Genomic DNA, 72089 nt, shown 5'->3' on the forward strand with positions numbered 1-72089 from the left:
CAATGCCTTCCTAGATCCAAATTTAGAATTCAATTGCAAGAAAAGTAAAGATCAAGCAGTAGAAGAAAAGAATTCAAATATTGATTTCTCAAAAGTGCAGTAAAGAAAACAGAAAGATCTCAGGGTGAGATTGAAACAGAATTCCTTCAATTCTCCAACACCCAAGATTTAAACAAAGTGTAAATGAAATTTAAAACAAGAAACTAAGAGAAAGAGAATTCAATCCTCCTTCCCAAGACTCAGAACCTCCAAATACTCTCAACCGAAAACTCTCCCGAAATCACTCTTGCAAAACTAAAACGGAAAAAGCTCTCAAAAAGCCTAGCTCTCTAAAAACTTAAAATCTAAGCTATTTATACACTCTCTTCAAATGATTTTCAAGCCTTGAATTGGGCCTTTGCTCTTGATGAAGTTGGGTTGACAAAAGCCTCTGTTGATTGCTCTTGGAGTTGGAGAGAAACCCACTTGTGAACCGGCCCATGAACAAGAAAAGCTTGAGTAAAAGTTTGAACTTTTCATATCAGCTAACATTCCTTGCTGTCATCCACGTTTGAGCCAAAGTTTGAGGTCAAACTTTGAGCCAAACGTGGATCCCTTTTGTATGCTTCTTGCGGGCTACTTTGTCCTCTTGTCACGTTGCCAATTTTATGCCCAATATAGACTATTATATATGGTTGGAAAGCTCTGAATGTCAGCTTTCTAACGCACTTAGAATCACCTCAATTGGACATCTACAACTCAAGTTATTCTTGTTGGAAGTATGCCCCTTCATGCTGTTGTGGCGCCAATGTTTGCTTAAAAGCTTGAGGGCAAACGTTGGCACAAGCTTTTGTTCCTCCAAGGTGTGTTTGTTGTGGCGCCAACGTTTGTTTGTTGTGGCACCAATGTTTTCCTAAAAGCTTGAGGGCAAACGTTGGCGCAAGCTTTTGCTCCTCCAGGGTGTATTCAACTCTTCCAAAAGTTTGAGCTAAAGTTTGAGGTCAAACTTTTGCTCAAGCTTTTTGTTCTCTCTTGCTCCTTGCCATTTCTTCTTTCTTCAACCTTCTTCAAAGCTCTTTTTACCTATCATCAATCAACCAAGCACATCAAATCTATGCCCAAAATCATGAGGTTGTTATTCTTTCATAATATATGACAATTATAACACAAAATCTCCTGAAATTGCATTAATTTATCCATGGTTAATTGAATCAAAGGAAACATGAAATTCTACCCAATTGGCTTACTTATGGCTCAAGAAAGTACATAAAATCAATTGAAAACAAAAAAAAAAGACTAGTGAAACTAGGCTAAGATGACTTGTCATCACAACACCAAACTTAAAGCTTGCTTGTCCCCAACAAGAAAAGAATTATTGAGAAGAAAGAATGAAATGGAAGAAGATGTTCATGCTAGCAGAGTATTATTGGTAGCTCATGGGGTTTCATGTAGATATGTAAACACTTACTTCTTATTGATATTTAGGCCTAAAAAGTCTCCTCCAAGCATCAAGCAACACACTGCTATGACCTCTCATTATTCCTTTGTCCTTGACCATTATATTTTTTTTATAAGCTTTAGTTCAGTGTCATGTGTAACAAGCTCTTTTTCTTTCTTTATGCTTGACACATTATTCACTATAGACACTTGGCTCATATTCCTTCTTAGAACATTGATGCCCAGCACCTCTTTGGGTTACTAAATGCCTTGTAGTTAGGTTGCTCTTGATAGTGGACTTTCAGTTGATGATCCCGGATTAGTTAACCCAAGTCACCAAGTGTTGATGCACTCCAAAGAACTTAATAATCCAAGCAGATCCTAGTACAAAGACACCACAGACATATATTCTAAGGTTCAAGCTATTGGTGTCTAGCTTTGTTTCTTTTTATTTTTCTTTTGTTCTGTTGCCATTTTTTTTGCTTTTTCTTTTCTCTTTTTGTTTTTCCTTTCAACCTAGGACTTTTATTTTATTGAGATTCATAGACAGTGAGCTACTTTTTACTTAAAACGAGACAATCTAGTTCTTTTATTCACTAAAAGTGAGCTATCATACAATCATACATTCATACCACCACTTACTGTTATTGTACTTCCAGCTAACAAAGAACTATCTCATTTCACATTCCAAACATTTCTTTTATTGAATTAAGGATGCAGGGGACAAAGCATGCATTTAGTTAAGTGAAAGTAAACACACAATCACACACTTAGACTAGCTTACTTATTGCAAAAAAAATAAATGATTCTACTGGTACTAGATGAACACTTTAGCAAGACATAAATCAAAGCATTTCTCAACAGCAAAAGTTAAGTATAGATACAACCTATTGGTTTGCAGTTCCTTTGTCCTTCCTTCTGTTGTGCCCCTTTTGAGTTATGATGCATAATGTCTTCAACTGGTGGTTGTTCCCTGCACAATTCTCAAAAGTTGCTTGCTTCTCAAGCCCTTAGGTGACTGGTTAGTCTGCATGAATTGAGTGTGGCTTTTGAATTTAATTTGGTGTGGGAACACCAAACTTAATTCCTTGCCACTGTCTCTAATGCAACAGGTTGTACATTTATGAATTCTTTTGGCCTTGCTAAAGGTTATGGAACCAAAACTAAAAAGCAATTAAATGGTTGAATAATTTGTCTGATTGCTTGGAGCTAGCATTATGCAGGAGGTGAGAGTATGCTTTTAAATGAGATTTTGGTGGAACACCAAACTTAGAATGCTTCATTCTCCCTTAAATTATTTTGGTGTGCAACACCAAACTTAGCTCCTTACAATGCATACCAATTATTCAACATTTTTATTGAAAAGGCTTATGAAAAGAAAACTACCTCAGGTTGGGTTGCCTCCCAACAAGCGCTTCTTTATTGTCATTAGCTTGACATCGATCCCCTTAGATCATGGGGGTTGAAAATCATAGTGCCTCAGCTTTTCTCCTCTTACTGTGAACTTCCTTCCGGTCTCCTTTTTGATGATCTCTAGGTGTTCAAGTAAAAGAACCCGGTTCAGAGTGTAGTATTCAGATGATTGTGGGGACACCTTCATTGGTTGGGTGTTTAACACTACTTTATCCCCTGGTGAAAAACCTTCAGTAGGGATCTTCTTGTTTCTCCACCCTCTTGGCCTCTTCTTCTTTTCTTTCTCAAAAGATACTCCCTGCCTTGGTGGTTCCTTATCTGAGATGTTGAATTTCTCATCTGGAGGTTTTGGATCTAGTTCCTCCTTGATTTCTTTGGTCTGTTGCACCATCTCTACTTCTTTCAAGCATGGATTTGGAAGTCTTGGAGCTAACTCATTGACTACCTCCTTCAAACGTTGATCTCTGGCCTTATCCTCTGTACACTCTTCTTCTTGGGTGGGCTCATGTGGGTTTTTAAAAACATGGAATGCTAGGTGCTCATCATGCACTCTCAGCAACAATTCCCCTTTTTCAACATCTATCAATGCTCTCCTCGTAGCAAGAAAAGGCCTCCCTAGGATGATGGGAGTGTTAGGGTCCTCCTCCATATCCAGAATGACAAAATCAGCTGGGAGAAGAAGTTTTCCCACTTTTACCAGCACATTCTCTACAACTCCAAGTGCTTGCTGAATGGATTTATCAGCCATTTGAAGAAGTATTCGTGTGGATTTTAGCTCGACAATTTGGAGTTTCCTCATTAGAGACAAAGGCATCAAATTTATGCTTGCACCAAGATCACAAAATGACTTCTCAATTGTTATGTTTCCTATGGTGCAAGGTATATAAAAACTCCCAGGATCATCTTTCTTCTCTGGCAACTCTCTTTGGAGAATAGCACTACATTCCATTTTCATCTCAACAATTTGTCCTTCTTTTAGGGACTTTTTCTTTGTCAGCACTTCCTTCATAAATTTGGCATACACTGGCATCTGTTCAAGTGCTTCTAAGAAAGGAATATTGATGCTGAGTGTCTTGAATATGTCCAGGAACTTTGAGTATTGCTTATCCTCATTCTCTTTTTTGAACCTCTGAGGGTATGGAAGTTTGGGGATATATGGCTTCACCCCTTCCTTCTTCTCTTGTAGCTGTGGCTTAAAGATGTTCTTGTCTCTCTTTGAGCTTTTTGCATTCTTGGTCTTTCTATCCTTTTCTCTTCTTTCTTCTGTCTCTTCTTGTGGAACTTCTCTGTTGTGTTCTTCCTGATTGATGACTTCTTTCCCTCCAGTCTTCTCACTTCCCACTATGATTACCTTGCACTCCTCCCACTTTGTAGCTTTTCCTTTGTCCCTTGGGTGGTCTTGAGTGGCACTAGGGGATGCATTTGATTGCTTCTCACCCATCTCTACAATTTGTTTAGCCATTTGCTCCATATGCCTCTCAAGATTTCTGATTGAAGCTTCTTGGTTTTTGCTTGTTGTGGCTTGATCTTTTCTTGCTGCTTCTTGATCTTTTCTTGCTGCTTCTTGATCTTGTCTTGCCATCTCTTGATTTTTCATGAGTTTCTCCATCATTATCTCTAGACTAGAGATTCTTTGGGAGCCTGGATTTGGTTGTAGTTGTGTAAAATGAGATGGTTGTTGCTGGAAGTTGTTTGAACTATTTGTGGGATTATTTTGTGGGTGGAATATGGATGTGAAAGATGCATGATGGTTATTTTGGGGTTTTCTATATGGATTGTGGGTTATGTTTTGCTGGTTGTTGTTCTGGTTGTTTCTTGAGTTGTTTTGGTTTGAATTTCTTTGCCATGGTTGTTGGTTTTGAGTGTGGTTATCTCCCCATCTGAGATTTGGATGGTTCTTCTAGGATGGATTGTAGGTGTCACCGTAAACTTCATTTTGGCTGCAGCTTTGGTTGTGCACATATTGAGGTTGTTCCTGCTGCTGATCTTCTTGGTTTTCTTCATTTTGCCCCCATTTGGTTGATGATTGGCTTGTGTTGCTTGCTGTAACTTGGAGACTATCAATCCTCTTTGCCATTTGATCAAATTGTTGTTGAATTTGTTGCTGCATCATTTTGTTTTGAGCCAGAATTGAGTCCACTCCTTCCAACTCCATCACTCCTTTCCTTTGTGATGGCTGGCGTTGTCTCTGATGAGCAAAGAAATATTGATTGTTTGCCGCCATATCAATGAGGTTTTGGGCCTCTTCAGCTATCTTCATGAGTTGCATTGAGCCTCCTGCTGAATAGTCAAGTGCCTCTTGAGCTTTCATTGTCAGTCCTTCATAGAAATTTTGGAATTTATCCCATTCATTAAACATCTCAGGAGGGCACTTCCTGATTAGAGCTTTGTATCGTTCCCATGCCTCATACAAGGTTCAGCATCCATTTGTGTGAATGTTTGTACTTCAGTCTTCAATCTAATAACTCTTTGAGGTGGGTAAAACTTGGCAAGGAACTTGGTTACTAGATCATCCCAGTTGTTGATACTGTCTCTTGGGAAAGATTCCAACCATTGAGTGGCTTTGTCTCTGAGAGAAAATGGAAATAGCAACAATTTGTAACTGTCAGGATGCACACCATTGGTCTTCACTGTGTTACATATCCTCAGGAAGGTGGATAGGTGCTGGTTTGGATCTTCCAAGGGGCCTCCTCCATAAGAACAGTTGTTCTACACCAAGGTGATGAGTTGGGGCTTCAATTCAAAGTTATTTGCATCGACATTTGGGGTCAGGATGCTACTCCCACAATGCCTTGGATTAGCAAATGTATATGAAGCCAATACTCTCCTTTGGGGCTGACCATTGTCGTTGGCCACTCCCACTTGTGGATTTGTTGGATTTTCTTCCATTTCTTGGTTCTCTTCTCAACCTCCAAAGTGTTTCAGGATCAAAAGGTGTGGATTCATCGCTTCTTCCTCCTGACATAAACACAGAACTAGGAGCCAGAATTAAACACTCTATTGCTAGAGTGAAGTTAGTGTTAGCTTAAGCAAAAATTCAAACAGTTAGTATGCTTAGTAAAAAGAAAAAGAAAAAGTGCTTAATCTAGACCACCACCTTACTTAATCATTGTCAATCTAATCAATCCCCGGCAACGGCGCCAAAAACTTTATCTGTATTTTCAGAAAATGAATTCCAAACACACAAATCTAACCGGCAAGTGTACCGGGTCGCATCAAGTAATAAAACTCACGGGAGTGAGGTCGATCCCATAGGGATTGAAGGATTGAGCAATTTTAGTTTAGTGGTTGATTTAGTCAAGCGAATCAAGATTTGGTTGAGTGATTTGTTATTAACAAAAATTTAATTTGCATGGAAAATAAAGGGAATGGGTAATTTGCATGAAATTAAAGAGAACAGATAATTAAAGTGCTGAATCTTAAAGAACAAGAAATTAAGTGACAAAAACTTAAAACGCAAGAAATGTAAATTGTAGAATCTTAAAATGCAAGAAATGTAAATTGTTTGAATTATAAAGGGAATTGGGAAGTGGATTTGCAGAATTTAAAAAAGGAAAAGTAAAATTCAACAAACAGGAAAATAAAAGATGGATTCAATTGAACCGGATCTCAAATGGCAATAACAATAAGCTTGGTATAGCAACGAAACAAGGAAATTGAAATTGAAAAATGTATATCTCGGGACCCAAGAGACTAGATAACCAAGTCTAGATCTCAATGCCTTCCTAGATCTAAATTTAGAATTCAATTGCAAGAAAAGTAAAGATCAAGCAGTAGAAGAAAGGAATTCAAATATTGATTTCTCAAAAGTGCAGTAACGAAAACAGAGAGATCTCAGGGTGAGATTGAAACAGAATTTCTTCAATTCTCCAACACCCAAGATTCAAACAAAGTGTAAATGAAATTTAAAACAAGAAACTAAGAGAAAGAGAATTCAATCCTCCTTCCCAAGACTCAGAACCTCCAAATACTCTCAACCGAAAACTCTCCCGAAATCACTCTTGCAAAACTAAAACGGAAAAAGCTCTCAAAAAGCCAAGCTCTCTAAAAACTTAAAATCTAAGCTATTTATACACTCTCTTCAAATGATTTTCAAGCCTTGAATTAGGCCTTTGCTCTTGATGAAATTGGGTTGACAAAAGCCTCTGTTGATTGCTCTTGGAGTTGGAGAGAAACCTACTTGTGAACCGGCCAATGAACCAGAAAAGCTTGAGTAAAAGTTTGAGGTCAAAATTTTACTCAAACTTTTCATATCAGCTAACATTCCTTGCTGCCATCCACGTTTGAGCCAAAGTTTGAGGTCAAACTTTGAGCCAAACGTGGATCCCTTTTGTATGCTTCTTGGGGGCTACTTTGTCCTCTTGTCACGTTGCCAATTTTATGCCCAATATGGACTTTTATATATGGTTGGAAAGCTCTGAATGTCATCTTTCTAACCCACTTAGAATCACCTCAATTGGACATCTACAACTCAAGTTATTCTTGTTGGAAGTATGCCCCTTCATGCTGTTGTGGCGCCAATGTTTGCCTAAAAGCTTGAGGGCAAACGTTGGCGCAAGCTTTTGTTCCTCCAAGGTGTGTTTGTTATGGCGCCAACGTTTTTTTGTCGTGGCACCAATGTTTGCCTAAAAGCTTGAGGGCAAACGTTGGCGCAAGCTTTTGCTCCTCCAGGGTGTATTCAACTCTTCCAAAAGTTTGAGCTAAAGTTTGAGGTCAAACTTTTGCTCAAGCTTTTTGTTCTCTCTTGCTCCTTGCCATTTCTTCTTTCTTCAACCTTCTTCAAAGCTCTTTTTACCTATCATCAATCAACCAAGCACATCAAAGCTATGCCCAAAATCATGAGGTTGTTATTCTTTCATAATATATGACAATTATAGCACAAAATCTCCTGAAATTGCATTAATTTATCCATGGTTAATTGAATCAAAGGAAACATGAAATTCTACCCAATTGGCTTACTTATGGCTCAAGAAAGTACATAAAATCAATTGAAAACAAAAGAAAAAGACTAGTGAAACTAGGCTAAGATGACTTGTCATCACAACACCAAACTTAAAGCTTGCTTGTCCCCAAGCAAGAAAAGAATTATTGAGAAGAAAGAATGAAATGGAAGAAGATGTTCATGCTAGCAGAGTATTATTGGTAGCTCATGGGGTTTCATGTAGATATGTAAACACTTACTTCTTATTGATATTTAGGCCTAGAAAGTCTCCTCTAAGCATCAAGCAACACACTGCTATGACCTCTCATTATTCCTTTGTCCTTAACCATTATATTTTTTTTATAAGCTTTAGTTCAGTGTCATGTGTAACAAGCTCTTTTTCTTTCTTTATGCTTGACACATTATTCACTATAGACACTTGGCTCACATTCCTTCTTAGAACATTGATGCCCAGCACCTCTTTGGGTTACTAAATGCCTTGTAGTTAGGTTGCTCTTGATAGTGGACTTTCAGTTGATGATCCCGGATTAGTTAACCCAAGTCACCAAGTGTTGATGCACTCCAAAGAACTTAATAATCCAAGCAGATCCTAGTACAAAGACACCACAGACATATATTCTAAGGTTCAAGCTATTGGTGTCTAGCTTTGTTTCTTTTTATTTTTCTTTTGTTCTGTTGCCATTTTTTTTGCTTTTTCTTTTCTCTTTTTGTTTTTCCTTTCAACCTAGGACTTTTATTTTATTAAGATTCATAGACAGTGAGCTACTTTTTACTTAAAACGAGACAATCTAGTTCTTTTATTCACTAAAAGTGAGCTATCATACAATCATACATTCATACCACCACTTACTGTTATTGTACTTCCAGCTAACAAAGAACTATCTCATTTCACATTCCAAACATTTCTTTTATTGAATTAAGGATGCAGGGGACAAAGCATGCATTTAGTTAAGTGAAAGTAAACACATAATCACACACTTAGACTAGCTTACTTATTGCAAAAAAAATAAATCATTCTACTGGTACTAGATGAACACTTTAGCAAGACATAAATCAAAGCATTTCTCAACAGCAAAAGTTAAGTATAGATACAACCTATTGGTTTGCAGCTCCTTCGTCCTTCCTTCTGTTGTGCCCCTTTTGAGTTATGATGCATAATATCTTCAACTGGTGGTTGTTCCCTGCACAATTCTCAAAAGTTGCTTGCTTCTCAAGCCCTTAGGTGACTGGTTAGTCTGCATGAATTGAGTGTGGCTTTTGAATTTAATTTGGTGTGGGAACACCAAACTTAATTCCTTGCCACTGTCTCTAATGCAACAGGTTGTACATTTATGAATTCTTTTGGCCTTGCTAAAGGTTATGGAACCAAAACTAAAAAGCAATTAAATGGTTGAATAATTTGTCTGATTGCTTGGAGCTAGCATTATGCAGGAGGTGAGAGTATGCTTTTAAATGAGATTTTGGTGGAACACCAAACTTAGAATGCTTCATTCTCCCTTAAATTATTTTGGTGTGCAACACCAAACTTAGCTCCTTACAATGCATACCAATTATTCAACATTTTTATTGAAAAGGCTTATGAAAAGAAAACTACCTCAGGTTGGGTTGCCTCCCAACAAGTGCTTCTTTATTGTCATTAGCTTGACATCGATCCCCTTAGATCATAGGGGTTGAAAATCATAGTGCCTCAGCTTTTTTCCTCTAACTGTGAACTTCCTTCCGGTCTCCTTTTTGATGATCTCTAGGTGTTCAAGTAAAAAAACCTGGTTCACAGTGTAGTATTCAGATGATTGTGGGGACACCTTCATTGGTTGGGTGTTTAACACTACTTTATCCCCTGGTGAAAAACCTTCAGTAGGGATCTTCTTGTTTCTCCACCCTCTTGGCCTCTTCTTCTTTTCTTTCTCAAAAGATACTCCCTGCCTTGGTGGTTCCTTATCTGAGATGTTGAATTTCTCATCTGGAGGTTTTGGATCTAGTTCCTCCTTGATTTCTTTGGTCTGTTGCACCATCTCTACTTCTTTCAAGCATGGATTTGGAAGTCTTGGAGCTAACTCATTGACTACCTCCTTCAAACTTTGATCTCTGGCCTTATCCTCCGTACACTCTTCTTCTTGAGTGGGCTCATGTGGGTTTTTAAAAACATGGAATGCTAGGTGCTCATCATGCACTCTCAGCAACAATTCCCCTTTTTCAACATCTATCAATGCTCTGCTCGTAGCAAGAAAAGGCCTCCCTAGGATGATGGGAGTGTTAGGGTCCTCCTCCATATCCAGAATGACAAAATCAGCTGGGAGAAGAAATTTTCCCACTTTTACTAGCACATTCTCTACAACTCCAAGTGCTTGCTGAATGGATTTATCAGCCATTTGAAGAAGTATTAGTGTGGATTTTAGCTCGACAATTTGGAGTTTCCTCATTAGAGACAAAGGAATCAAATTTATGCTTGCACCAAGATCACAGAATGACTTCTCAATTGTTATGTTTCCTATTGTGCAAGGTATATAAAAACTCCCAGGATCATCTTTCTTCTCTAGCAACTCTCTTTGGAGAATAGCACTACATTCCATTTTCATCTCAACAATTTGTCCTTTTTTAGGGACTTTTTCTTTGTCAGCACTTCCTTCATAAATTTGGCATACACTGGCATCTGTTCAAGTGCTTCTAAGAAAGGAATATTGATGCTGAGTGTCTTGAATATGTCCAGGAACTTTGAGTATTGCTTATCCTCATTCTCTTTTTTGAACCTCTGAGGGTATGGAAGTTTGGGGATATATGGCTTCACCCCTTCCTTCTTCTCTTGTAGCTGTGGCTTAAAGATGTTCTTGTCTCTCTTTGAGCTTTTTGTATTCTTGGTCTTTCTATCCTTTTCTCTTCTTTCTTCTGTCTCTTCTTGTGGAACTTCTCTGTTGTGTTCTTCCTGATTGATGACTTCTTTCCCTCCAGTCTTCTCACTTCCCACTATGATTGCCTTGCACTCCTCCCACTTTGTAGCTTTTCCTTTGTCCCTTGGGTGGTGTTGAGTGGTACTAGGGGATGCATTTGATTGCTTCTCACCCATCTCTATAATTTGTTTAGCCATTTGCTCCATATGCCTCTCAAGATTTCTAATTGAAGCTTCTTGGTTTTTGCTTGTTGTGGCTTGATCTTTTCTTGCTGCTTCTTGATCTTGTCTTGCCATCTCTTGATTTTTCATGAGTTTCTCCATCATTATCTCTAGACTAGAGATTCTTTGGGAGTCAGGATTTGGTTGTGGTTGTGTAAAATGAGATGGTTGTTGCTGGAAGTTGTTTGAACTATTTGTGGGATTATTTTGTGGGTGGAATGTGGATGTGGAGGGTGGATGATGGTTATTTTGGGGTTTTCTATATGGATTGTGGGTTATGTTTTGCTGGTTGTTGTTCTGGTTGTTTCTTGAGTTGTTTTGGTTTGAATTTCTTTGCCATGGTTGTTGGTTTTGAGTGTGGTTATCTCCTCATCTGAGATTTGGATGGTTCTTCCAGGATGGATTGTAGGTGTCACCATAAACTTCATTTTGGCTACAACTTTGGTTGTGCACATATTGAGGTTGTTCTTGCTGCTGATCTTCTTGGTTTTCTTCATTTTGCCCCCATTTGGTTGATGATTGGCTTGTGTTGCTTGCTGCAACTTGGAGACTATCAATCCTCTTGGCCATTTGATCAAATTGTTGTTGAATTTGCTACTGCATCATTTTATTTTGAGCCAGAATTGAGTCCACTCCTTCCAACTCCATCACTCCTTTCCTTTATGATGGCTGGCGTTGTCTCTGATAAGCAAAGAAATATTGATTGTTTGCCACCATATCAATGAGGTTTTGGGCCTCTTCAGCTGTCTTCATGAGTTGCATTGAGCCTCTTGCTGAATAGTCAAGTGCCTCTTGAGCTTTCATTGTCAGTCCTTCATAGAAATTTTGGAGTTTATCCCATTCATTAAATATCTCAGGAGGGCACTTCCTGATTAGAGCTTTGTATCGTTCCCATGCCTCATACAAGGGTTCAGCATCCATTTGTGTGAATGTTTGTACTTCAGTCTTCAATCTAATAACTCTTTGAGGTGGGTAAAACTTGGCAAGGAACTTGGTTACTAGATCATCCCAGTTGTTGATGCTGTCTCTTGGGAAGGATTCCAACCATTGAGTGGCTTTGTCTCTGAGAGAAAATGGAAATAGCAACAATTTGTAACTGTCAGGATGCACACCATTGGTCTTCACTATGTTACATATCCTCAGGAAGGTGGATCGGTGCTGGTTTGGATCTTCCAAGGGGCCTCCTCCATAAGAACAGCTGTTCTGCACCAAGGTGATGAGTTGGGGATTCAATTTAAAGTTATTTGCATCGACATTTGGGGTCAGGATGCTACTCCCACAATGCCTTGGATTAGCAAATGTATATGAAGCCAATACTCTCCTTTGGGGCTGACCATTGTCGTTGGCCACTCCCACTTGTGGATTTGTTGGATTTTCTTCCATTTCTTGGTTCTCTTCTCAACCTCCAAAGTGTTTCAGGATCAAAAGGTGTGGATTCATCGCTTCTTCCTCCTAACATAAACACAGAACTAGGAGCCAGAATTAAACACTCTATTGCTAGAGTGAAGTTAGTGTTAGCTTAGCAAAAATTCAAACAGTTAGTATGCTTAGTAAAAAGAAAAAGAAAAAGTGCTTAATCTAGACCACCACCTTATTTAATCATTGTCAATCTAATCAATCCCCGGCAACGGCACCAACAACTTGATGTGTATTTTCGGAAAACGAATTCCAAACACACAAATCTAACCGGCAAGTGTACCGGGTCGCATCAAGTAATAAAACTCAAGGGAGTGAGGTCGATCCCACAGGGATTGAAGGATTGAGCAATTTTAGTTTAGTGGTTGATTTAGTCAAGCGAATCAAGATTTGGTTGAGTGATTTGTGATTAACAGAAATTTAATTTGCATGGAAAATAAAGGGAATGGGTAATTTGCATGAAATTAAAGAGAACAGAAAATTAAAGTGCTGAATCTTAAAGAACAAGAAATTAAGTGACAGAAACTTAGAAAGCAAGAAATGTAAATTGTAGAATCTTAAAATGCAAGAAATGTAAATTGCTTGAATTATAAAGGAAATTGGGAAGTGGATTTGCAGAATTTAAACAAGGAAAAGTAAAATTCAACAAACAGGAAAATAAAAGATGGATTCAATTAAACCGGATCTCAAATGGCAATAACAATAAGCTTGGTATAGCAACGAAACAAGGAAATTGAAATTGAAAAATGTAGATCTCGGGACCCAAGAGACTAGATAACCAAGTCTAGATCTCAATGCCTTCCTAGATCCAAATTTAGAATTCAATTGCAAGTAAAGTAAAGATCAAGCAGTAGAAGAAAGGAATTCAAATATTGATTTCTCAAAAATGCAGTAAAGAAAATACAGAGATCTCAGGGTGAGATTGAAACAGAATTCCTTCAATTCTCCAACACCCAAGATTCAAACAAAGTGTAAATGAAATTTAAAACAAGAAACTAAGAGAAAGAGAATTCAATCCTCCTTCCCAAGACTCAGAACCTCCAAATACTCTCAACCGAAAACTCTCCCGAAATCACTCTTGCAAAACTAAAACGGAAAAAGCTCTCAAAAAGCCAAGCTCTCTAAAAACCTAAAATCTAAGATATTTATACACTCTCTTCAAATGATTTTCAAGCCTTGAATTGGGCCTTTGCTCTTGATGAAATTGGGTTGACAAAAGCCTCTGTTGATTGCTCTTGGAGTTGGAGAGAAACCCACTTGTGAACCGGCCCATGAACCAGAAAAGCTTGAGTAAAAGTTTGAGGTTAAACTTTTACTCAAACTTTTCATATCAGCTAACATTCCTTGCTGCCATCCACGTTTGAGCCAAAGTTTGAGGTCAAACTTTGAGCCAAACGTGGATCCCTTTTGTATGCTTCTTAGGGGCTACTTTGTCCTCTTGTCACGTTGCCAATTTTATGCCCAATATGGACTATTATATATGGTTGGAAAGCTCTGAATGTCATCTTTCTAACCCACTTGGAATCACCTCAATTGGACATCTACAACTCAAGTTATTCTTGTTGGAAGTATGCCCCTTCATGCTGTTGTGGCGCCAACGTTTGCCTAAAAGCTTGAGGGCAAACGTTGGCGCAAGCTTTTGTTCCTCCAAGGTGTGTTTGTTGTGGCACCAACGTTTGTTTGTTGTGGCGCCAACGTTTGCCTAAAAGCTTGAGGGCAAACGTTGGCGCAAGCTTTTGCTCCTCCAGGGTGTATTCAACTCTTCCAAAAGTTTGAGCTAAAGTTTGAGGTCAAACTTTTGCTCAAGTTTTTTGTTCTCTCTTGCTCCTTGCCATTTCTTCTTTCTTCAACCTTCTTCAAAGCTCTTTTCACCTATCATCAATCAACCAAGCACATCAAAGTTATGCCCAAAATCATGAGGTTGTTATTCTTTCATAATATATGACAATTATAGCACAAAATCTCATGAAATTGCATTAATTTATCCATGGTTAATTGAATCAAAGGAAACATGAAATTCTACCCAATTGGCTTACTTATGGCTCAAGAAAGTGCATAAAATCAATTGAAAACAAAAGAAAAAGACTAGTGAAACTAGGCTAAGATGACTTGTCATCACAACATCAAACTCAAAGCTTGCTTGTCTCCAAGCAAGAAAAGAATTATTGAGAAGAAAGAATGAAATGGAAGAAGATGTTCATGCTAGCAGAGTATTATTGGTAGCTCATGGGGTTTCATGTAGATATGTAAACACTCACTTCTTATTGATATTTAGGCCTAGAAAGTCTCCTCCAAGCATCAAGCAACACACTGCTATGACCTCTCATTATTCCTTTGTCCTTGACCATTATATTTTTTTTTATAAGCTTTAGTTTAGTGTCATGTGTAACAAGCTCTTTTTCTTTCTTTATGCTTGACACATTATTCACTATAGACACTTGGCTCACATTCCTTCTTAGAACATTGATGCCCAGCACCTCTTTGGGTTACTAAATGCCTTGTAGTTAGGTTGCTCTTGATAGTGGACTTTAAGTTGATGATCCCGGATTAGTTAACCCAAGTCACCAAGTGTTGATGCACTCCAAAGAACTTAATAATCCAAGCAGATCCTATTACAAAGACACCACAGGCATATATTCTAAGGTTCAAGCTATTGGTGTCTAGCTTTGTTTCTTTTTATTTTTCTTTTGTTCTATTGCCATTTTTTTTGCTTTTTCTTTTCTCTTTTTGTTTTTCCTTTCAACCTAGGACTTTTATTTTATTGAGATTCATAGACAGTGAGCTACTTTTTACTTAAAAGGAGATAATCTAGTTCTTTTATTCACTAAAAGTGAGCTATCATACAATCATACATTCATACCACCACTTACTGTTATTGTACTTCCAGCTAACAAAGAAATATCTCATTTCACATTCCAAACATTTCTTTTATTGAATTAAGGATGCAGGGGACAAAGCATGCATTTAGTTAAGTGAAAGTAAACACACAATCACACACTTAGACTAGCTTACTTATTGCAAAAAAAATAAATGATTCTACTGGTACTAGATGAACACTTTAGCAAGACATAAATCAAAGCATTTCTCAACAGCAAAAGTTAAGTATAGATACAACCTATTGGTTTGCAGTTCCTTTGTCCTTCCTTCTGTTGTGCCCCTTTTGAGTTATGATGCATAATGTCTTTAACTGGTGGTTGTTCCCTGCACAATTCTCAAAAGTTGCTTGCTTCTCAAGCCCTTAGGTGACTGGTTAGTCTGCATGAATTGAGTGTGGCTTTTGAATTTAATTTGGTGTGGGAACACCAAACTTAATTCCTTGCCACTGTCTCTAATGCAACAGGTTGTACATTTATGAATTCTTTTGGCCTTGCTAAAGGTTATGGAACCAAAACTAAAAAGCAATTAAATGGTTGAATAATTTGTCTGATTGCTTGGAGCTAGCATTATGCAGGAGGTGAGAGTATGCTTTTAAATGAGATTTTGGTAGAACACCAAACTTAGAATCCTTCATTCTCCCTTAAATTATTTTGGTGTGCAACACCAAACTTAGCTTCTTGCAGTGCATACCAATTATTCAACATTTTTATTGAAAAGGCTTATGAAAAGAAAACTACCTCAGGTTGGGTTGCCTCCCAACAAGCGCTTCTTTATTGTCATTAGCTTGACATCGATCCCCTTAGATCATGGGGGTTGAAAATCATAGTGCCTCAGCTTTTCTCCTCTTACTGTGAACTTCCTTCCGGTCTCCTTTTTGATGATCTCTAGGTGTTCAAGTAAAAGAACCCGGTTCACAGTGTAGTATTCAGATGATTGTGGGGACACCTTCATTGGTTGGGTGTTTAACACTACTTTATCCCCTGGTGAAAAACCTTCAGTAGGGATCTTCTTGTTTCTCCACCCTCTTGGCCTCTTCTTCTTTTCTTTCTCAAAAGATACTCCCTGCCTTGGTGGTTCCTTATCTGAGATGTTGAATTTCTCATCTAGAGGTTTTGGATCTAGTTCCTCCTTGATTTCTTTGGTCTGTTGCACCATCTCTACGTCTTTCAAGCATGGATTTGGAAGTCTTGGAGCTAACTCATTGACTACCTCCTTCAAACTTTGATCTCTGGCCTTATCCTCTGTACACTCTTCTTCTTGAGTGGGCTCCTGTGGGTTTTTAAAAACATGGAATGCTAGGTGCTCATCATGCACTCTCAGCAGCAATTCCCTTTTTCAACATCTATCAATGCTCTGTCCGTAGCAAGAAAAGGCCTCCCTAGGATGATGGGAGTGTTAGGGTCCTCCTCCATATCCAGAATGACAAAATCAGCTGGGAGAAGAAATTTTCCCACTTTTACCAGCACATTCTCTACAACTCCAAGTGCTTGCTGAATGGATTTATCAGCCATTTGAAGAAGTATTCGTGTGGATTTTAGCTCGACAATTTGGAGTTTCCTCATTAGAGACAAAGGCATCAAATTTATGCTTGCACCAAGATCACAGAATGACTTCTCAATTGTTATATTTTCTATGGTGCAAGGTATATAAAAACTCCCAAGATCATCTTTCTTCTCTGGCAACTCTCTTTGGAGAATAGCACTACATTCCATTGTCATCTCAACAATTTGTCCTTCTTTTAGGGACTTTTTCTTTGTCAGCACTTCCTTCATAAATTTGGCATACACTAGCATCTGTTCAAGTGCTTCTAAGAAAGGAATATTGATGCTGAGTGTCTTGAATATGTCCAGGAACTTTGAGTATTGCTTATCCTCATTCTCTTTTTTGAACCTCTGAGGGTATGGAAGTTTGGGGATATATGGCTTCACCCCTTCCTTCTTCTCTTGTAGCTGTGGCTTAAAGATGTTCTTGTCTCTCTTTGAGCTTTTTGCATTCTTGGTCTTTATATCCTTTTCTCTTCTTTCTTCTGTCTCTTCTTGTGGAACTTCTCTGTTGTGTTCTTCCTGATTGATGACTTCTTTCCCTCCAGTCTTCTCACTTCCCACTATGATTGCCTTGCACTCCTCCCACTTTGTAGCTTTTCCTTTGTCCCTTGGGTGGTCTTGAGTGGCACTAGGGGATGCATTTGATTGCTTCTCACCCATCTCTACAATTTGTTTAGCCATTTGCTCCATATGCCTCTCAAGATTTCTGATTGAAGCTTCTTGGTTTTTGCTTGTTGTGGCTTGATCTTTTCTTGCTGCTTCTTGATCTTTTCTTGCTGCTTCTTGATCTTGTCTTGCCATCTCTTGATTTTTCATGAATTTCTCCATCATTATCTCTAGACTAGAGATTCTTTGTGAGTCTGGATTTGGTTGTGGTTGTGTAAAATGAGATGGTTGTTGCTGGAAGTTGTTTGAACTATTTGTGGGATTATTTTGTGGGTGGAATGTGGATGTGGAAGGTGGATGATGGTTATTTTGGGGTTTTCTATATGGATTGTGGGTTATGTTTTGCTGGTTGTTGTTCTGGTTGTTTCTTGAGTTGTTTTGGTTTGAATTTCTTTGCCATGGTTGTTGGTTTTGAGTGTGGTTATCTCCCCATCTGAGATTTGGATGGTTCTTCTAGGATGGATTGTAGGTGTCACCATAAACTTCATTTTGGCTGCAGCTTTGGTTGTGCACATATTGAGGTTGTTCCTGCTGCTGATCTTCTTGGTTTTCTTCATTTTGCCCCCATTTGGATGATGATTGGCTTGTGTTGCTTGCTGCAACTTTGAGACTATCAATCCTCTTGGCCATTTGATCAAATTGTTGTTGAATTTGCTGCTGCATCATTTTGTTTTGAGCCAGAATTGAGTCCACTCCTTCCAACTCCATCACTCTTTTCCTTTGTGATGGCTGGCGTTGTCTCTGATGAGCAAAGAAATGTTGATTGTTTGCCACCATATCAATGAGGTTTTGGGCCTCTTCAGCTGTCTTCATGAGTTGCATTGAGCCTCCTGCTGAATAGTCAAGTGCCTCTTGAGCTTTCATTGTCAGTCCTTCATAGAAATTTTGGAGTTTATCCCATTCATTAAACATCTCCGGAGGGCACTTCCTGATTAGAGCTTTGTATCGTTCCCATGCCTCATACAAGGGTTCAGCATCCATTTGTGTGAATGTTTCTACTTCAGTCTTCAATCTAATAACTCTTTGAGGTGGGTAAAACTTGGCAAGGAACTTGGTTACTAGATCATCCCAGTTGTTGATGCTGTCTCTTGGGAAGGATTCCAACCATTGAGTGGCTTTGTCTCTGAGAGAAAATGGAAATAGCAACAATTTGTAACTGTCAGGATGCACACCATTGGTCTTCACTGTGTTACATATCCTCAGGAAGGTGGATAGGTGCTGGTTTGGATCTTCCAAGGGGCCTCCTCCATAAGAACAGTTGTTCTGCACCAAGGTGATGAGTTGGGGCTTCAATTCAAAGTTATTTGCATCGACATTTGGGGTCAGGATGCTACTCCCACAATGCCTTGGATTAGCAAATGTATATGAAGCCAATACTCTCCTTTGGGGCTGACCATTATCGTTGGCCACTCCCACTTGTGGATTTGTTGGATTTTCTTCCATTTCTTGGTTCTCTTCTCAACCTCCAAAGTGTTTCAGGATCAAAAGGTGTGGATTCATCACTTCTTCCTCCTGACATAAACACAGAACTAGGAACCAGAATTAAACACACTATTGCTAGAGTGAAGTTAGTGTTAGCTTAAGCAAAAATTCAAACAGTTAGTATGCTTAGTAAAAAGAAACCACCACCTTACTTAATCAATGTCAATCTAATCAATCCCTGGTAACGGCGCCAAAAACTTGATGTGTATTTTTGGAAAATGAATTCCAAACACACAAATCTAACCGGCAAGTGTACCGGGTCGCATCAAGTAATAAAACTCACGGGAGTGAGGTCGATCCCACAGGGATTGAAGGATTGAGCAATTTTAGTTTAGTGGTTGATTTAGTCAAGCGAATCAAGATTTGGTTGAGTGATTTGTGATTAACAGAAATTTAATTTGCATGGAAAATAAAGGGAATGGGTAATTTGCATGAAATTAAAGAGAACAGAAAATTAAAGTGCTGAATCTTAAAGAACAAGAAATTAACTGACAGAAACTTAGAACGCAACAAATGTAAATTGCAGAATCTTAAAATGCAAGAAATGTAAATTGCTTGAATTATAAAGGGAATTGGGAAGTGGATTTGCAGAATTTAAACAAGGAAAAGTAAAATTCAACAAACAGGAAAATAAAAGATGGATTCAATTGAACCGGATCTCAAATGGCAATAACAATAAGCTTGGTATAGCAACGAAACAAGGAAATTGAAATTGAAAAATGTAGATCTCGGGACCCAAGAGACTAGATAACCAAGTCTAGATCTCAATGCCTTCCTAGATCCAAATTTAGAATTCAATTGCAAGAAAAGTAAAGATCAAGCAGTAGAAGAAAGGAATTCAAATATTGATTTCTCAAAAGTGCAGTAAAGAAAACAGAGAGATCTCAGGGTGAGATTGAAACAGAATTCCTTCAATTCTCCAACACCCAAGATTCAAACAAAGTGTAAATGAAATTTAAAACAAGAAACTAAGAGAAAGAGAATTCAATCCTCCTTCCCAAGACTCAGAACCTCCAAATACTCTCAGTCGAAAACTCTCCCGAAATCACTCTTGCAAAACTAAAACGGAAAAAGCTCTCAAAAAGCCAAGCTCTCTAAAAACTTAAAATCTAAGCTATTTATACACTCTCTTCAAATGATTTTCAAGCCTTGAATTGGGCCTTTGCTCTTGATGAAATTGGGTTGACAAAAGCCTCTGTTGATTGCTCTTGGAGTTGGAGAGAAACCCACTTGTGAACCGGCCCATGAACCAGAAAAGCTTGAGTAAAAGTTTGAGGTCAAACTTTTACTCAAACTTTTCATATCAGCTAACATTCCTTGCTGCCATCCACGTTTGAGCCAAAGTTTGAGGTCAAACTTTGAGCCAAACGTGGATCCCTTTTGTATGCTTCTTGGGGGCTAGTTTGTCCTCTTGTCACGTTGCCAATTTTATGCCCAATATAGACTATTATATATGGTTGGAAATCTCTGAATGTCAGATTTCTAACCGACTTAGAATCACCTCAATTGGACATCTACAACTCAAGTTATTCTTGTTGGAAGTATGCCCCTTCATGCTGTTGTGGCGCCAACGTTTGCCTAAAAGCTTGAGGGCAAACGTTGGCGCAAGCTTTTGTTCCTCCAAGGTGTGTTTGTTGTGGCACCAACGTTTGCCTAAAAGCTTGAGGGCAAACGTTGGCGCAAGCTTTTTGCTCCTCCAGGGTGTGTTTGTTGTAGCGCCAACGTTTGCCTAAAAGCTTGAGGGCAAACGTTGGCACAAGCTTTTGCTCCTCCAGGGTGTATTCAACTCTTCCAAAAGTTTGAGCTAAAGTTTGAGGTCAAACTTTTGCTCAAGCTTTTTGTTCTCTCTTGCTCCTTGCCATTTCTTCTTTTTTCAACCTTCTTCAAAGCTCTTTTCACCTATCATCAATCAACCAAGCACATCAAAGCTATGCCCAAAATCATGAGGTTGTTATTCTTTCATAATATATGACAATTATAGCACAAAATCTCATGAAATTGCATTAATTTATCCATAGTTAATTGAATCAAAGGAAACATGAAATTTTAGCCAATTGGCTTACTTATGGCTCAAGAAAGTGCATAAAATCAATTGAAAACAAAAGAAAAAGACTAATGAAACTAGGCTAAGATGACTTGTCATCAGTAAGTCGGCCGATTAAGAAATCAATATAGGAAATACGTTGCGAGTATAGCTCTTAACCAGCAAAATTCCACCTCATCAATTTAGAAAGGTTGTCACAAAATTTTAGAATAAAAATACTGGGAGTACGAGTCCCAGGTCGTCTCCCAACGAGTTGACAAAAGGGTGCTAATTTTTTAATCAGGAGTTTTCTGGGTAATTTTGAGTTTGGGCAATGGGCAAATAAATAATTGTAAATTAAAGTAGTGAAAATTAAAAGGGATTTATAATATTCAAAATAAAAGGCCTTGATTGGGGGAATGATTAATTGGAAGTCCTATCCTTGTTGGAATTCTCTCAAGTGTAGTATAAAGAGGTTGTTGTTTTCACTTAGTTAACCCTTACTAAATAAAGGAAAGTAAAGTGATTGAGCTAACTCTTATTCGCAAATCCTAGTCCACTCCCTTGGGAAGGTCTAGCATTAGTAAATACAGAATTAGCCAACAACTTCCAATTTAACTAATCACTTGAGCATTCCAACTCAAGTGTCTCTTCTTAATCAACCCCCATTTCAAGTTGGGAGTCTACTCCATCAACATGGATACCATCTTCGTTATTGGGAGTAGGGAATAGAAAAGAGACATAATAATTTAAATAAAATAGGAATTTAAAATTAATTAAAAGTAAAAGTAATCCTTTGCATTAATAAATTCTAAAAATAATCCAATTGTAACTCTAAACAAGAATTAAGAATATGGAATAATAAAAGAGTAAGAAAACAAACTAGAATAGTATCTTCAACGGAGGTGATGACTCTTCAATATCCAAAGCAAAAGCATAAAACTATAAATATGTGAATGTAAAGAAAACCTAGAGGAAGAGTAATTTTCTCTCTAGATCTAGATCTAAAAACTAAAACTATGCTAATGAGAATGTGTGTTGAGTCTCTGCACGTTCTCTGGCTCTAGTATGTGTTTTTGGGCTAGAAACTGGGTCAAAACTCGGCCCGAAATCGCCCCCAGCATTTTCTGTTAATTCTGCAAATTGCGCATGTCACGCGTACGCGTCAGTCACGCGTGCGCGTCGCTGGTCGTTATGGCGTGTCACACGTACGCGTCATCCACGTGCACGCGTCTTTGTGCAAACTCCAATCCACGCGTACGCGTCAGGCACGAGCACGCGTCGCTGCAAATTTCTCCATATCGCGCGCTCGGGTGAGCCATGCATGCGCGTCGATACTCGCTGGTTATCTCCTTAGTTTCTTGTGTTCCTTCCATTTTTGCCAGCTTCCTCTCTATTCTCTAAGCCATTCCTGCCCTATAAAGCCTGAAACACTTGACACACGGATCACGACATCGAATGGTATAAAGGAAAATTAAAATGCACAAATTAAAGATCTATAGGAAGCAAGTTTTCAACCATATAACAAAACTAGGAAGGGATTGTAAAATCATGTAAATCATATGAATAACTGAGAAAGGACTTGATAAAAACCACTCAATTGAATACAAGATAAACCATAAAATAGTGGTTTATTAACCAATTTGGGCAAGATTTCACTATAGGGTTTCAACTTCCCAATTAGAAAGGGGGTAGAGATTCTGAAATGAAATTAGAGCTTATCGGTGAAATTGATCCAATAGAAATGTAGAGCTCGACGCGCTGGACACGTGGCCGTAAACGGTGCGGCAATCGAAGCTCGAACGGGAAAGTTATGGTAGTTTGAATCAAAGCCTAGGTTTTGGAATTCATCTCTTCTTCCCCTGTAGGTACGCTGCTTCTGTTGTGTTTTTAAGGTAGAAAATGAGCTCTAGCTCCTTTATATACTAGGCGGGTTGGGCCCACGGGCCCGGTTCAACCGGTTCGGCCCATCTGGTCCAATTTTGGGCCAAATTCTTCGAAATTGGTGTCAAAATTCTCGTTTCGAAGAGCTCTATCCTATTTTAATATTAGTTTTACATTTTTAATTTTCCTAATTAAAATTCGATTTATTGACTAATTATTTACCGATTTTAGTGGGGTTTACATCCTACCTACCTAATTAGAAATTTTGCCCTCAAAATTCAGATTCAGTTATCTGAAAAGAGGTGTGGGTAGTCTTTTGGCATATTCCAAGTTTCTTGAGGCTAACCTCATCACTCGAAGTGTCCATCCCCTTTTATTTAAATTGACTTAGGTTGTAAGACGTGCATTTGTTTTAGAAGCGTGTTTCAGAGGTTACGAAGTGTGGAGTGTACGTTGAATAGGTTCGAAAGGTATGGAAGAAAAACTATTTGGCACACCCCTGTCCATCAATACTCTACAAGAATTGAAATGGGCTAACTTAGCGGGGTTTAACTTCTTAGTTTTTGATTGCTCGTACGATTCTAGCTCGTTGAAGTAATATTCAGAAATAGGTATCTTCTTCCTTCTAACTTGAGAAATCTTCTTCTTAGATCTGCCTATCTCTTCCATCAGCTTCCATAATGAGAATCTTAACTCAAATTTGCGTAACTTTTTCTCTGTTGTCTCGGCTATCAAATTCAGGAATTAAGACATTCGATGTTCCAGTTTCCGATTAATTCAAAGGTGTTTAGCATACTGTGGAATCTCACCTTCTCCCTGATGTATAGTCTCGTTGATATCCCCAATAAGTAGTTTGCTCCGATGGGGCAAAATGGACTTAATCACTTGATCCACGAGTTCCTAACATCATCACCTTTTGTCCTAGACCTTGGCAATCTATTACAAAATCGATAGCTATTCCCTTTTACCTTTAATGTAGAACCTTCGATGGTTGTGGCATTTCGAACGGCTTCTGGTGGTCTGTCATTTCTTTCTCATACGTCAAACTTGTAATCACATAGATTTTCATTCGTTCTTCACTTCTGGCTGCTCAAAATATCTTCTTGGATTCGTGGTAGGTTTTAGAAATCTTAAGGTAAATTCAAAAATCCTCTCTTATAAGCTTCGGGTAATAGTTTCTTATTTCAACTTCCGACCTCGACACATAACCCTCTCTTGGTATCTTTTTTATTCAACCGGCTTCAGCACTCTTAGTAGCTCCTTATCACTGTTGTTGCACTCCTTAAGTCCTTGACTCTACGATCTCTATTTCGGCATTAGGCATATAAATCTCTTCTTAGTTCCCTTTTGTTTACCAGACTTCGACATCCTCGGTAGATCTTTATCGTCTTCTTACGCTTCTTGCATTTCGTCCTTGCTACATTTTAAGACTGCAATAGATTTAGTTTGACGCCTTTAGCTATACCCTTGATATCCAATTTAAAGTTCCAACTTACCTAGCCTTCCTTCCTTCGAAATTTATATCCAAGCATTTCTCCATAAACTTCTTACTCAGGGCGTCCGTTACCACTTCATGATGTAGTATTTACACGTATCCTAAACCCCTCTGGTAATGTATCGTACTAATTCCGAGTTGTTAAATAAGTTCGGGTATCCTGATTACTCGATTTGGGGTTAATCCTTCTCTTGGAGTTCGAAAGCTCTCTTCATATTCGAGTATCCATGTAACCGGTGTATTTCTAGCACGTTAAACTAATCATAGGCTTTGTGGTCGGCAAGAATTTAAAGCTCCAAAACTCTTTTTGACGGTGCATGCTTACATGCTTCATCTTCCGTGTCCAAAAGTCTTGCTCTTAAGGAATCAACATCTCAACAGTTGCAGCTATAATTTATACGTGATACTAATATAGGCTCGAGTTAATTTTTAAAAGGACATTAAGCTCGAAAAATGAATGAGCAATACAAACGGTGTTTGTAATAAGTCAGAAAGAAAATCTTGTATATGGTTAATCAGGATTATACCGAAATGATGGAATGCACATGGAAAGGAACCTAGGTGCATCTCAAGTAAAAGAGTTCAAATTAAAGACCTTTGGTAGAAAGAACAGAGCGTACAGAGTCAAAGAAGTTTCAGCTGATTCTGAAGAACATGGTTTGCGAATAAGGGCAATTCTAGTTATAGCGAGCATACAAGATTCAAGGATTACGCGTTTATACCAAGACAAGCTCATACTCATCCTGGAAGAAACAAAATTCATGTGCATAAGGAGTCAAGTTAGAAAGGTAGTCAAGCCATTTAGGAAGAGCTCCGGATAGAATGTCCATGTAGGTTTCAAAAGAAGGATTAGATCGAGTCACGAAGGTTCGTTAGCACACTTTCTCTGCATAAGGCTTCCTGCCATTCTCTTCCTTCTTCTCCGGCATAACCGGTGCTTCCCACAAAGAAATAGTTGGTTAGATGATTCCCCTTCTAGTACTCCCTTCCACTCAATCCTAAATTCTACCGATTATAATAATGTCTTTGCTTGTGGTGTGATTGAAGTAAATCCGGCTTCCGGTACTAAGCCTATCGCAAACTTGCTTTCTCTCTGAAATGGAAGTTCTAACACACCTTCAAGAATTGTCTTAGAAACTCTCTCCTATAGGGATTTGGTTTCATCTTCACTTGCCTCTTAACAATTAACAGCTAAAGGTTGAATTTGCTTTATTCCTCTTCCTCAAAGTTTCACTGTCACTGGATTCTAAACAATAACTCCGCGTAGCCCTCAACACTCCTAATTCTTTAGATATGGTCCAACCTGCTTCCACTATACGGTCCAACCTACTTCCACTATGTCACTTAATCCTTAACCTTCAAAAGCCTAACCACTACTCTAAGTTAGCTAAGTATCACTCCATCTCAACAACCAATAGTTTTCGACTAATTATCGACTTGGACCTCATGATTACTGAAACTTGTCATGCGTCACGAACGAATATTACATATCAATGATATACAAGGAAGTTAAAAATTCAATTGCTGGTCCATAATTACCTCGGGTCTGAAAATCGAATTCGGTTGCATTCCGGCTTTCTTTGTATGAACAACTCCAAGACATATGCCCTGGTCTCCCGCACTTGTAATATATGCCTAATCCGGCCCTGCATGGTCTGTTTGGATGGTACTTCTTGCATCTTGAGAACCTTAAGTCATCCGGTTAGGTAATAGTTTGCCCATCTGAATTCGGATCCGAACAATTGTCGTTCTTTTGGTCATTGTTCCGGCGCTGGGAATGTGAAGCGCAAAAACGATTCTTTTTGAAATTTTGGCTCCTAGGTGTAATAGGTCCCTTTTTCTTTGTGAAGGGTTCCCGACGATTATTCCTTGCTACCTCAGTCCTCTTTGAGCTTTCTCCCGTTGCCTGACCCGTGTTAACTTGCTCCGGATAACCAGCTGGCACCCCTATATTCGGAACATTATGTCCACCTTCATATTCATTATCACCATCGTTGCCAGTTCCAGCTTGTGGTTCCATCCCATCCATCACTCGGATGGTCGCAGCAGCAACAGCTCTAACGGCAGCAACAACACTCGTCATTGCGGTCACAATATCGGTCAAACTACTTACCGGTATGGTCACCTCATTAGCTCTCCGTACTCGAACTCGGTTCAACTGGTTCGGCCCATCAGGTCCAATTTTGGGCCAAATTCTTCGAAATTGGTGTTAAAATTCTCGTTTCGAAGAGCTCTATCCTATTTTAATATTAGTTTTGCATTTTTAATTTTGCTAATTAAAATTCGATTTATTGACTAATTATTTACCGATTTTAACGAGATTTACAGCTGAACATTTTCAAAAAATTTTAATTAAATTAAATTAAAATTCTTAAATTTTTAAAAATTTTTGTTTATTGGATATTGTTGGAATTTTTTATTTTTAGTTAAAATTGTTTGTTTTAATTTAGAAATTTAATAGTTAAAAAATAAAATAATTTTACAAAGTTTTTTTTATTAGATATTCTTGGACTTTATTTTATTTTTCTACCTTAAGTAAAAAAAATTATTTTTTAATTTAAAAATTAAAAAAAAATACAAAAATAAGTTTTATAAAATTTTAAAAAATATTTTTATTTTTTTATTCACCGAATAACGATGCATCAGGAGCATGACGTTCGTACCCTTGATTTTTTTATTGTTGAACATCTTCAAAAAATTTAGATCTGATTAGATTTAAAAATTTAAAATTTTTAATGTTTTTTGTTTATTGAATATCGTTAGAATTTTTTATCCTTCTACTTTTACTAAAAAGATTATTTTTTTTAATTTAGAAATTTAAAAATTAAAAGAAATAATTTTACAAATTTTTCATTTACAAGATATTACTAGACTTTATTTTATTTTTCTACTTTTAATAAAAAATTTAATATTTTATTTTAAAAATAAAAAATAAAATATTTAGTTTATAAAATTTTAAATTTTTAAATATATTTTTGGTTTTTTATTCATCGAATAATGCTGCACTCGAACCACGACATTCGGACCCTTGACTTTTTTATATTTTGACATTTTAAAAAATTTAAAATTTATTAATTTTAAATTTTTGAAATTTTTTCTTTTTCTACTTTTTGTAAAAAAAATATTTTTTTAATATAGAAATTTAAAATTTAAAAAAAATAATAATTTTACTATTTTTTTTGTTAATGGATATTACAAGACTTTATTTTATTTTTCTACTTCTAATAACATATTTAATTATTAATTTAAAAATTCAAAAATAATTTTTTTTATTTTTTATTCATGGAATAATGTCTCATCCGGACAACGACGTCTAGACCCTTGACTTTTTTATTGGTGAACATTTTCAAAACATTTAAATTAAATTAAATTTAAATATTTAAATTTTTAAAATTTTTTTTTATTGAAAATTGTTGAAATTTTTTATTTTTCTACTTTTAGTTAAAATTGTTTGTTTTAATTTAGAAATTTAAAAATTAAAACACAAATAATTTTAAAATTTTTTTATTGGATATTGCTTGACTTTATTTTATTTTTCTCCTTTTAGTAAAAAAATATTTTTTAATTTAAAAATTAAAAAAAATACAACAATAAGTTTTATAAAATTTTAAAAAATATTTTTATTTTTTTATTCATCGGATAATAATGCATTTGGAGCATGACGCTCATACCCCTTGATTTTTTTATTGTTGAACATCTTCAAAAAATTTAGAACAAATTAGATTTAAAAATTTAAATTTTTAAACGTTTTTTGTTTATTGAATATTGTTAGAATTTTTTATCTTTCTAGTTTTACTAAAAAGATTATTTTTTTAATTTAGAATTTAAAAATTTAAAAAAAATAATTTTACAAATTTTTAATTTACGAGATACTGCTAGATGATACCCCAATTTTGTGGTTTATCTTGTGTTGATTTTAGGGGATTTTATCAACTTTTTTCACATTTATTCAATGAAATAACATGGTTTTGTAATTCTCCCTTAATTTGTGCTTAAGTGTAAAAACATGCTTTTTAGGCCTTTAATTTGCTAATTTTAATTCACCTTTGATTCCACTAGACGCCTTGATGTGTTTGTTAGTGAATTCAGGTTGAAAAGGCTAGGAATGGATCAAAGGAGTGAAGAGAAAAGCGTGCAAAGTGTAGAATTCATGGAAAACAAGGATTTGGAGTGCATACATCGACGTGTACTCGTGACAGACGTGCAGGCGTGGAGATAAAGTCGCATGGCGACGCGTACGCGTGACATGATGGGTACGCGTGAGAAGCAAAATGCCGAGCGATGCGTACGCGTGACCCATGCGTACGCGTCGCAGCTCGCACATGACCTCATTGAAGTGAAAACGCTGGGGGCGATTTCTGAGCTGCCCAGTCCCAAATCCAATTGATTCTAGAGACTATTTCATGCAGAATTCAAGCTTGTGCAAAGGGGGAGCACTTAGTTGTAGGATAGCATCATGTAGTTTAGTTTTCTAGAGAGAGAAGCTCCATCTTCTCTCTAGAATTAGGGTTCTTTGGTCAATTGCATCTTAGATCTAGGTTTAAATTCTTGTTCTCATCTTGTTTTCTTTACAATTTCTTGTTTCTACACTCTTACTTCCTTAGTTTTACTTGCTATTCCCTTTATTTTGTTGCCTATTTTGATGTTGATGAACTCTTGTTGGATTTGGTTTTCATTTAATGCAATTTTATATTTTCATGTCTCTTTCATGTTTATCTTCATTGTTATTGTTGATTTCTTGCTTATGTTAGTTATGGGTTGCTTTAATTCTTGCATTTGGTGATGTTTACTTTTCTTGCACTCTAGGTGTTTGATAGAATGTTTCCTCTAGTTATTGAGTAGTTTTCCTTACTCTTGGCCTAGGATAAGGGAATTGAGTGACCTTGAGTCATTGGGTCTCATTGAATTGGTGATTTGAGAATTCTATGTGGTCAATTTGACAACTGTTGACACTAGCCTACTACTAAGTCAATTAGTAGCTAGGTTAGGACTTATGGATTGATGTTGGTCATGCCATTTGACATACTTCAAGTATAGAAGTAGACTTAATGAGCTCGGTTCCTTATAATTGTCAATACATGGTTTGTAGACAAGGATGGTGATTGCAATTCCGATATCTTAGCCAAGAGTTCCTTTCCTTTGTTTCATTAGTTAATTGTCATTTACTTTCTTATTATTTACTTTTCTTGTTAATTACAAATCAAACCTCCTTGCATCTTCGTAGCCAATAATTGATCACTTCATTGCAATTCCTTGTGAGACGACCCGAGGTTTAAATACTTCGGTTAATTTTCATTGCGGTTTGTACTTGTGATAACCAAAATCTATTAAAATTTGAATTGAGCATTACTAGTTGATGAGATATTTTGGTGAGAAACGAATCTCTCACAAAACATCACAAAACTAACCGGCAAGTGTACCGGGTCGTATCAAGTAATAAAAACTCACGGGAGTGAGGTCGATCCCACAGGGATTGAAGGATTGAGCAATTTTAGTTTAGTGGTTGATTTAGTCAAGCGAATCAAGATTTGGTTGATGGTTTTGTGACTTGCAGAATTAAATTACATTGAAGTAAAGAGAACAAGAAATAAATGGCTGAAACTTAAAGAACAAGAAATTAAATGGCAGAAACTTAAAGTGCAAGAAATGTAAATTGCGGAATCTTAAATGACAAGAAATGTAAATGGCTGGAAATGTAAAGGGGATTGGGGATTGGATTTGCAGAATTTAAACAAAGGAAAAACTAAATTGCATCAAACGGAAGAGTAAAAGGGGATTGGGGTTGAACCGGATATGAAGCAGAAAAGTAAATGAACATAAGAAGCAGTAAACAAGGAATTGAAATGGTAAATTCAGATCTCAGGGCCCAGAGACTAGAAAACCAAGTCTAGATCTCAATGCCTTCCTAGATCCAACAAGAACAATAGCAAGGAAATTGTAAATTGCAAAGAAAAGAGATGAAGAACAATGAACCGGAAATGGAATTCAATTAACAGTAAAGAAACAGAGAGATCCAAGATTGAGATTGAAACAGAATTTCTTCAATTCTCCAATCCAAGATCCAAGACAAATGTAAAATGAAATTGAAAGCAATGAAAACAAGAAATTAAAGTTCACTCAAGTTCAAAAGCTCTCCGAAAAACTCTTATGAAAATTCCAAAAGGAAAGCTCTCCGAATAACTTGAATTCTATCCTATTTATACACTTTCCAAAATGATCTTCAAGCCTTGAGTTGGGCCTTTGTTCTTGGTGGAATTGGGTTGAAAGAGGCCTTGGTTGATTGCTCTTGAAGTTTGAAGAAGAACCGAAGTGAACCAATTGAACCGGTTTTGAAGTTAGCCATAGTTGGTCCCAACGTTAGGGCCAAAGTTAGGGGTCTAACTTTGACCCTAACTTTTCATAGCAGCAAGCATGATTTCTCTGGTTTGGACGTTGGTGCCAACGTTAGGGGTCTAACTTTGACCCTAACGTTGGCCTTGCTTAGTGCTAGTGGCGCCAACGTTAGCCTCCAAGTTAGGGGGCTAACGTTGGCGCAAACGTTGGTGCCCCTCCCTTTGTGATTCATGTGCCAACGTTAGCCTCCAAGTTAGGGGGCTAACGTTGGCGCAAACGTTGGCCTTCTCCCTCTTTATAACTCATGTGCCAACGTTAGCCTCCAAGTTAGGGGGCTAACGTTGGCGCAAACGTTGGCTGGCCCAGGGATGAGTTTTAAGTTTCTCTTGCCAACGTTAGCCTCCAAGTTAGGGGGCTAACGTTGGCTCAAACGTGGGGAGTCCAGGGAGTGATCTTCATGCCCAACGTTAGCCTCCAAGTTAGGGGGCTAACGTTGGGGCTAACTTCATGCCTCCAGGATCAATTTCACTTATTCCTTTCTTCACTTCTAGCCATTCCTTCTTGCTTCAAGCTTTCTTCACCTATCATTAATCAACCAAACTCATCAAAGCTATGCTCACAATCATGAGATATTCAATCTTTCATAATATGCAACAAATATAGTCTAAAACCTCATGAAATGGCATGAATTCATATATGGTTGGTTCAATCAAGGGAAACATGAAAATCTACTCAATTAGCTTGCTTGTAGCTCAAGAAAGTGCATAATTCTAATGAAAACTAAAGAAAAAGACTAGCTAAAATAGGCTAGGATGACTTGTCATCACAACACCAAACTTAAAGCTTGCTTGTCCCCAAGCAAGAAATGAATTATTAAGAAGAAAGAATGAAATGGAAGAGGAAGTTCATGCTAGCAGAGTATTATTGATAGTTCATGGGGTTTTATGTGGATATGCAAATACTCACTTCTTATTGACTCCTAGGCCTAGAAAGTCTCCTTCAAGCTTCAAGTGACATACTGCTATGACCTCTCATTATTCCTTTATCCTTGGTTATTACTTTGTTCATAAGCTTTATTTGAGTGTCATGTGTAGCAAGTTCATTTTCTTTTCTTTATACTTGACACATTATTCACCATAGACACTTGGCTTACATTCCTTCTTAAAACATTGATGCCCAGCACCTCTTTGGGCTACTAAATGTCTTGTAGTTAGGTTGCTCTTGATAGTGGACTTTCAGCTGATGATCTCGGGTTAGTTAACCCAAGTCACCAAGTGTTGAGGCACTCCTAAGAGCTTACTAATCCAAGCAGATCCTAGTACAAAGACATCACAGGCATATACTTTAAGGTTCAAGCTATTGGTGTCCAGCTTTGTTTCTTTTTGTTTTTCTTTTGTTTTGCCACTTTTTGGCTCTCTTTGTTCTTTCCTTCTTTTTGTTTTTCTTTCTAACCAAGTAATTTAATTTAAGTGAGATTCCTAGACAGTAGGCCACTCTTTACTTAGAAGGAGATATCCTAGCTCTTTATTCACTAAAAGTGAGCCATTATACAATCACACACATACCACCATTTACTTTTATTCCACTTCTATCTAACAGAGAATATCTTGCTTCACATTCAAACTGTTCTTTTATTGAATTGAAAGATGCAGGGGACAACACATGCTTCTTGTCAAGTGAAAGTGAACACACAAGCACACACATAAGCTAGTTTACTAATTTTAAAAGAAACAAACATAAATGATGCACAGACTACTACACTAACAGTTACTGTTAAAATGGGCATATTCACACTTCCAATTTAGAGCAATTCAATGCTAATGGAGTTAAGTGACAATACAACCTCTTGGTGGCTTCTTCTTCTTTCTCTCAGCTAATGGTGTGTAGTCCTCCCAAGAGAGTGATTGACTTTCTGCAGTGTTAATGGAAGTTTCTTGTTTCTCAAGCCCTTAGATGACTGGTTAGTGTGCAAGACTTTCTTGTAGGCGTTTGAACTTACTTTGGTGTGTGAACACCAAACTTAGTCTCTTGCCATGTTTCTTATGCATAACCATATGTGAAAGCCTAAGTCTTTGCTAAAGGTAATAAAACTAAAAACTAGAAACAGACAATGATTAAATGATTCATCTGATTGCTTGGAGCTAGCAACCCTTTATGCAGAAGGTGAGAATGTGTTTGTAAATGAGATTTCGGTAGAACACCAAACTTAGAATCCTTCATTCTCCCTTAAATTGTTTTGGTGTGCAACACCAAACTTAGCTTCTTACAATACAGGTGAATCTACTTAACCTTTTTATTGAACTAGCTATAAAAAAAAACTACCTCAGGTTGGGCTGCCTCCCAACAAGCACTCTTTTAATGTCACTAGCTTGACATCCTTCATTCTTTGATCATGGGGGCTGAAAATCATAGTGCCTCAACTTTTCTCCTCTTACTGTAGACCTCCTTCCGGTCTCCTCTTTGACGATCTCTAGGTGTTCAAGTGAAAGAACCCGGTTTACAGTGTAGTATTCGGATGATTGTGGGGACACCTTCATTGGTTGGGTGTTTAACACTACTTTATCCCTTGGTGAAAAGCCTTCAGTAGGGATCTTCTTGTTTCTCCACCCTCTTGGCCTCTTCTTCTTTTCTTTCTCAAAAGATACCCCCTGCCTTGGTGGTTCCTTATCTGAGATGTTGAATTTCTCATCTGGAGGTTTTGGATCTAGTTCCTCCTTGATTTCTTTGGTCTGTTGCACCATCTCTACTTTTTTTAAGCATGGATTCGGAAGTCTTGGAGCTAACTCATTGACTACCTCCTTCAAACTTTGATCTCTGGCCTTATCCTCCATACACTCTTCTTCTTGAGTGGGCTCATGTGGGGTTTTAAAAACATGGAATGCTAGGTGCTCGTCATGTACTCTCAGCAACAATTCCCCTTTTTCAACATCTATCAGTGCTCTGCCCGTAGCAAGAAAAGGCCTCCCTAGGATGATGGGGGTGTTAGGATCCTCCTCCATATCTAGGATGACAAAATCAACTGGGAGAAGGAATTTTCCCACTTTTACCAGCACATTCTCTACAACTCCAAGTGCTCGTTGAATGGACTTGTCAGCCATTTGGAGAACTATTCGTGTGGACTTCAGCTCAGAAATTTTAAGCTTCCTCATAAGAGATAGAGGCATCAAGTTTATACTTGCACCAAGGTCACAGAATGATTTCTCAATAGTTATGTTTCCTATGGTACAAGGTATATAAAACCTTCCAGGATCCTCCTTCTTCTCTGGTAAACCTCTTTGGAGAATAGCACTACACTCCATTGTCATTTCAATAATTTGTCCTTCCTTCAAGGGTCTTTTCTTTGTTAGCACTTCTTTCATAAATTTGGCATATAATGGCATCTGTTCAAGTGCTTCTAAGAACGGAATATTGATGCTGAGTGTCTTGAATATGTTCAGGAACTTTGAGTATTGCTTATCCTCGTTTTCTTTTTTGAATCTTTGAGGATATGGAAGTTTAGGGATATATGGCTTCATCCCTTCCTTCTTCTCTTGTAGCTGTGTTTCAAGGATGTCCACATCTTTCTTTGAGCTTTTTGCATTCTTGGTCGTTCTCTCCTCTTCACTTCTCTCTTCTGTCTCTTCTTGTGGAACTTCTCTGTTGTGTTCTTCTTGATTGATGGCTTCCTTCTCCCTAGTCTTTTCACTTCCCACTATGATTGCTTTGCACTCCTCCCACTTTGTAGCTTTTCCTTTGTCCTTTGGATTGGAGATTGTATCACTTGGGAGAACATTGGTTGGCCGTTCAGCTTGTTTGGCCAATTGTCCCACTTGTCGTTCAAGGCTCTTCATAGTGGCTTCATTTCTCTCTTGCATTTTGACCAAGCTTTGAGTGGACTGAGCAATTGCTTGTATGGCTGCCTCAAGACTTGAAATTCTACTTTCATGGTGGTCTATTGGTGGTATGATGGGGGTGGAATGTGGTTGCTGGAAGTTATTTGTAGGGGTAGTGTGGTAGTTTTGGGGGTTAGATGTTGGTGCGGAAATGCTATTTTGATGAGTTTGTGGATTGTGGTGGGGTGGTTGATATGTATTTTGTGGTTTCTTGTATTGATTATTATTAGCGTTTTGCTGGTCATGGTTTGAGTAAGTTGTGTTTCTTGAGTTGTTTTGGTTTGAGTTTTTCTGCCACGGTTGCTGGCTGTGGGTGTAGTTATCTCCCCATCTGAGATTTGGATGGTTCTTCCAGGATGGTTTGTGGGTGTCACCATAAACCTCATTTTGGCATGAGCCTTGGTTGTGCACATATTGAGGTTGTTCCTGCTGCTGATTTTCCTGGTTTTCTTCATTTTGTCCCCATGTGGTTGATGGTTGGCTTGTATTCACTGCTGCAACTTGTAAACTATCAATCTTTTTAGCCATCTGCTCAAATTGTTCTTGAATCTGCTGCTGCATTATCTTGTTTTGAGCTAGGAGGGTGTCAACCCCTTCCATTTCTAACACTCCTTTCCTTAGTGATGGTTGGTGTTGTCTCTGATGGCCAAAGAAATATTGGTTGTTAGCCACCATGTCAATGAGGTTCTGAGCTTCTTCAGCTGTCTTCATGAGTTGCATTGAGCCTCCTGCTGAATAGTCAAGTGCCTCTTGAGCTTTCATTGTCAGTCCTTCATAGAAATTTTGGAGTTTATCCCATTCATTAAACATCTCTGGTGGACACTTCCTGAGTAAAGCTTTGTATCTCTCCCATACTTCATACAATGACTCTCCATCCATCTGAGTAAATGTTTGAACTTCAATCTTCAATCTAATAACTCTTTGAGGTGGGTAAAACTTGGCAAGAAACTTGGTTACTAGATCATCCCAGTTGTTGATGCTATCTCTTGGAAATGACTCCAACCATTGAGTGGCTTTGTCTTTGAGGGAAAATGGAAATAGCAGCAATTTGTAATTGTCAGGATGCACACCATTGGTCTTCACTGTGTTACATATCCTCAGGAAGGTGGATAAATGCTGGTTTGGATCTTCCAAGGGGCCTCCTCCATAGGAACAGTTGTTCTGCACCAAGGTGATGAGTTGGGGCTTCAATTCAAAGTTATTTGCATCGACATTTGGGGTAAGGATGCTACTCCCACAATGCCTTGGATTAGCAAGTGTATATGAAGCCAAGACTCTCCTCTGGGGTTGACCATTGTTGTTGGCCATTCTCACTGGTGGATTTGTTGGATTTGTTGAGTGTTCCTCCAATTCATGATATTCTTCATCTGATTCTTCCTCTCCAGCAACATTTTTTTCTCTTGCTTCTCTTCTTGTATCTGACATACAAGCAAAACACAAGAAACACACAAAAACCAGTGACACTTCAATCTATTGCTAGAATGAAGTTTGAGTTAGCTTAAGCAAAAATTCAAACAGTTAGTGGGTTAGTCAAAAATTAAAGAAACCGAAAAGAAAAATTGCTTGATCTAAACTACCACCTCACTTAATCATTGTCAATCTAATCAATCCCCGGCAACGGCGCTAAAAACTTGATGAGATATTTTGGTGAGAAACGAATCTCTCACAAAACATCACAAAACTAACCGGCAAGTGTACCGGGTCGTATCAAGTAATAAAAACTCACGGGAGTGAGGTCGATCCCACAGGGATTGAAGGATTGAGCAATTTTAGTTTAGTGGTTGATTTAGTCAAGCGAATCAAGATTTGGTTGATGGTTTTGTGACTTGCAGAATTAAATTGCATTGAAGTAAAGAGAACAAGAAATAAATGGCTGAAACTTAAAGAACAAGAAATTAAATGGCAGAAACTTAAAGTGCAAGAAATGTAAATTGCGGAATCTTAAATGACAAGAAATGTAAATGGCTGGAAATGTAAAGGGGATTGGGGATTGGATTTGCAGAATTTAAACAAAGGAAAAACTAAATTGCATCAAACGGAAGAGTAAAAGGGGATTGGGGTTGAACCGGATATGAAGCAGAAAAGTAAATGAACATAAGAAGCAGTAAACAAGGAATTGAAATGGTAAATTCAGATCTCAGGGCCCAGAGACTAGAAAACCAAGTCTAGATCTCAATGCCTTCCTAGATCCAACAAGAACAATAGCAAGGAAATTGTAAATTGAAAAGAAAAGAGATGAAGAACAATGAACCGGAAATGGAATTCAATTAACAGTAAAGAAACAGAGAGATCCAAGATTGAGATTGAAACAGAATTTCTTCAATTCTCCAATCCAAGATCCAAGACAAATGTAAAATGAAATTGAAAGCAATGAAAACAAGAAATTAAAGTTCACTCAAGTTCAAAAGCTCTCCGAAAAACTCTTATGAAAATTCCAAAAGGAAAGCTCTCCGAATAACTTGAATTCTATCCTATTTATACACTTTCCAAAATGATCTTCAAGCCTTGAGTTGGGCCTTTGTTCTTGGTGGAATTGGGTTGAAAGAGGCCTTGGTTGATTGCTCTTGAAGTTTGAAGAAGAACCGAAGTGAACCAATTGAACCGGTTTTGAAGTTAGCCATAGTTGGTCCCAACATTAGGGCCAAAGTTAGGGGTCTAACTTTGACCCTAACTTTTCATAGCAGCAAGCATGATTTCTCTGGTTTGGACGTTGGTGCCAACGTTAGGGGTCTAACTTTGACCCTAACGTTGGCCTTGCTTAGTGCTAGTGGCGCCAACGTTAGCCTCCAAGTTAGGGGGCTAACGTTGGCGCAAACGTTGGTGCCCCTCCCTTTGTGATTCATGTGCCAACGTTAGCCTCCAAGTTAGGGGGCTAACGTTGGCGCAAACGTTGGCCTTCTCCCTCTTTATAACTCATGTGCCAACGTTAGCCTCCAAGTTAGGGGGCTAACGTTGGCTCAAACGTGGGGAGTCCAGGGAGTGATCTTCATGCCCAACGTTAGCCTCCAAGTTAGGGGGCTAACGTTGGGGCTAACTTCATGCCTCCAGGATCAATTTCACTTATTCCTTTCTTCACTTCTAGCCATTCCTTCTTGCTTCAAGCTTTCTTCACCTATCATTAATCAACCAAACTCATCAAAGCTATGCTCACAATCATGAGATATTCAATCTTTCATAATATGCAACAAATATAGCCTAAAACCTCATGAAATGGCATGAATTCATATATGGTTGGTTCAATCAAGGGAAACATGAAAATCTACTCAATTAGCTTGCTTGTAGCTCAAGAAAGTGCATAATTCTAATGAAAACTAAAGAAAAAGACTAGCTAAAATAGGCTAGGATGACTTGTCATCACTAGTTGGTTGGGAACTATACTATCAACAGAATTATTTTGAATGAAATTCCTAACCATACGAATATGCTACTATCAAATTTTTGGCGCTGTTGCCGGGGAATTGCAATGGTGCTATGTTGTTGGCTATTGTGAATATGTGAATATGTTTGCCTTTTGCTTGTTTGTTAGTTTTTGTTAGGTTTAGGACTTTGTTGCTTATTTTTGTTAGCTTTTGTTTTTATTTGCTATTATGAATTCTCATCCCTTTGGCTATGAGTTTGGCTCAAATTATGTTGTAGGAAATGGGAGCTACAATGATAACATGCATTAAGGATGGAATAATCAAAGATGGGAGGAGTCTCAAGGAATTGATCACTCTTTTTGGCAACAACCTCCTCCGGTTCCTTATAGGTATAATTCCACCCCTAATGCATATCAATCTAATAGATGTGGTGATCCTCGTTGTGGTTGTCAACAACCACCACCATATGCCTATGAACCACCTCCTCAACATAATTTTAAACCACCATACTCACAAGCCCCATACCACCAAATACCTCTATATGACCCTAATCCTTATCCACCATACCAACCACCTTATGAGTCATATGAACCATACATGGAACCACAACAATTCCAACACAATTACTCCCAAGAACCACCTCGATATACATCACCTCCACACCCTTACCAATATGAACCACTTTCCAACTATGATACCTTCCCTCCAAACAATGAACCCTCCCTTCTACCATCGCCTTCATTGGATGAATCTCTCAAACCTCTAGTGCAAGAATAAAAAGATCTCTATCCTCGCCTTCAAAAGCTAGAAGAAGAGCACAAGGGGTTGGAGGCCATGTTGGCCACTATGAAAGAAGCCATTAGTCGCGTAACCTCCCACCTAAGATCATACATCCTAAGTACTCCCATTGTTGAATGTGGAGAAGCAATCAATGAGCATAGTGAGGGAGTGAGTTTGGAGCTTCAAGGTGAAGAAGGGGAGTTGAAGCAAGAGTTGTCACAATAGGAGGAAGTTGAGATAATTGAGCCGGAAGAAGTGGTTGAAAATATAGGAGATGTTAGAAGTCCATGGGAATGTAGAATTAGATAGCCCTCTTCCAAGATGCTTGATGTTGATGTTGAGGAGGGTGTACAACCTCCAAAGCATATCATGATTGAAGACTTTGAAGAGGTTGATCAAGAGATGGATTCAATCATTGAGGAGTTCCTATCTACAATTGAATCCTCTCCCATTGGGCTTGACATAGAGAGTAGAGAAAAAGATACCTCACCTCCCATACCCTTGGTAAGCAATAAAGAAGAGATCGAATTGGAAGGAAGTTACCAAGAGGAAGAGGTTGAGCAAGAAGTAAGCTCTATTATTGAAGATAATTCCACCCCAACCCATGTGTCTTTTGGAATTGATGAACCTCCCTCATTGTGCTATAAAATTGATGACAAGGAGGACCGTGCACAACCTCCGACACGTGGTTTGAGTAATGAGGGGTGTGAAGAAGAAGTTAGTGAGCAAGGAATTGAAATTGGAGAAGCTTGCCAAGAGGTAGAGATAGTCAAGGAAGAGCACAAAGGAATAGAATTTTCAAGATCATTGGGACCACCCCTTCCTAAATCACCATCCTACACAACATTCAAGTGGGTAAAATTCTTATCCCTAAGCTTTACTTTCTCACTTGAATATGGGTTGATTGAAAATGATGGTCAACTTAGAGCTCTTTGTGGAGTTAGGAGTAGGAGAGAATTGTATAGTAGTTGGAAAAATAATGTTAGGCTCATTAAGGTTGAACCCTCAAGACATAGGTCCCATGGTTGGAAAAATGCTAAATTGTATGGGTCTAGGAGAATATTTGGGTGCTTCATTGAGAATTCTATTGCCTACCACCCAATTGGAATCATGATGATCAATTAGAGGATGGGTGTGAAAATAAGATATGGGATCCCTGATCACAACATGAAGACCAATTTTGAGAGGTCATATCTTGGGAAGAACCTCACCTAAGCTTGGTGAAGATGGTTGGAAATTTTGACAACCAATTGAAGAGCAAGCATTCTTGGAGGTTCAAGGATGAACACAAGCATAAACCACCTTGACAAGGAGCCTCCCAAATGTCCAACTTAAGGACTTAAACTAAAAGTGTTAGGTGGGAGACACCCCACCAAGGTAAACTCTTTCCATTCTCTTGTATATATAATCAATGAATGCATTGAGTTGCCATTGTTAGGTAGTATCCTTCTTTGCATATTCTTGTTTATTTGGTGTTTTGGTTGCTAGTTTGTTTGATTAGATTTGTGCCTTAAGTTGTAGAGTAGTTGTTGTTGAGTAATGTTTTACTTGAAGTGTAAGTTTTGTTTGTTTTGTATTTGAAAATTTTTCAAAAACCAAAAGAATTGTTGTTAAATTTGAATTTTGGTTGTTTTAGAATGCTTGTAGAATAGAAGAGTGCCCTGTTTCTGTTTTCAATTTAAAAAATTAAAAAAAATTGTGCGCCACGCCTAAGCAAGGCCGACGCGCATGCGTCGTGTGGCATTTTGGGACTCCTGGTACAAAACCCAGAGAGTTGTGTGAAATTTGTGCGAGAACTGTACGGGGAGCACAACTGCTACCACGTGTAGTCGTGGGTGACGCTTACGCGTCACTTGTACTTTCTGCATTCCACGCGCACGCATAGACGACGCTTATGCGTCGCTTGTCCCTCCTGCCACCCACGCGTACACATAGACGACGCTTACACATTGATCCACCATCCTGCCTACCGACGCGTACGCGTCGTCGAAGCGTATGTGTCGCTCTCCACGCCCTGTTTCTGCTCTGTTTTCTTTTCTCTTCTTCTCTTCCTTTCTTTCTTCTTTCTTCTTTCTTCTTTCTTCTTCCTTCTTCTCTCCTTCTTCTTTCTTTTTACCTTTCTTCTTCTATCTTCTTCCTTTCTTATTTTCTTCTTTTCCCTTTCTTTAAAAAAAATTTATTTTTTTAATTTTTTCTCATCTTTCATTCTTGTGTTTATTGCATTTGCACACTCTTATTCATTGCATTTTAAATTTTGTTTTTGTAGCTTGTTCTTACTTTATTTTCTAAATTTTCTATTTTAATAATGGTGTTGAATTATCTTACTCAATTGTTGAGGATTTCTTGGTTAGTTTTGGTGCTTCTTGACTTGTTTGATATTGTTGGGTGATGAAATTTCTAAGTCAATGCTTAATCCTTGATGACTCTCGCATCCTTTGTGCATTGATATGAACTTCTATTGTTTTTCATGACCCACTCTTTCTTGTTTGAACTTGATGCTCAATATGCTTTTCATGATTTGACTTTACTCTTCCATCAAGTATTAGTTGATATACCCTTTGCCTATATTGCTCTCTCACTTACATGCGTAGCTAACATGTAGTGAGAACCCTACTCTTATTTGGCATTAATCCCCGCCTATGTTTTATTTGCTTTAATATCTTTCTTGTGGGCTTAATTTTCTTTTTTTTTCTTTCCTTTTAGGTTGGCCACCAAGAGGAAAAGGAAAAGCTTCTAAATGGGGAAACAAACAAGTTCATCCACACAACCTTTTAAAGGAGCTCATCAATTGTAATAACCTGTCCACCTTGCTCTTCTTCGCACACACCGAGGACGGTGCAATTTTCAAGTGTGGGGAGGTTGTCCGACCGATCTCCATGGGTAACAATTTCCTTTTTCAACACCAATTTTTAATTTTCTTTGTTAGCTAGTTGTTGCATTGCATGATAGGTTGCATGTTAATTAGAATTTGTATATATTCTACCACTTCTTTCTTGTTAGGACTACTTGGTTAGGGTGATGATTTCTCTTCCAAAAAAACTGTTTTGGGGCACCCTACCAATTTTAAAATTTTTTTTGTTGAACTTGCTTGAAGAATTTATTATGGAACATGGTTTTTGAGCTAAGAACACAAGCATGTGAGTTTTAAGCCTAATTGCGTGGTTACATCTTATAACCACTTATTTTCATTCTTGTGTGCATTGTTCTCTTTCTATGATCGTAATCTTTGATTTGTTTGATTCTTTTTGTCCATTATTCCATGTTTGAATGCATTTATATGATTGAGGCCATCATTTCATTTAACTCACTTACCCAAATAGCCTACCTTTCATCAACCAGTGTTAGCCAATTTTGAGCCTGTTTAATCCCTTTTGTTCTTAATTTTAGCACATCACTACCCTTAAGTGAAAAACAATAAATGTTCCTTAATTTGGATCTTTGATTAGCTTAGGCTAGTGAGGGTGTGTATCATTTGGGTATAGGAAACTTGGGACATTGGTTGAGGTAAAAGTGTATTTTGTATTTTTGTTGAAAATCATGGGATTGGATACATGCTCATGCATTAAATATGTAAAACCATGTGCATTGATGCTCTTGTATATATTTTAACTTGAAAAAAAATGATAGAGAAAAATAAAAAAAAAGAAAAAAAAATACATATATATACAAAAGAAAAAAAAAAGAAAAAAAGAGATAAAAAGGGGACAAAAATGTCCCAAAGTAAGTAATAATAACAATGCATAAGTATGTGAAAAAGTGAGAATCATGGGTAGCTAGGCATTGTATTAGAATTGTATATAGGTTGTTATATGTGTTTGGTGAGAGCTTAGGTTAATCAAAGATGCAAATTTCAAGCTCACTTGACCATATGCATCCTTACCCTTACCCTAGCCCCATTACAACCTATGAATAAGACCTCATGATGAATGTATGCATGCATTGAATAATTGTTGATTGTTAGAAGAAAACAAATCCTGGAAAGCATGAGTAGAAGAAAATTGAGTGAATTGACCCTATATACTTGAGCGACTAGAGCGGATACACTTCCGGTGAGGGTTCGATGCTCAATTCCTTGTTCCCGGCTTTCATGAGCTTTCTTCTTGCAAGTCTATTTGAACTTCATTTTGATATTTGAATTGGTGGGATTCATGAATCGTCATATGATATTAGCCCTACTTGTTCATATATAGTCTTGGAGATTGATTTACTTTTAACTAAGTAGGTAGAATCACTTTGCATCTAGTTGCATTCATTTAGATAGGTTGCATATAGTTTTTTGGCATTGAATAAATGTCCATACCCCTTTTCTTGTCTTTCTTGGTTTAGCATGAGGACATGCTTAGTTTAAGTGTGGGTAGGATTGATAAACCCCAATTTTGTGGTTTATTTTGTGTTAATTTTAGGGGATTTTATCAACTTTTCTCACATTTATTCATTGAAATAGCATAGTTTTGTAATTCTCCCTTAATTTGTTCTTAAGTGTAAAAACATGCTTTTTAGGCCTTTAATTTGCTAATTTTAATTCACCTTTGATTCCACTAGATGCCTTGATGTGTTTGTTAGTGAATTTAGGTTGAAAAGGCTAGGAATGGATCAAAGGAGTGAAGAGAAAAGCATGCAAAGTGGAGAATTCATTGAAAAATAAGGATTTGGAGTGAATACATCGACGCGCACGCGTGACAGACGCACAGGCATGGAGATGAAGTCGCATGGCGACGCGTATACATGACATGATGCATACGCATGAGAAGCAAAACGCCGAGCGACGCGTATGCGTGACCCATGCGTACGCATCACAGCTCGCACGTGACCTCATTGAAATGAAAATACTGGGGGTGATTTCTGAGCTACCCAGACCAAAATCCAACTGATTCCAGAGACTATTTCATGCAGAATTCAAGCTTGGGCAAAGGGGGAGCACTTAGTTGTAGAATAGCATCATGTAGTTTAGTTTTCTAGAGAGAGAAGCTCCATTTTCTCTCTAGAATTAAGGTTCTTTGGTCAATTGCATCTTAGATCTAGGTTTAAATTATTGTTCTCATCTTGTTTTCTTTACAATTTCTTGTTTCTACATCCTTACTTCCTTAGTTTTACTTGTTATTCCCTTTATTTTGTTGCCTATTTTGATGTTGATGAACTCTTCTTGGATTTGGTTTTCATTTAACGCAATTTTATATTCCCATTGTCTCTTTCATGTTTATCTTCATTGTTATTGTTGATTTCTTGTTTATGTTGTTATGGGTTGCTTTAATTCTTGCATTTGGTTATGTTTACTTTGCTTGCAGTTTAGGTGTTTGATAGAATGTATCCTCTAGTTATTGAGTAGTTTTCCTTACTCTTGGCCTAGGCTAAGGGAATTGAGTGACCTTGAGTCATTGGGTCTCATTGAATTGGTGATTTGAGAACCCTATGTGGTCAATTTGACAACCGTTGATACTAGCCTACTACTAAGTCAATTAGTAGCTAGGTTAGGACTTATGGATTCATGTTGGTCAAGCCATTTGATATACTTCAAGTATAGAAGTAGACTTAATGAGCTCGGTTCCTCATAATTGTCAATACATGGTTTGTAGACAAGGATGGTGATTGCAATTCCCATATCTTAGCCAAGAGTTTCTTTCCTTTGTTTTATTAGTTAATTGTCATTTACTTTCTTGTTATTTACTTTTCTTGTTAATTACAAATCAAACCCCCTTGCATCTTCATAGCCAATAATTGATCACTTCATTGCAATTCCTTGTGAGACGACCTGAGGTTTAATTACTTCGGTTAATTTTCATTGGGGTTTGTACTTGTGACAACCAAAATCTATTAAAATTTGAAAGCATTACTAGTTGGTTGGGAACTATACTATCAACGGAATTATTTTGAATGAAATTCCTAACCATACGAAAATGCTACTATCACTAGACTTTATTTTGTTTTTCTACTTTTAATAAAAAATTTAATTTTTTATTTTAAAAATCAAAATTAAAAAATTTAGTTTATAAAATTTTAAATTTTTAAATATATTTTTTGGTTTTTTATTCACCGAATAATGCTGCACCTGATCCACGACGTTTGGACCCTTGACTTTTTTATTGTTTGACATTTTCAAAAATTTAAAATAAATTAATTTTAAATTTTTGAAAATTTTTTTACCAGTAAAAATATTATTTTTTTTAATTTAGAAATTTAAAAATTGAAAAATAATAATTTTACAAATTTTTTGTTAATGGATATTGCAGGACTTTATTTTATTTTTCTACTTATAATAAAAGATTTAATTTATTAATTCAAAAGTTCAAAAATATTTTACTATTTTTTTATTCATGGAATAAAAAATTTAATTTATTAATTTAAAAATTTGAAAAGATTTTTTTTTTAATTTTAGGGTTTATCTTGTGCTTAATTTAGTAGATTTTATCAACTTTTCTCACAGTTTTCATCTAAATTGCATGTTTTTAAGATTTCTTCCTAATTTTATGCTATGATTGAAAACATGCTTCATAAGCCTTAAAATTGCTAGTTTTTAATCTTCTCTTATTATCATTCGATGCTGTGATATGTTTGTTAAGTGATTTCAGGTTTTATAGGGCAGGAATGGTATAAAGGATGGAAAGGAAGCATGCAAAATTGGAAGGAACACAAATAATTGAAAATTTGAGAAGCTGATGTCAACGCGTACAGATGGATGATGCTACGCATGACCAAGCCATAACCAATGGACACGCACGTGTGGCTGACGCGTACGCGTGATAAGCATCACCTGCTTCAGTTAAGCAAATTTGCTGGGGGCAATTTCTGGACTGCTTTTGACCCAGTTTTAGGCCCGAAAATGAAGACAAGAGGCTGCAGAGTGGAGCTGGGAGGGGAAATTGAATCATTCATTCATTCACACATATTAGGTTTAGATGTAGAATTCTAGAGAGAGAGAGGCTCTCTCCTCTCTCTAGGTTTTAGGGTTTCTACTCCAATTTCTTCTTAGATTTAGATTTAATTCATGTTTTTATTTACAATTCCTTGCAGTTTATTGTTCTAGCACCTTTGTTCTTCAATTCTACTTGTTATTTCCATCACTTTGTTACCCTTATATTTATGCATTCTTTCAATTCTACTTTGGATCTTTGTTAATGCAATTTATATGTTCATGTTGTTATTACTTTCTTCAGTTGTCATTGTTAATTTCTTTCAATTGGTAGTTGTTAGATTTTATTATTATTGCAATTTTACCATGCTTTTATGTTGTGTCTTCCAAGTGTTTGATAAAATGCTTGGTTAGATTTTAAATTAGATTTTTGTGTTCTTAGCTTGGATTGAGTAATTTGGAGACTCTTGAATTGTCAAAGTCTCTTGTTGATTGGTGATTGAAAGTTGCTAGTTGGCTTGAGCTTTACTAACTTTAGTCTTTGATTAGGACTTGTGAACTCAAGTTGATTTGCTCACTTGACTTTCCTTCAATTGTTAGAGGTTGACTATGTTAGAGCAATTTACAGTTACCATCACAATTTACAATGATAATGAGGACAGGAATTCCAATTCTCAACCCTTGCTAGGATTTTTCTTAGTTGATAGCTTATTTTCTTGTTATTTACATTTCTTGCTTATCAAACTCAAAACCCAAAAAGATACAATCTCATAACCAATAATAAACACACTCCCTATAATTCCTTGAGAGACGACCCGAAATTTAAATACTTCAGTTTATTTTTATTGGGTTTGTATTGTGACAAACAAATTAAACATTGATTGAAGTTTAATTGTCAGTTTAGAACTATACTTGCAACGCGATTTTATTAAGAAATTCTTTACCGACATTTTTCCTTCGCCAAGTTTTGGCGCCATTGCCAGAGAATTGCAAATGTGTGCCTTGTTATTGGTTATATGTTAATATTGTGAACTTGATTTTTGGTGTGCTTGTTAGTTTTTTCTAGTTTTAGAATTTTCTCTTTCTTACTTCTTTGTTAGTTTTTGTTAGTTTTAGGACTTTGTTTACTTATTTTTGTTAGTTTTTGTTTTTATTTTCTTGCTATCATGAATTCTCACCCATTTGGCTATGAGTATGATTCCAACTATGTTGTAGGCAATGGAGATTACAATGAGAACTTGCATCAAGGATGGAACAATCAAAGGTGGGAGGAGCCTCAAGCATATGATCAACCCTCTTGGCAACAACCTCCACCAATGTACTATGAGCAACAACCATCCCATGATGCATACCAAGACAATGGTTATGGTGGACCTCTTTGTGACAATCAACAACCACCACCATATACCTATGAACCCCCTCCTCAATATAGCCCTCAACCACTATACTCACAAGCCCCATTCCACCAAACATCTTCCTATAACCTATACCCACCATACCAACCACCATATGAGTCATATGAACAAGCATTGATTGAACTACCACCACTTCAACATCATTACCCTCACAACCCTTCTTTTTTCGTCGACCAAGCCCCTACGGATGATACACTTGATATTGTAAGACCTGAAGCTTTTGAAAAGTCTTATTATGATCAAGTCTCAAATCATATAGTTATTTATAGTCTTAATTTCAGAAAATATTTTATTAAAGATAATTAAAGCAAGTTTTGATTAATTGAATTTGAAATGAATTAAGATTATTATCTAATTTTATAATTATTGGATTATTTTCTATATTTAAATCATAAAGTTGATAGTTATAAAATAATAATAATTTTTATATGATTTGGACTAAATAATTAATATTTTTAATATATTAATAATGCTGTTTTGGAAAATAGAGAAATTAATTATATTATTTCTAATTTTTGGATTTGAACATTTTATTAAAAATATTTTATAAAATTGATGAACAAATAGTATTTTCTATATATAATTAGTGTTGGATTTAAATTGGGTTTCAATTACCATATTGTTACTATTTTTATTTGAAATTACTAAACTAACCCTAACCCTGATTGAATCCACATTTCCCTTTTCCAAAAGCTAACCCTAGCGGCACACACAACACACACTATGCCATAGTAGCAGCAGCAGCCGCAACCCCCCTATCATACACACACACACGGTTCTCTGAGAAAGAAAAGAAGAAACAAAGGGGGAAAAAGGAAGGAGGAGATCCGGAGGGAGGAAGAGCACCGGGGAGGGAGCAGCTCGCCTGCCAGCTGTGCCCCGCCACCACGTCCAGTTCGCCGCCACCACCGCGCCGTCCGTGCTGCCGCCAGGGAGAGCAGAACTGAGATGAGGGTTGGTTCGCGAGTGAGGGTTGTCGCGGGCTTGGAGCCGCCACGCCTTCGTCACCGCGCCTTCGTCACCGCGCCGCGTCACCGCTGTCGACCTCATCACGCCATCGTCATCCTCAAGTTCACGAAGAGAGACACGGACGGGAGGAAGTGGTGTGCACGGGAGAGGAAGAAACTGCCTCTGCGCCGCCGTCGTTCACAAGCTCAGCCGCCTCGCCATTATCGTCGTTGAGGGTTGGCCGCTGGTGAGGAGAAGGCGCCGTCGCATCTCCCAGCCGTCCTTGCCGCCATCGTGCCATCGAGAAGGAGGCCGTCCAGTCGCGCATCGTAAGAGAGAGAGAAAGCACGGGAGCAAAGGAGAGAGAGAGGAGACTTGCGCCAGCCACCGCCACTCCTGCCACCCAAAACCCCGCTACCGTCACCGGAAAACTCTGCTGGTAAGGGTTTTAATTGACGTTTCTGTCTTTTTGGATTTTGAGAAGGTTTTGATGCTGCGTGGTTATTATAGTTGGTCCACCGAAGCTTCTGGCCGCTACCAAAGTTGTTGTCGGGTCGGTTCAGAATCGTAGCTGCCTCATTTTGTTATTTCGGTAAGTAAGTATGTTTCAAAAAGCCTCGCGTTAGTATTATGTTGTGTTTGGTTAATGAATATGAGTTTTGGTAACGTGGGGTTGAGTCCTGATTATTATATGTTGCGATTAGAGTCGTTGTGGTTGTTGAGAAAGCAAGTGGAGCTGAGGTGTTAGTTGCAGTCGATTCGGGTCGAGATGAAAAGAATCAGTTAACGAGTTTGGGTTGTGGTTTCAATGTGTCGAGGCAGGGGTTTTTATAAAATCTCGATTTTATAATTTGGAATTGTATAAATGGATACTGATGTGAGAATTATATGCTTTTCAGTGATTGTATAAGTCTTATGTATTGCCTGGCTATTTTGGATGAATATGATTATATGTTTGATTGGGTTATTGTTTGGTTTTGATAAATGGATTGTTGTCGAATTGTCTCTTTAAAGTTTTGGAAATGAGTTTAATCAGTTGATAAAGATTGATCTTGAGACGACTTCTGATTATTGTTTGGTTTTGATAAATGGGTTGTCGCTGGACTGTTTCTTTAAAGTTTTGGAAATGAGTTTAATCGGTTGATAATGATTTGATCTTGAGATGATTTCCTTGAGATATGAAAATGAGGTGATTGTTGGATTCAGTTTACTTTTGAACTAATTTTTAGTTTGAACTGTTGAAAAGGATTGTGGATCGGTTTGGATGGGACCCGGAAAGGGTGGCAGAGTCCAAGTTTTAAGGGAGGTGCTGCCGAAATTCCAATAGAAATCGGGACTTTATTGAAATGTTATTTGGAAAATTATGAGTTAAAAACTTCTACTATTTTATTTGAATTCTTAAGAAGGGGATGACTTATGCTTTTGAAATGAAATATTAAAAAGGAAATTGTGATTTAGTCTTGTTCCTTAAGAAAAGTATTGTATCTCTTTTGGGAGTAAGTTATTTAGATGAAACTTATGTTTTAAGGCTGTTTTAAAAGTGAAAAGGGTTATGTCTTTGAATTTGACTTGAGGGTTTCAATTGGAGGAGTTTTAGTGACTTTGAAAGAACTTGAACATCTATTGACAAGTTTCATTTTAAAATGTTTTGGGAAAAGTTTTAAGTACTCTTTGAATTCTGAAATTTTGTGAGACTAAAACAATTTTTGAGCAGTTTGAAACGCTTTAAAAATTATCATGGGGTTGAAGCTAATTTTGTTTAAGTAAAGGAAATGGCTTTGAACGGAGTAATTGATTACATGACTCAGTTTGGCTTATATCCTATTTTTATTACTCAAATCAGGAAGCCAAGGTTTTAAAGATTTTACATGAATTTGTGGAAATGAGTTACGTTATTCTCCCCTAGAGACTTGAGACGCTGCCGAGGGACTTTTGTTATAAAATCCCATTGTTGGATGTATGATTTTAAATATTTCAAAATAAATCTTTAATTTGTCATGGTTTTGGAAGTTTTGGAAAGAGGATGCCGAGGTTTTAAAAAGGGAACTTACTTGATTAAAAGTGGCTTATGAGCCTGAGATGATTTGAGGGATGGGAACCTTAAAGCCAAGGCTGAAAAGAGTTGAAATTTGATTTCAAAGTGAAGTGAATTGAGAAAAAGTGATTTATGGCCTGAATGATGACTTTATGAATTTGATGATGTTGGATGGTGGAAGTGCTTTTTTGTTATGAGGCAGAATGGTTGTGTATGATAATGAATTATGGCTGATTACAGAATATGTTATGAGCCGAATGGATGACTATGAATTATGAATTTAAGCCGGATGGCTGAGATGAATGTTGATTTATGGCTGAGAATAAATGCATATATGCTGAGTTATTGATATTGTGATTGTTGCACTTCCAATTATCTGAGATACGAGTTTCCCTGGGTAGAAGCAGTGGCTAGCCACCACGTGCTCCAGGTTGAGACTCGATACTCTGCTGACCCTATGTCGTAAGTGTGGCTGGACACTGTGAAAGTTCCAGATGAGCTCGCCCCTGTGAATATACACCAATGAGGGTGTTGGATGTGAATTATGATTATGATTGTGAATAACTCGAGTTGGGGATACACGACAGAGGGACAGTCCAATAGTTAGCTACCAAGACTTGTCGGGTTGGCTTTATAACTGACAGATGATATCATCAGCCACTAGGACAGGCATTCATCATATGCATCTATGTGACATTGTTTGGGTGTGCATATTGTACTTAGTTTGCCTTTGTGATTAATTGTGGTTAACTGCTAATTGTTCTACTTGAAGTAATTGTTTGTTTGTGCTTGAACTTTCCTACTTGTGTTCGCGACTGGGATTCTGTTGGACTGTGGTGACTGGTTGTTGTTTGGATTGTTTGGGCATAGGGCTGTGGTTGATCATGAGGTGGGCCGAACACCACGTTTGGTTGATGTTTTTGGTTTAGAAAAGTATGAAAAACTAATCCGGTTCAGCATAGGTAAACCTTTTAAAAGGCTTTTGAATTTTTAAGAAATGAACAGTTTCCTCTTTCAGAAAAGGTTTCAGATATTTCTTTTATAATAAACCTTTGTTTTGATCAGACGCATAAGATTAATTACTGTAACGATTTTCTCTCACGTATCCTATTATAGTAATTCTGCAATCCTATAGTGAGAACCTTTTCGAAGATGATGTTCTCACTCCCCTACATGTCTTTTCTTTTTCAGGTTACAGACAACGAAGTTCGGAAGAGCTTAATTCTTTTCTGTTAGACGATATTTTGTATTGTTTTAGTATTGATGTTTCCCTCGCCTTGAACGTTGCAAGTTTTGTAAGAAGAATAGGATTTTTGATATGAGATGCTTGTAAATTAGTATGTATGTATATGTATATTTATATGTAATTCCTGTGAGTATTATAATTTATACCGTAAGTATGAATATATGTTTATTAAAGATTCGGTTCAAGTTTTAAACAGGCTTATATTTTAGTATTAAATATTATAAGAGTCGTCGTAATACCTGATCTATCAGAGTGACGCAGCCGGAAGTGTCACTTATGGATAGTTAGGGTGTTACAGGTATCATTCCTCAAGAGCAAGAAAAGCTTTAAACCGCACTTACCGATTTCACCTCTAACCTCTAAGATCTTATATCCCGTGTACTTCCACCCCCTACCAACAACCAAAACACCTTCCAACCTCCAAGCTTTAATGTACCTCCCTTCCAACTAGATGATGAATTCTTCTTTCCACCACAATCCTCCATGGAAGAATATCCATGTCCATCAATCCAAGAGCAATATGATCTTACTTCTGTCAGCAAAGTGGAACAAGAGCCAAAGGATCATCTCAAGGAAGCAATGGATCAGCTTCAAGCAATCATCCGTCAAAAGTTGGACTCATCGGATTCATGCCACAAGCAAAGCATTTTCACGGATGATTGTGAAGAATCAACTGAAGAGAGGAGCATGAAGGGGATTTTGGAATCTCATTATGAGGACAACGAAATGGAGTGTGTCGTGCAACAAGTGGAAAGAATGGAGATTTTTGAAGAGGAAGAAATGGTTGAAGACTTAGGAGTTGCTGAACCTCCATGGGAATCTAAAGTTGTAGAGTATTCCTCCAAGAAGCTTGAAATTGATATTGAGGAGGATAGTGCACAACCTCCAAAGCATGTTACCTATAAAGAATTGGACGGAATAGATCAATAAGCAAGTTTCCTTGGTGATGATGATCATGAATCAAGCCCTCCTAGTAATGAATTTGCATCCACAAGTGAACTCCTTGAGTTTGAAGAACCTTCTCCCGATGAAGTTGAAAGCAACATTGAGGTAGATTTCTTTCAACCTCCTATTTATGAATTGAGTGGCGAAGAAGAGTTAGATGAATTAGGTGAGGAAGAGCTTGAAGGTGAAGAATCTTTGCAAAAGGTGGAAGTCCTTTGAAAAGGTTGGACGGGAGGTGAATATGCTTTGTCAAGATTGTTGGAGACTTCTCTACCTAGGTTGCCATCTACTCCTTCATTTGAGTGGGTAAAACTTATCTCTCTTAGTTTTTTTGTCCCACTTGAGTATGGTATGCTTGAAACCGATGGCCAACTTAGGAGGCTTTGTGGAATGAAGCGTAAGAGAAGGATGTTTAGTGGTTGGCGTTGCAAATCAAGACTCATCAAGGTTGAGATTTCAAGAGCTAGATGCAAGGGTTGGACTAGTGCTCAATTGCTCGGATCTAAGAGAAGATTTTGGTACTTCATTGAGAATTCGGCTTGCTTACCACCCAAGTGGAATTACAAGAATCACTTTGAAGACGGGTGCAAAAATAAGATATGGGATCCCAGATTACAACATGCATGCCAACTATGGGAGCTCATATCTTGTGGAGAACCTCACCAAGGCTTGGTGAATTCGGTTGGAAATTCTAATAACCACTTAAAGATCAAGCACTCTTGGGAGTTTGATACACCATTATTTTATGATATATTTTGGACTGAATTGAGTGGGTTTGTATCAACTAATCTCACATTTATTCATGTAAATTGCATGTTCTTCATTTCCTTCCTAATTTTATGCTATGATTGAAAACACGCTTCCTAGGCCTTAAAATTATTACTTTTTAATTCTCCTTTGTAGCATTCGATGTCGTGATGTGTTTGTTCAATATTTTCAGGTTTACAGGGCATGAATGGCTTAAAGGATGAAGAGGAAGCACCTTAAAGTGGAAGGAACACAAGAAGCTAAGAAGCTGAGAAGCGAGGAGCAACACGCAGCCATGGCTGACGCGTGCGCGTAAATTGGTGCATTATACAGCAATGCGTATGAGTGAGCGACGCGTACGCGTGACAAGCGCAGAAGTCCAGCGACGCGTACACGTGGCTGACGCGTACGCGTGACAAAGTGTCACGTGCTGTACTTATCAGAACTCGCTGGGGGCGATTTCTGGGCTGATTTGGACCCAGTTTCAAGCCCAAAAATGCAGACTAGAGGCAGGGGTATAGCTGAGACTCAACACATTTCACTTTCACTTTTAGTTTTAGTTTTTAGTTTTGAATTTTAGAAAAAAAAACATCACTTCTCCTAGGTTTTGGATTTCTTAGCATTTTGCTTTGGATTGGTGATGGGATATTTTGGTGGAAAAATGAATTTCTCCCAAAACACACAAATCTAACCGCAAGTGTACCGGGTCGCATCAAGTAATAAAAACTCACGGGAGTGAGGTCGATCCCACAGGGATTGAAGGATTGAGCAATTTTAGCTTAGTGGTTAATTTAGTCAAGCGAATCAAGATTGGGTTGAGTGTTTTGTGATTTGCAGAAATTAAATTGCATGGAATTAAAGAGAACAGGAAATAAATTGCTGAATCTTAAAGAACAAGAAATTAAATGGCAGAAACTTAGAATGCAAGAAATGTAAATTGCGGAATCTTAAAGTGCAAGAAATGTAAATGACTTGAATTGTAAAGGGGATTGGGACTTGGATTTGCAGAAATTAAACAAGGAAAAGTAAATTTGCATCAAGCAGAGAAGTAGAAGAGGGTTTGGGTTAAATCGGATCTTGAAGCAGAAAAGTAAATGAACATGAAAATAGTAAACAGAGAATTAGAAATTGAAAGTTCAGATCTCAGGACCCAGAGACTAGAAAACCGAGTCTAGATCTCAATGCCTTCCTAGATCCAACAAGAACAATTGCAAGGGAATTGTAAATTGCAAGGAAAGTAGATGAAGAGCAATTAACAGAAATTAAATTCAATCAAGCAGTAAATAAAGCAGAGAGATCCAAGGATGAGATTGAAACAGAATTTCTTCAATTCTCCAACCCAAGATCCAAGACAATTGTAATTGAAATTGAAAGCAATAAAACTAAGAGGAAGAGAAGTGAATTCTCCTTCCCCAAGACTAAGAAATTAAAGATCATTCAATATCCAAAGCTCTCCGAAAACTATTATGAAAATTCAAAGGGAAAGCTCCCCGAAGAACTTGAATTCTATCCTATTTATACACTTTCTTCAAATGATCTTCAAGCCTTGAGTTGGGCCTTTTCCTTTGGTGGAATTGGGTTAAAAGAGGCCTTGGTTGATTGCTCTTGAAGTTTGGAGAAGAACCAAAGTGAACCAATTGAACCGGGTTGGAGTTTTGCAAAAGTTGTACCAAAAGTTGGAGCAAAAGTTAGGGTCTAACTTTTGGTCCAACTTTTCATATCAGCCAACAAAACTTGCTGATACTCACGTTGGTGCAAAAGTTAGGGGTCTAACTTTTGCACCAACGTTAGCCTTCCTTGGTGCACTTGTGGCGCCAACGTTAGCCTCAAAGTTAGGGGCTAATGTTGGCGCAAACTTTTGCTCCTCCCCTTGTAGTTTTCATGTGCCAACGTTAGCCTCAAAGTTAGGGGCTAACGTTGGCGCAAACTTTTGGTGCCCAGGGAGTGTTTTTCTCATGCCAACGTTAGCCTCAAAGTTAGGGGCTAACGTTGGCGCAAACTTTTGGTGCCCAGGGGTGATTTTCATGTGCCAACGTTAGCCTCAAAGTTAGGGGCTAACGTTGGCGCAAACTTTTGGTACCCAGGGAGTGATTTTCAAGTTCCAACATTAGCCCAAAAGTTAGGGGCTAACGTTGGGGCTAACTTTTCACCCAAAAGTTTGTGCAAAAGTTTGAGGCTAACTTTAGGTCCAGCTTTTTGCTTCCTGGTTCAATTTCACTTATTCCATTGTCTTCTCTTTACTCCTAGCTATTCCTTCTTGCTTCAACCTTTCTCCAAGCTTTCTTCACCTATCATTAATCAACCAAACACATCAAAGCTATGCTTAAAATCATGAGATATTCATTCTTTCATAATATGTGACAATTATAGTATAAAACCTCATGAAACAGCATGAATTCATACATGGTTGATCCAATCAAAGGAAACATGAAAATCTACCTAATTGGCTTGCTTGTAGCTCAAGAAAGTGCATAATTCTAATGAAAACAAAAGAGAAAGACTAGTTAAAATAGGCTAAGATGACTTGTCATCACAACACCAAACTTAAAACTTGCTTGTCCTCAAGCAAGAAATAAATTTATGCTCCAAGGTTCTTTCAATTAAGATGGATTGAAGAATAACTTGTAAAGTCCAGTGAGTGAAGTGATCAGGTACAGTGGGGTGAACTCTAAATCATATGCTCATGCAAGGGCTTCAGTGCTCACTAGTCCTCACATATTGGGAGTCTTAGGTCTTAGGATTTTCATCCAAATTGTATCATGGAGATCTCTATATATGTAGTCACCTTGAAGCAGCTTATCATTTCTTTGCTTTGGCCTTGACTCTAAGTGTCATGTCTCAAAGCGGCTCTTTTAAATAAGCTTTCAATCAATACTCCTAAACCAGTTGGTTTTAAGGTATTAGGTGTTAAAGCACCCCTAAGGATTTACTTGCTCAAGCCTCTTTCTTTGACACAACTCAACCACAAGCATTTACTAGGCTAACAACTCTTTGAGTCATTGTTTCTTCTTTCTTTTCTGCCTAGTAATTGATGCTCAGAGCCTTGGGCCATGTTCTTTTTATCTTTGTATTTTCTTTTCTTTCTTTTGTTTTGTTTGCTGCTTCTTGGATCAATAAATTTTTGAGAATCTCCACAATACTTCTTTGAACTTCATGTCCTGCCTATGAGCTCCCATGCAAGTTTTCACAAGCATGCAACCTCAATACATAATCATACAACTAGAACCACCACTTCTCCTAATCTTTTGCTTGCCTCAAAATTGTTTAATTCCTCAATCCTTCTTTTCAAAGAACTTTCATGTGATGCAATTCTTGAATCATTGAGTACAAACAAGTTTTGAAGAGAAAAATGTTGTGAATAATCAAGCATCTTGCTTATTGAATTACAGAAAAACTATGCTATGCAGACAGATAATCAGGGAAACTAAACCACTCTCAATCATAGCAGTGTTTGATGTAAGATAATCACTTAACAATACAACCTTTTGGAGTTCACTTGCTTTCCTTCTTCTCATCATCATTGCCGATCTTTACATTCCTCTCTCTTCCTTTTGTTAGATGATGCTTAATCCTTCCAAAAGCTTGTATGATGCTCTGTAATGATATTGAAAGTTGCTTGTTCCCCAAGCACTTGAAAGAAGAAATGGTTAGCTTGCATGATTTATTTGTGGGCTTTTGAACTTACTTTGGTGTGGGAACACCAAACTTAGTACCTTGCCAATGGTTCCCATGCATTGAATTAACCATGTGTGAAACTCTTTTTCTTTTTTTTTTTTCTTTTTCAAAAGCAATAAAACTGAAAACTAGGAAACAGCAGAAGAGTTAACTAGTTCATCCAACATGCTTGAAGCTAGCATTATGCAGAAAGTGAGAATGCGTTTTATGATGTAATTTTGGTGGAACACCAAACTTAGAATCCTTTGTTCTCCCTTAGATTGTTTTGGTGTGTAACACCAAACTTAGCTTCTTGCAATATAGATGAAGTTAATTAACCTTTTTATAACTATGGAAAGAAAACTACCTCAGGTTGGGTTGCCTCCCAACAAGCGCTCTTTTATTGTCACTAGCTTGACATCTTGCTCTTTGATTATGGAGGCTGGAAATCATAATGCCTCAGTTTTTCTCCTCTTGCTGTAGGATTCCTTTCCTCCATGACCTGCACAATCACAAACAATCCAAATAAAAATTGGATATTCTCATGCCAGAATGTAGTCAGAGGATTAGTTGACACCATGTGTCAAACAGTTGGTAAACTTGAGAGATTAATGAATGAAAATCACTTCTCTCATTTATTTATCAAGCTATGAGAATCATATTCAGCAAGATAAACCAAGGAAACTTCACTCTATTGCTAAAGTGAGGTTTCAATTAGCTCAGGCAAAAATTCAAACAGTTAGTGTGTCAGTCAAAAATTAAAGAAAAAGTGCTTGATCTAAATTGCCACCTCACTTAATCATTGTCAATCTAATCAATCCCCGGCAACGACGCCAAAAACTTGATGAGTATTTTGGTGGAAAAATGAATTTCTCCCAAAACACACAAATCTAACCGGCAAGTGCACCGGGTCGCATCAAGTAATAATAACTCACGGGAGTGAAGTCGATCCCACAGGGATTGATGGATCAAGCAATTTTAGTGGGTGATTAGTTTAGTCAAGCTGACATTTAGTGAATTGTGTGATATTGTAGCCAACAGAAAGTAAATGACAATGAATTTAAAGTTGCAGAATGTAAATTGGCAAGTAACTTAAAAAGCAAGAAATTAAAATTGCAAGAATCTTAAATGACAAGAAATATAAATTGCATTAAATGTAAAGGGAATTGGGAATTGGATTTGCAGAAATTAAACAAGGAAAAGTTAAATTGCAACAAGCAGAGAAGTGAAAGATGGATTTGATTGATTCGGAACTAAAACAGAAATGTAAATAAACATGAAAAGCAATAAACAGAGAATGTAAAATTGGAATTAAGATCTCAGGACCCAAGAGACTAGATAACCAAGTCTAGATCTCAATGCCTTCCTAGATCCAACAAGAACAATTGCAAAGGAAATGTAAATTGCAGAGAAAGTAGATGAAGAGCAATTAACAGAAACTTCGATTCAATTAAGCAGTAAAGAAAGCAGAGAGAAATCTCAGAGGGAGAATGAAACAGAACACCTTCAATTCTCCACCCAAGACTCAAAAACAAAGAAAAGAAAATTAAAGAGAGCTCTCGAATCCTCGTGCTCCCTAATGGAGCCAGCCTCTTTACAAAATGAAACAGATGCCTATTTATAGGCATTTTTACAAAATGAAAATGAAATTCAAAACAAATTACAATTAAAATGAAATTTCTATTCTAACTATCTCTTGTGCCTTTGAGTGGTGTCAATTGGGCCCTTTCTCTTGATGGAATTGGGTTGATAAAGGCCTTGGTTGATTGCTCTTGGAGTTTGAAGAGGAACCGAATTGAACCGGGTTGAGTTTGCAAAAGTTTGAGTAAAAGTTTGAGTAAAAGTTTGAGGCAAACTTTTACCCAAACTTTTCATATCAGCACCCATATCCAGCTGCTACCAACGTTGGGGCAAAAGTTTGGGGTCTAACTTTTGCTCCAACGTTGGCCTCCCTTATGCACATTTATGGCACCATCTTTGTCCTCTTGTCATGTTGCCAATTTTATGCCCAATATAAACTATCATATATGGTTGGAAAGCTATGAATGTCAGCTTTCTAACCCACTTGAAATCACTTCAATTGGACATCTACAACTCAAGTTATGATCATTTGAAGAGGGCATGGTCGCTGGCTTTGGTGTGCAGCGTTTGAGGTAAAGTTTGCCTCAAATGTTGGCGAAAACGCCAGTTCTGGAGGCTCAAAAGTATTGTCCACCCCATACTATTATACATTGTTGGAAAGCCCTGAATGTCTACTTTCCATTGCCGTTGGAAGCGCATCAATTGGAGCTCTACAGCTCGAATTATACTTCGTTGAAGGTGCAGAGGTCAGTTGGCCTCACTGCAGGTTGCCACCATGTTCGTTTATGCACATTGCGGGGCAGTTTTCTCCCTCAGTTTTAGTGTCCACCATGCAGTGCCATATATTCTTGGAAAGCTCTTGATTCCTACTTTCCAATGCTTCTTGAATCACCTCATTTGGAGCTCTGTAGCTCAAGTTATTCTTGTTGGAAGTATACCCCTTCAAGCTGTTGTGGTGTGTGGCGCCAACGTTAGCCCAAAAGTTAGAGGCTAACGTTGGCGCAAACTTTTTGCTCCCAGGGTGTGTTTTTCATGCGCCAACGTTAGCCAAAAAGTTAGGGGCTAACGTTGGCGCAAACTTTTGGTGCCCAGGGTGTTGATTTTCATGCCAACGTTAGCCAAAAAGTTAGGGGCTAACGTTGGCTCAAACTTTTCACCCAAAAGTTTGCCCAAAAGTTTGAGGCAAACTTTTGGTCAAACTTTTTGCTCCCTGGTTCATTTTCAATGATTCCAAAAGTTTGAGCTAAAGTTTGAGGCAAACTTTTGCTCAAACTTTTTGTCCTCTCTTACTCCTAGCCATTCCTTCTTGCTTCAACCTTTCTCCAAGCTTTCTTCACCTATCATTAATCAACCAAACACATCAAAGCTATGCTCAAAATCATGAGATATTCATTCTTTCATAATATGCAACAAATATAGCATAAAACCTCATGAAATTGCATTAATTCATACATGGTTGATTAAATCAAAGGAAGCATGAAAATCTATCCAATTGGCTTGCTTATGGCTCAAGAAAGTGCATAAAACCTATTGAAACCAAAGGAAAAAGCATAGAAAAACATGACATGGTGACATGTCATCACAACACCAAACTTAAACCTTGCTTGTCCCCAAGCAAGAAAAGAATCATGCAATAAAGATTGACAATCCAAGGCAAGAAGGATAGCAACTCAATGTTCATGGTAAGCTAGTTTTCTAAGCATGCTATAATCACAAAAGAAATGTAAATGATTGATGCTTCCATCTAGCTCAATTTATGAAATCTTTCTTTTATATTTCTTCCTTGAAACAAACTTTTGATTTTCTTATTTAGCTTCTCCTTTTGGGTGCTTTGCCCCATGAGTTGATAACAAAGCTACGACTTCTAAATGCTTTGTTTTCAAGTATTACCACTTGATACATAAGCACCACAAGCATTTGATTAGAGAACTTCATTAAGCTCATTTTTCTTTTCTTTTCTTGACTCTCTAATCATTGATGCTCAGAGCCTTGAACTTTGAGGGAGTGCTTTTGCACTTTGAGCCTAACCTTGACTTCTAAGTGTTTTGTTTTCAAGCATTTGGCTTGATACATAAACACCACAAGTACTTAGCAAATAGATTGCCATTGGTACTCAGAGCCTTCAGCTTTCTCATTTTTTTTCCTTTTTCTTTTCTTGCTTTATTTTGCATTTGCTTTCAAGGTTTTCATGATTTTAAAAGATTTCACAAAACGTGCTAGATGAAAACTTCAATTAAATAAAATCTAATGCAATTAAGCAACAATCAAACATACTAGCTTCCCAATACTTTTATGCACATGCTAAAATCTTCTTTAATGCCTTGTTTGTTTATGATCATGATACCTTGTTGCTTTTGAATTCACAAAACTCAAGTTGGTAATCATAATGACATAGCACCATGTTGCAATTTAGAAATCAACTATGCCTTTTCATACACACATGCATACAGAGAAGGTAAAGACAATCATGCAGTTTATAGTGCTTGAAACAAATGAGAGGAAAAAGAACTTTACAACCTTGTAGTTCATCTTCTCTATTGTTGTCATTTTCCTCCCATTCTCCTCCTTCCCATACCAAACTCAGAATGCTTGCTCATCCTCAAGCAACAATTAGAACAATGGCAATGGGGCTAAGATGGATCATGAATGTCTTTACACAATGAAATGTTAGTAGCACATGTGTTTTAAGCAAGCAAAATTAAAGATAATAATCAAGACATAAGAGACAGAGACATTGTGATTGCAAGCTTAAGAAGGTGAGCATAATACTTTGCATAAAGAATAAGTGGCACACCAAACTTAGTGTGACACTTTCACTTGGAATCAATGCAAGTATCCAGTAAAGATTTGAAGCAAATTGTGTTGCATAGCAACACCAAACTTAGAATGCAATCCTATGTCCATTTATTTGAATTAAAACCAAGCAAAATATGTTAAATACAATCACCAAATGATGAGTCTGTTATGAATAAGGATGTCTTGGTGATGTATTAACAAAAATAGTTAATGAAGGAAAGCATTAAAAACAAGTAAATAAATGAAACAAAGAGAAAACAAAAATTATCCAACTAAGAAGAAAAAATAACACTGTAAAAGGCAATATGATTATGCAGACAAGTGATGTTGCTGGATTCATTGCATAGAAAATTGAGTGGCACACCAAACTTAGAATCTTAGCATGACACTTCATGTAAAATTGATGCAATCATCCAAACGGGATTGAAAATAATTTGTTGCAAGGCAACACCAAACTTAGAATGTAACCATATGCCAGTTTATTGAATTTGAACAAAGCAAGAAGAAGAAATGTACCTACTGTCTACCTGTTCTTTACTTTCTTCCTCTTCTTCCAATTTGTTAAGAGAAATGACTTCAAAGGAGGAGAAGTTTCAGCTACTATCCCTTGCCTTGGCTTTTCCTCAGCAAGCTTCCTTTTGCAAATGGCTTGATTGATCTTGCTTACTGGATTAGGGACAGGATTGGTGCTTTTGTTAGTTGCCTTCACTTCTTTGAATCCAAGTCTTGGTTGCTGTGTGATTATTGAAGTTTTGTATTCATCCAGAGCCTTTTGTATTTGTGGTTCCATGAACTCCTCCTTTATGTACTTCTCTACCTCACTTGAGTTTGGAATGACTTCTTCACTTTCTTGCTCCTCCACTTCCTCTTTTACACCCAACATTTGTTTTAATAGCTCTATCATGGGGGAGGTTTGTTGATCTTCCCAACATTTCTTCATCTCCTCGTCATACCTTTCAATCATGGATTCAAGTGTTGAGGCGTTTTGGTCCAGGGGGATTTGTGAAAGTTGTGAGTCTTCATGTTCTCTTGTCATCTCAAGTGCAGTTTCAGGTTCAACCACCTCATTCTTTATTGAAAGTTCACTTGATGCAGTGGCCTCCTTATCTTGCTTTTCCACTTCCTCACCCACAAATTTGTCTTCATCCTCACTGTTTGATGGTTTTAAGTTTTCCCTTGTTTGCTCTAAGGGCCTATTCATCCTCTTGAAGATGATTTCTTTCTCTGCTTGCTCCAATTCTTCATTCATCTTATTGTAGAGGGCTTCTGCCCTTTTCCAGGCTATTTGTGCTTCTTCCACACATTTTTCGATCTTGGACTCAAGCTCTAAAAGCCTTGAGTGGTTCATGGAAGTTTGTGTGGGTGGTGAGTTTTGAAAGGGGCTTTCGGTTGAAGTATGGTCAAGTGATGATATCTTTGGATGATTATCATATGGAGCACTAGAATTCCCTTCCCAGCCACCATTAGAATCATGACTTGCATCATTTTGTGGTGGAGGGAAATATCCCATATGATTTTCTTTCTCATCTTGTGGTTCTGAAGCAAATCTCCATGAATTGGAGTGCTCAGAATGTGTATTCTCTTGGTGATATTCCCAGCCACCATTAGAGATTGGTGATGATGGGTAATATCCCATAAAATTTGTTTGATCATAAGATGAGTTGAACTCCATTTGAATTTTGTAAAACACAATACCAAGGAGAATTGAAATTCATATCTCAGAGATGAATTTCTTAGTGAGGCAATAACTCAAACACCTTGGTTTCAACTTAGAGCAGAGAACAAAAACAAAGAAAATGCTTAATCTAGACTTCTCACCCACTTAATCATTGTTGATCTAATCAATCCCCGGCAACGGCGCCAAAAACTTGATGGGATATTTTGGTGGAAAAATGAATTTTTCCCAAAACACACAAATCTAACCGGCAAGTGTACCGGGTCGCATCAAGTAATAAAAACTCACGGGAGTGAGGTCGATCCCACAGGGATTGAAGGATTGAGCAATTTTAGCTTAGTGGTTAATTTAGTCAAGCGAATCAAGATTGGGTTGAGTGTTTTGTGATTTGCAGAAATTAAATTGCATGGAATTAAAGAGAACAGGAAATAAATTGCTGAATCTTAAAGAACAAGAAATTAAATGGCAGAAACTTAGAATGCAAGAAATGTAAAATGCGGAAAAAGTGCAAGAAATGTAAATGACTTGAATTGTAAAGGGGATTGGGACTTGGATTTGCAGAAATTAAACAAGGAAAAGTAAATTTGCATCAAGCAGAGAAGTAGAAGAGGGTTTGGGTTAAATCGGATCTTGAAGCAGAAAAGTAAATGAACATGAAAACAGTAAACAGAGAATTAGAAATTGAAAGTTCAGATCTCAGGACCCAGAGACTAGAAAACCGAGTCTAGATCTCAATGCCTTCCTAGATCCAACAAGAACAATTGCAAGGGAATTGTAAATTGCAAGGAAAGTAGATGAAGAGCAATTAACAGAAATTAAATTCAATCAAGCAATAAATAAAGCAGAGAGATCCAAGGATGAGATTGAAACAGAATTTCTTCAATTCTCCAACCCAAGATCCAAGACAATTGTAATTGAAATTGAAAGCAATAAAACTAAGAGGAAGAGAAGTGAATTCTGCTTCCCCAAGACTAAGAAATTAAAGATCATTCAATATCCAAAGCTCTCCGAAAACTATTATGAAAATTCAAAGGGAAAGCTCCCCGAAGAACTTGAATTCTATCCTATTTATACACTTTCTTCAAATGATCTTCAAGCCTTGAGTTGGGCCTTTGCTCTTGGTGGAATTGGGTTAAAAGAGGCCTTGGTTGATTGCTCTTGAAGTTTGGAGAAGAACCAAAGTGAACCAATTGAACCGGGTTGGAGTTTTGCAAAAGTTGGACCAAAAGTTAGAGCAAAAGTTAGGGTCTAACTTTTGGTCCAACTTTTCATATCAGCCAACAAAACTTGCTGATACTCACGTTGGTGCAAAAGTTAGGGGTCTAACTTTTGCACCAACGTTAGCCTTCCTTGGTGCACTTGTGGCGCCAACGTTAGCCTCAAAGTTAGGGGCTAACGTTGGCGCAAACTTTTGCTCCTCCCCTTGTAGTTTTCATGTGCCAACGTTAGCCTCAAAGTTAGGGGCTAACGTTGGCGCAAACTTTTGGTGCCCAGGGAGTGTTTTTCTCATGCCAACGTTAGCCTCAAAGTTAGGGGCTAACGTTGGCGCAAACTTTTGGTGCCCAGGGGTGATTTTCATGTGCCAACGTTAGCCTCAAAGTTAGGGGCTAACGTTGGCGCAAACTTTTGGTACCCAGGGAGTGATTTTCAAGTTCCAACGTTAGCCCAAAAGTTAGGGGCTAACGTTGGGGCTAACTTTTCACCCAAAAGTTTGTGCAAAAGTTTGAGGCTAACTTTAGGTCCAGCTTTTTGCTTCCTGGTTCAATTTCACTTATTCCATTGTCTTCTCTTTACTCCTAGCTATTCCTTCTTGCTTCAACCTTTCTCCAAGCTTTCTTCACCTATCATTAATCAACCAAACACATCAAAGCTATGCTTAAAATCATGAGATATTCATTCTTTCATAATATGTGACAATTATAGTATAAAACCTCATGAAACAGCATGAATTCATACATGGTTGATCCAATCAAATGAAACATGAAAATCTACCTAATTGGCTTGCTTGTAGCTCAAGAAAGTGCATAATTCTAATGAAAACAAAAGAGAAAGACTAGTTAAAATAGGCTAAGATGACTTGTCATCAATTGGATATTGAGAGAGCTGCTACTACCTTCGATTGAAGTCGTCATCTCTATAGTTTGCTTTTCTAATAACTCAATTACTCTTTCCCCTTTAGTTGCTCTGTGTTCATGTTTGGATATTGTTATCTTTGAACTCTATTAATACAATGAATTACTTTTATATTTAATTCTATTACTTGTTTAATTTCTTTTAATTAATTATTAGTGCCAAATTTGATTTTATTAATTTATTATAATTACCATGTCTCCTATCTACTCCTTTTACATGTCTGTGAAAATGGCATTCATGTTAATGGAGTAGAGCTCCCAACTTGGCTTAGGAGTTGATTAATTGGAAACCTTGAGTTGTAATACTCAAGTGTAATATGTAATTGAGAATTGCTGGCTAACTCAATTTTCACTAACTCTAGTCCTTCCAGGGAAGTGACTAGGACCTGTGAATCAGAGTTAGTGCTACCCACTTAACCTTCCCTTGTAACTACAAGAGGATAACTGAGTGGAAGCAATAAACCTTTAATATTGCACTTGGAGAAAGACAACAAGGATAGAAATTCTAATTATCTCTCCTAACCAAGATCTCTTATTTCAAATACATAACATCTCTTGCTATTGTTCGCTGCTTTAATTTCTCGCTATTTATTTTTCCATTCTCCACTTCAAAAATTACTCAGGAAATTCCTAACCAATAAATTGCACCTTGTGTCAACTCTTTGGGAAACGACCTGGGAATTCTACTCCCAGTTATTTAATTTTAATTGTGACACAAATTAAATTGATAGTGGAAATTTCATCGGTTAAGGCTGTACTGACAACGCTGTTTTAATTAGAAATTCTTAACCAGCATTTTTCCACCCATCAATTTTTGGTGCCGTTGCCGGGGAGTTGCAATAGTGTGCTAAATTATTGGTTGCTGTAAATATTTTTATATTTACATAGTTGCAATTTTTCTTTATATATTTTTATTTGTGTGTTTTTGTTTATTAGTAGTTTTATAAATTAATTTTCTTAATAAATTTTATTACCATGAGCTCTATGTTTCTTTCATTGAATGACACGTTCATTATCGGATCCGAGCTTAGCCACATTTGAAAAGGCTATTTCACGTATTAGGCGAGCTCGGCGTTGGTTAGCCTCTGAAGGTAGTGAAAGGGTTTCACCCAATTCACCAGTCTTATCTGAGGTTAAGTCTGAAGCGTCATTTGAGGAAGAAACTAGCTCCTCTTCTATTGATTCTGTTGATGCTTCTTCTGTTGATTTAAGTGCAGATACTATGGCGTAGCCTAGAAGGATTACTCTCCAGGAAGCAGGAGTTCCGGACTTTACACTGCAACTATATCAAGCGCATCATCCAAATTTGGCTGCGGATTTTGAACTGAAGACCGCATTGATCAATCTACTGCCTAAGTTTCATGGCCTACCTGCTCAAGAGCCTATCAAGCACCTTAGAGGTTTTCAGATAGCTTGCTCAACTACTAGGCAGCACGGTGGGGATGAGACTACTCTTTGCTTATATGCCTTCCCATTTTCTCTTGAGGGAAAGGCAATTGAGTGGTTCTACACTCAATCAGAGGCTATTGTTACTAATTGGGATCTGCTCAAGAGGGAATTCTTGGACAAGTTCTTTCCAGCAGAAGTTACAGATAGATTGAGGAAGGAAATTTCCTACATCATGCAAGGCGAATTAGAGACTCTCTACGAGTATTAGGAACGCTTCAGGAATCTCCTTGACTCATGTCCCATCACAAGATTGACCAGTTGGTGTTGATTAGCTATTTCTGTGAAGGCATGAAGCCTCAAGACAAGACACTCTTAGATGCTGCGAGTAATGGCTCTCTGACAAAGTATAAGACGACGACAAAAGCGTGGCAGCTGATAACCGATCTAGCTGAGTCTACCCAAAATGCAAGGCAAAGAAACAATCATCCCAAGGCTATTGCGGAAGTTTCCTCTAGTAGTGAGACTACTGCTCTTACCAAGACTCTGGAAGAGATGACCAATATACTCAAGCAGCTCCAGCTCAATCAACAATAACCTCAACCTCCTCCACAGCAACCATGTCAACAATTGGTCCCTCAGAGAGTGTGTGGAGTATGCACTTGCTATTCTCATTACATTGACGAATGTCCACAACTCCAAGAGGACAACACCTTGGCGGCTAATAATGCTTATTACAATCGTCCGAATCAAGGGTACTATCAACAAGGCGGTAATTATAATCAAGGTGGTAACTATAATGAAGGTTGGCAAGACAATCCCAACCAAGGATGGAGAGACAATTCCAACCAAGGATGGAGAGACAATCCCAACCAAGGATGGAGGGACAACTACAACCAAGGAGGTAGAGACAATGGTGGAAATCAAAGGTGGAACAACAACTATCAACAGAACTGGTATCAACAAAACCCTCTGATGAGCGGATAATTTATACGCTTTTTGGCATTATTTTTAGTATGTTTTTAGTAGGATCTAGTTACTTTTAGGGATGTTTTTATTAGTTTTTATGTTAAATTCACATTTCTGGACTTTACTATGAGTTTGTGTGTTTTTCTGTGATTTCAGGTATTTTCTGGCTGATATTGAGGGACTTGAGCAAAAATCAGATTCAGAGGTTGAAGAAGGACTGCTGATGCTGTTGGATTCTGACCTCCCTGCACTCAAAGTGAATTTTCTGGAGCTACAGAACTCAAAATGGCGCGCTTCCAATTGCGTTGAAAAGTGAACATCCAGGGCTTTCCCGCAATATATAATAGTCCATACTTTGGCTGAGTTTAGACGACGAAAAAGGGCGTTGAACGCCAGTTCTACGCTGCAGTCTGGAGTTAAACGCCAGAAACACGTCACGAACCAGAGTTGAACGCCAAAAACACGTTACAACTTGGCGTTCAACTCCAGAAGAAGCCTCTGCACGTGTAAACTTCAAGCTCAGCCCAAGCACACACCAAGTGGGCCCCAGAAGTGGATTTATGCATCAATTACTTATTTCTGTAAATCCTAGTAACTAGTTTAGTATAAATATAACATTTTACTAATCTTCGGATCATCTTATGATTTTTAGTTCATCTTTAGGATCATATTGATCACGTTTGGGGGCTGGCCATTCGGCCATACCTAAACCTTTCACTTATGTATTTTAAACGGTAGAGTTTCTACACTCCATAGATTAAGGTGTGGAGCTCTGCTGTTCCTCATGAATTAATGCAAAGTACTACTGTTTTTCTATTCAATTCAACTTATTCTGCTTCTAAGATATTCATTCGTACTTCAATATGAATGTGATGAACGTGACAATCATCATCATTCCCCCACGAACGCGTGCCTGACAACCACTTCCGTTCCACCTTAGATTGAATGAGTATCTCTTGGATCTCTTAATCAGAATCTTTGTGGTATAAGCTAGATTGATGGCGGCATTCATGAGAGTCCGGAAAGTCTAAAACCTTGTCTGTGGTATTCCGAGTAGGATTCAGGGATTGAATGACTGTGACAAACTTCAAACTCGCGAGTGCTAAGCGTAGTGACAGACGCAAAAGGAGGGTGAATCCTATTCCAGTATGATCGAGAACCTCAGATGATTAGCCGTGCTGTGACAGAGCATTTGGACCTTTTTCACAAGTGGATGGGATGTAGCCATTGACAACGGTGATGCCCTTACATAAAGTTTGCCATGGAAAGGAGTAGCATTGATTGGATGAAGACAGCAGGAAAGCAGAAGTTCAGAAGAACGAAAGCATCTCTATACGCTTATCTGAAATTCTCACCAATGAATTACATAAGTATTTCTATCTTTATTTTCTATTTATTTATTATTTATTTTCGAAAACTCCATAACTATTTGATATCCGCCTGACTGAGATTTACAAGGTGACCATAGCTTGCTTCATACCAACAATCTCCGTGGGATCGACCCTTACTCACTTAAGGTTTTATTACTTGGACGACCCAGTGCACTTGCTGGTTAGTTGTGCGAAGTTGTGAAGTTATGTTTGGACCATGGTATTGGGCACCAGGTTTTGGCGCCATTACCCGGGAGAGAACGAACAACAAATTTTACAACCTCAGAGTAACAATTTCGCATACCAAGTTATTGGCGCCGTTGCCGGGGATAGTTTTGAGTTTGGACAACTTACGGTTCATCCTGTTGCTCAGGTTGGGTAATTGTCTTCTTATTTTATTTTCAAAAAGTTTTCAAAAATTTTTCAAAAATATTTTCTTTTTTTTCATTTTTTCCCAATTAATATTCGAAAAAAAATATTTTCAAAAAAAAAATATTTTTATTATGTTTTTCAGAATTTTTAAGAATGAATTCTATTGTTTCATGAAGCATGTTGAAGCCTGGCTGGCCGTAAAGCCATGTCTAAATTCTTTTGGACTGAGGCTTCCAAACCATCTTCATAGAGGCAAGTTAATTTGATAATTAATGAGCAGTATATCTGAGTTACATGCTGAAGCTTGGCTGGCCATTGGCCATGTCTAGTGTTTTGGACCGGAGCTTTCACTGAAAGCTTGGCTGGCTAGTAAGCCATGTCTAATTCCTGGACTGAAGCTTTAGACTAACAATGCAAGATTCCTGGAATTCATATTAAAAATTTTGAAATCCTTATTTTTCTTTTTCAAATAATTTTTGAAAAAAAATCCAAAAAAATTTAGAAAATCATAAAAATAAAAATTATTTCATGTTTCTTGTTTGAGTCTTGAGTTAATATTAGGTTTGGTGTCAATTGCATGTTTTAAAGTTTGCATAAAATTTTTGAAAAATTCATGCATTCATAGTGTTCTTCATGATCTTCAAGTTGTTCTTGGTAAGTCTTCTTGTTTGATCTTTAAATTTTCTTGTTTTGTGTCTTTTCTTGTTTTTCAATGCATTCTTGCAATCATAGTGTCTATACATGAAAAATTTTTAAGTTTGGTGTCTTGCATGTTTTCTTTGCATATAAAAATTTTCAAAAATATGTTCTTGATGTTCATCATGATATTCAAAGTGTTCTTGGTGTTCATCTTGACATTCATAGCATTCTTGCATGCATTCATTGTTTTGATCCAAAATTTTCATGCATTGAGTCTTTTTCATGTTTTTCTCTTTCATCATTAAAAATTCAAAAATAAAAAAAAATATCTTTCCTTTTTTCTCTCATAAATTTCGAAAATTTGGATTGACCTTTTCAAAATTTTTAAAGTTCAATTGTTTCTTATGAGTCAAATCAAATTTTCAATTTAAAAATCTTATCTTTTTCAAAATCTTTTTCAAAAATCAAATCTTTTTCATTTTTCTTATTTATTTTCGAAAATTTTAAAAATATTTTTCAAAAATCTTTTTCTTAATTTTATATTATAATTTTCGAAAATATCATCAACAATTAATGTTTTCATTCAAAAATTTCAAGTTTGTTACTTACTTATTAAGAAAGATTCAAACTTTAAGTTCTAGAATCATATCTTGTGATTTCATGTGAATCAAGTCATTAATTGTGATTTTAAAAATCAAATCTTTTTCAAAACTAATTCTAATCATATCTTCCTATCATATCTTTTTTTTTTTTAAATCTTATCTTTTTCAAAAATTTGATTTTCAAATATCTTTTCTAACTTCTTATCTTTTTATTTTTTCAAAATTGATTTTCAAATCTTTTTCAACTAACTAATTGACTTTTTGTTTGTTTCTTATCTTTTTCAAAACTACCTAGCTAACTCTCTCTCTCTAATTTTCGAAAATCTCTTCCCTCTTTTTCAAAACTTCTTTTTAATTAACTAATTGTTTCAATTTTTTATTTTAATTTTATTTCATTTCTAATTTTCAAAAATTACTAACCTTTTTCAAAAAAAACTATTTTCGAAATTTAACTTTAAATTTTAATTTTTAATTTTCAAAAATTCTCTCACCTCTCATCTCCTTCTATTTATTTATTCATCTACTAACACTTCATCTCACCCAAATTCGAACCCTCTCTTCCATCTGTGTTCGAATTTTCTCTTCTTCCATTCTTTACATTACATTCTTTTTCTTCTTCTACTCACAAAGGGGAACCTCTATACCTGGGTAAAAAGGATCCCTATTATTATTATTTTTCTGTTCCCTCTTTTTCATATGAGCAGGAGCAAGGACAAGAACATTCTTGTTGAAGCAGACCCTGAACCTGAAAGGACTCTGAAGAGGAAACTAAGAGAAGCTAAAATACAACAATCCAGAGATAACCTTACAGAAATTTTCGAACAGGAAGAGGAGATGGCACCCGAAAATAATAATAATGCAAGGAGGATGCTTGGTGACTTTACTGCACCTAATTCCAATTTACATGGAAGAAGCATCTCCATCCCTACCATTGGAGCAAACAATTTTGAGCTGAAACTTCAATTAGTTTCTCTGATGCAACAAAACTGCAAGTTTCATGGACTTCCATCTGAAGATCCTTTTCAGTTCTTAACTGAATTCTTGCAGATCTGTGATACTGTTAAGACTAATGGAGTAGATCCTGAAGTCTACAGGCTCATGCTTTTCCCTTTTGCTGTAAGAGACAGAGCTAGAGTGTGGTTAGACTCTCAACCCAAAGATAGCCTGAACTCTTGGGATAAGCTGGTCACAGCTTTCTTAGCCAAGTTCTTTCCTCGTCAAAAGCTGAGCAAGCTTAGAGTGGATGTTCAAATCTTCAGACAGAAAGAAGGTGAATCCCTCTATGAAGCTTGGGAGAGATACAAGCAACTGACCAAAAAGTGTCCTTCTGAAATGCTTTCAGAATGGACCATCCTGGATATATTCTATGATGGTCTGTCTGAATTAGCTAAAATATCATTGGATACTTCTGTAGGTGGATCCATTCACCTAAAGAAAATGCCTGCAGAAGCTCAAGAACTCATTGATATGGTTGCTAACAACCAGTTCATGTACACTTCTGAGAGGAATCCTGTGAGTAATGGGACGCCTCAGAAGAAGGGAGTTCTTAAAATTGATACTCTGAATGCCATATTGGCTCAGAACAAAATATTGACTCAGCAAGTCAATATGATTTCTCAGAGTCTGAATGGAATACAAGCTGCATCCAACAGTACTCAAGAGGCATCTTCTGAAGAAGAATCTTATGATCCTGAAAACCCTGCAATAGCAGAGGTAAATTACATGGGTGAACCATATGGAAACACCTATAATCCCTCATGGACAAATCACCCAAATCTCTCATGGAAGGATCAACAAAAGCCTCAACAAGGCTTTAATAATGGTGGAAGAAACAAATTTAGCAATAGCAAGCCTTTTCCATCATCCACTCAGCAACAGACAGAGAATTTTGAGCAGAATCCATCTAGCTTAGAAAATTTAGTCTCTGATCTATCTAAGGCCACTGTGAGTTTCATGAATGAAACAAGGTCCTCCATTAGAAATTTGGAAGCACAAGTGGGCCAGCTGAGTAAAAGGATCACTGAAATCCCTCCTAGTACTCTCCCAAGTAATAAAGAAGAAAATCCAAAAGGAGAGTGCAAGGCTATTGATATAACCATCATGGCCGAATCCAAGGAAGAAG

General features: G+C 37.3%; 1 non-coding gene and 1 pseudogene across 1 annotated transcript; both read right to left on the reverse strand.

Annotated features, from left to right (window-relative positions):
* Positions 1-25747: 25747 nt before the first annotated feature.
* LOC148548664 (uncharacterized) lies at positions 25748-47920 on the reverse strand (annotated as a pseudogene).
* A 23277-nt stretch (positions 47921-71197) lies between these two features.
* LOC148548665 (small nucleolar RNA R71) lies at positions 71198-71305 on the reverse strand. Its single transcript, XR_015897746.1, has one exon. It is a non-coding gene; the product is annotated as a small nucleolar RNA R71 (small nucleolar RNA).
* Positions 71306-72089: the final 784 nt, after the last annotated feature.

Source organism: Arachis ipaensis, chromosome B8, assembly GCF_059453495.1.
Source record: "Arachis ipaensis isolate K30076 ecotype BB chromosome B8, ASM5945349v1, whole genome shotgun sequence".
Lineage (NCBI taxonomy): Eukaryota > Viridiplantae > Streptophyta > Magnoliopsida > Fabales > Fabaceae > Arachis > Arachis ipaensis.